This window comes from Pleurodeles waltl, chromosome 4_2 (assembly GCF_031143425.1).
Source record: "Pleurodeles waltl isolate 20211129_DDA chromosome 4_2, aPleWal1.hap1.20221129, whole genome shotgun sequence".
NCBI lineage: Eukaryota > Metazoa > Chordata > Amphibia > Caudata > Salamandridae > Pleurodeles > Pleurodeles waltl.
In genome coordinates, this window is record NC_090443.1 from 543,012,514 (window position 1) to 543,084,602 (window position 72,089).

The following is a 72,089-nucleotide window of genomic DNA, read 5'->3' on the forward strand; positions in this document are numbered from 1 at the left end:
TCTGCAGGCACGCACTATTTGTGAGTCCCCAGCAGATCTCCTTGGATGAGAAAGCCTTTGTGAAAGAAACATTTGTTGCAGATATGACATCTTTCAGGGAGGTGGATGAGTTAAAAATGCAGAAAATGCAGGACTATGTTATACTTTAAACTATGTAATGTAGGTGACAAATCCCTGGGAGACACCATCGTTAACCAGATTTCGCATGAGGAGCATGAGCAACTATCTTAGCTTTCACTTAGGTCAATACGAGACTGACACCATCCATATTTGTGCCGGTCATAAATCCTCCAAACAGATTTTGTTGAACTTTGTATTTTTTTGTAAATGTTATAAACTGTTCACTCTTTGCTTTTTGTTTCCTGTTCTTAAAACTCAAGGTTTTTATAAATGTGAACTTCCACTTCAAAATCTGCAGTGCGTCGCGGGGGTGGGGGGACTAGGCTCCTCCTCCATAGTCAAGGGGGCTTCTGTTTCCTTTTGTGTGTTTGCTTTGCGCTCATGGTGGCCGTCGGCTCGCTTATGTAAAACTGTTTTACTTTTCAGTTTATGTGGCAAGAAAAGTCCGGTTAGGAGTTTACAACGCTAATAGCTTTAACTCGAGTAAACGCGAGACCCATGGTATTGCAAATGCTTGTTTACCTTTGTTAGATCTTATTTATCGACCTAAAGTTTATATAAAAAGGTTTTTCACATCTGTAGTCATTAACGTACTCTTATGATTATTTGTCAATAATCAAATAAAGAAAGAAAAAAGACTCATAGCTTTCCTTTCACACACATTTACTCCAAAGAGTTGAATAGGTACATCTGAACCATGAGAGACATGCTGATTCCCTTAGCATGGCTTACGGTTGCATCTTTTTAGCTTCCTCATTAAAGGCCACCATGTTTCAAGGTCCAGGATAGTCAGAGAATTATCCATTCATAGGGGTTAACCTTTCATGGTGAGTCCGAGGATTCCGTCACTTAACCTGGAGATACCAACTCTTAAAAAGAAAATGAAGAATAACCTAGGGAATTGGGACGAAAATTACAACTGCTCATTTCTAACGGGACCATCGAGATCCCACCCGTAATCAGCCGCAAATCAATTACCCCCTAACTCCTAGGCTATCACTATCCAGTGCCTGTAAATCTGGAAGTTGGGGATCACTGGCCTCATTAATAAGGCACTCCTAATGTGGCCATATGGATCCTTGACTGTGCTCTACACACCTTAGCATACCTCACTGTCCTGCCTTTAACACCTCATTTCACTCTAACCAATTACTCCAGGTGGATGAAACGAGTACCACTGAGCTGAGTGAGAGGATTGTCCGCTCTTATTATACCCACTTTCATGTCTATTTATTTAATGTCTTATGTAGTGTCAACGTGCTAGCCAGGATGCAGAGCGCTATATGTTGTATACTTGTAACAGGAACACCATCATATATCCCCTTCTGTGCCGCGGACGCAACGGTTACGTCCCGCGGCACAGTGCTCCTGTGTCGAGGACGTAACCATTACGTCCTCGGCACGGAGCCCGGAGGGAGCGCTAGCGCTCCCTCCTTGGGGTTCCCCCCACCCCCCCAAGGCGGGGATGGAAGGGGAAGACCTTCCCCTTTCACCCCCCCACCCCTCTCCCCGTAATGACGTCAGTGCGCGATCGCACGCTGACCTCATTACCCCATGCCGGTCGCACTGGAAGCCATTTGCTTCCAGTGCGATTCACAGAGAAACAGGTGAGTTTCTACTCTGGCGGGTGGGGGGTTTGGGCCAAAGAGGCACCGGGGGAAAGGAAAGGCATTTCCTTTCCCCCAGTGTCTCTTTGAGCATTCCTGCTGCCCGATCGCATTGCGATCGGGCAGCAGGAATGCCCACTAGACGCCAGGGATTATTTTTTTTGTATATTTGTAAACTTTTCAATCGGGGAGCGGCCCCTTGGGGAAGGGTCTCTCCCTTTTGGGGACATCTTGTATTGTGGCCATTTCTGCCCCCCTTGGGGGCAGATCGGCCTATTATTTATAGGCCGATCTGCCCCCAAGGGGGGCAGAATCCACTAGACACCAGGGATTATTTTTTTAAAACTATTTTTAAATGCTTGTATTTAGGAGCGGCCCCTTGGACAAGTGTCGCTCCCTTTTTAGGCCGGGGCAGAATCCACTAGGCACCAGGGATTTTTTTTTAAAACTATTTTGTAAATGCTTGTATTTGGGGGCATCTTTATTGTGGCTATTTCTGCCCCCCTTGGGGGCAGATCGGCCTATTATTTTTAGGCCAATGAATCCACTAGACACCAGGGATTTTGTTTTTAAAACTATTTTGAAAATGTTTGTATTTGGGAGCGGCCCCTTGGGCAAGGGTCGCTCCCTTTTGGGGGCATGTTTATTGTGGCCATTTCTGCCCCCTTTAGGTGCAGATCGGCCTATTATTTTTAGGCTGATCTGCCCCCAAGGGGGGCAGAAGCCACTTAGACACCAGGGATAGTGTGTGTGTGTGTTAGTGGAGGAGGGGGGCAACCCCTTGGGCAGGGGTCGCCCCCCTTTGGGGACACGTGTACCAAGGCCATTTCTGCCCCCCTTGGGGACAGATCAGCCTAATATTTTAAGGCTCATCTGCCCCCATGGGGGGCAGAAACCACTAGAACGCCAGGGATTTTTTTTTTATATGTTTATTTATGTGGGGGGGGGCGTCCCCTTGGGCAAGGGGCACCCCCCACAAGGGGGGCATTAAACTGTTGGCCATTTCTGGCCCCCTTTTGGGCAAATGAGCCTATTTTTTGGGGCCCATCTGCCCCAAGGGGGGCAGAAGCCACGTAGGCACCAGGGATAGTGTGTTTGTGTGGTTTGTTTTTTGTTTGGGGTGGGCCCTTGGGGACACACTACTAAAGGTATTTTCTGCCCTCCTTGGGGCAGATAGGCCTATGTTTTAGTAGGCCCATCTGCCCCTATGGCAGAATCCACTTAGGCACCAATTTCTAAATGCTTGATGGTGGGATGTTTGTCAACTGACGAAGTATTTGCATATGTGATACTTTCTTTCCTCCTTTTTGTTCTAGTTCAAAGCTTTTGCTTTCTTTGCTGTGGCTCCTTGCGGTGTTGGCGGTGATTGACCTGCGGTTTGCATAGTTGCATGTTTTAGGTAAGTAAAAACAATTTACTCCAAAGGAGTATTGTTGCCATGCATGAATGACATGTTTGTAGGTGGTGTACTAAATGCAAGTTTGTGTGAAATTGTCCTTAGATTTGGGCACAATGATATTTGTGTTGTCTTATTTCTAATTTCTAATTTGCTTTTCTTTCTTTCTTTTTAGTGGGATATCATTGGTGATTGCTGTGTCTGTGCAGAGTAGTTGCTGGTGATTCAAGCTTTTTCAGGCAAGTGAGCAGTATCGTTTTTGAGTTTATAACTCTTACTAATAAAGCTACACTTTATTACTTATCTTACACAGTGCTGGTTGTTGGTGGTGCATTTGTCCAGTTAATTTTAGTAGGAAAGATCATGGCTAGCCGCAGGATGACCGCTCAGCAGGTGGTTGGTATGCTTTTTGAGTCATTGTCTGATCATGATTATGAGACGGACTCTGCATCTGAGGCAGAGGAGGAAGTGAGGGATTCTGGCAGTGAAGTTTCTGCCAGAGAGGAATCTTCTGATGAGGAAGCCACACTCAGTGCAGATGAAGGGCCTGTTTCAGAGGAGGACACTGATGTGCCATTAGTGCAGCAACCTGGGGCTGAAAGGTTTCCCGCAGAAGACCTGAACTCTGGGTTGCCCCAAACATGGAGCAGCCAGAGTTGCCTGCCTTTACTGGTCTCCCAGGGTGTAGAGTCAATACTGAGAACTTTTTGCCTGTCAATTTCTTTGAGGTATTTGTGGATGATGTGTTTTTGGAAGAGATTGTTAAGCAGACTAATTTGTATGCAGAGCAGTATTTGTTTATACAACGCTGCTAGACTTAGGCCGCACTCTAGAGCTGCCCAGTGGATTCTCACAAATTTGGAGGAGATGAAAAGGTTTTAAGGTTTGACTCTTTTGATGGGGTTGATAAGGAAGCCGTCACTGGCTTCTTATTGGTCTACTAGTCCCTTGAAGGCAACAGCTATATTTCCTGCAACAATGAGTCGAAATCAATATTTGCTTCTTCTTAGGATGCTGCATTTTATTGACAATGCATTAGCCTTGCCACAAGATCACCCTGATTCTGACCGTCTTTTTAAGATTAGGCCTGTCCTTGATCATTTTGTAGATCGGTTTTCAGAGGTCTATGTTCCAGGCAAAGAAATAGCTGTGGACGAGTCTTTGGTCCTCTTCAAGGGTCGTTTGGTTTTTAGGCAGTACATTCCTAGCAAGATGGCACGATGTGGAATTAAATTGTATATGCTGTCTGAAAGTAGTACAGGATATGTGTATAATTTCTGTGTCTACACTGGTAGGGATTCCAGTATTGACCCCCCTGGTTGTCCTCCCACTTTTGGAGTTACTGAGAAAATGGTGTGGGAACTTGGTAGACGACTGTTCAACAAAGGTCTCCATTTGTATGTAGATAACTTTTACACTGGAGTGCAGTTGTTCAAAGAATTGTTTAGAGCGGACACTGTTGCTTGTGGCACAATTTGTTGTAACCGGAAAGGCTATCCAAGGGAGCTTGTCTGTAAAAAACTTGAGAGGGGACAGTGCAGTGCCTTGCGGAATGATGAGCTGCTAGCTTTGAAGTTTTCAGACAGGAGGGATGTCTACAAGCTAAGTACCATCCATGATGAGAGTACTTCTCCCGGTACTGTTTGGGGCGAGGTTGCTGAAGTGCGCAAACCTGTGTGCATTTTAGATTATAATAAGGACATGGGAGGTGTAGATAGAGTTGATCAGAGGTTGGAACCTTATACTGCTATTCGTAAGTCTTACGTTTGGTATAAGAAGTTCGCAATTCACCTCTTCCACTTAGCAACTTTTAATGCTTTTATTGTGTTTAAGGATAGGTCTCCAGAGTCAAAGATGACATTTGTGAAATTTCAGGAGTCAGTGATAGAGAGTCTTATTGTGGTGGAACAGGCCAGAATTCCTAGAGAAGCAGTGGTGGAGGATGTGGCTAGATTAAAAGATCGCCACTTTGCTGAGCACATTCCTCCCACACCCAAAAAAGAATTTCCAGCTAAGAAATGTAGAGTGTGTTTTCGAAGAGGTATCCGGAGGGAGACTCGAATGTACTGCCCAGATGGTCCTTCAAAGCCTGGGCTGTATGTGGGTGGTTGTTTTAAGAATTACCACACCCAGAAGAATTACTGGGAACAACCATGAGTGTAAACTCATGTCTGTTTTGTATTTTCGTGTGTTCAGTTTCATGGTTAGCATTTCTGTCATGTACTTAGTTAGAGCTTTTGTGTTTGTAGTTTTGTAATGATTTCTAATTAGTTAGGGGTTTCTTTCTTTAAAAAAAAAAAAAAAAAAGGGATGCCATTGTGTGTGGAGTGGGGCTTGGCTGAGGGTGTACATAGTGTACATATTGACTTGCTGTTGGCTACTGCAACACACTGCCAGTCAAACACCAGTCCACACACTGCCATCAGCTGGTGTGATTGTTGTATGAGGCATGTGGGAATATGTAAGTGATGGGCCCTTGAGTGGCGCTGTCTGTTGATGTGAGTGTTGTAATGTGCTGGGCCCGTGGCTGGCGGTGTGAATGGTCTTGTGCGTGTCATGTATGAAAGGTGTGTGAATGGACTGTAAAGTGGTTGGTGCCTTGTCGCGGCTTTACAGCTCACGAGCTGAGTCATTGGTTCAGTTTTTTTCCTTTCAGTTATTAACAGTGCATTTCATTTTTGTGAAATCTCTTGTTAATAAAATTTGATCCACTGAACCATCATTCACCCTCGTGCCAAATCCAACCAGTATGTGTGGTAAAAATGACAAAACCTGCTCCGCTGTAATCAGGCGTCGCAGCACACCTGTGACAGTCTAGGTGCCTCGGGTGGGACCCCGATGATGAAGCATGCCACCAACTTGGTTGGTGGGTGAGGGGTCTTTTTCACATAACCTAAGTGCGTTTCTTTTCACAATTTTAGTGTTTGGCACACCACAGACGTATGTGGACACATCAAAATGATATATTACAAACCTACCTGTGTTTGGGGGGGAGGGGGCACCTATGTTTTTGGTCCTGGGTGCGGCCTTCATCTAGGGAAACCTACCAAACCCAGATTTTTTTTTAAACTAGACACCTCAAGGAGTCCAGGGAGGTGTGGCTTGTGTGGATCCCCCAACATTTTCTTACCCAGACTCCTCTGCAAACCTCAAAATGTGCTTAAAAAAGCATATTTTCCTGACTTTCGTTTGAACGATCACCGCTACAGCACAAAATTCTTACTCCCCAGCGTTCCCCTCAGTCTCCCAAGTAAAATGACACCTCACTTGTGTGGGTCCCTGTAGGAAGTTGGCTCTGTATGCACTATTTCAAAGTAAGGAATAGTATTCACAGAGTCCAAGGGTTCCCCTTGGAGGTAAGATAGTGGCAAAAAGAGATAATACTAATGCTCTATTTTGTGGTAGTGTGGTCGAGCAGTAGGCTTATCAAAGGAGTAGTGTTAAGCATTTGTTGTACATACACACAGGCAATAAATGAGGAACACACACTCAGAGACAATTCCAGGCCAATAGGTTTTGTTATAGAAAATATATTTTCTTAGTTTATTTTAAGAACCACAGGTTCAAATTCTACATGTAATATCTCATTTGAAAGGTATTGCAGGTAAGTACTTTAGGAACTTTGAAAAATTACAGTAGCATATATACTTTTTACATAAAACACATTTAGCTGTTTTAAAAGTGGACACAGTGCAATTTTCACAGTTCCTGGGGGAGGTAAAGTATTGTTAGGTTTTGCAGGTAAGTAAACCACCTACGGGGTTAAGATTGGGGTCCAAGGTAGCCCACCGTTGGGGTTTCAGAGCAACCCCAAAGTCACCACACCAGCAGCTCAGGTGCAGAGTTCAAAGTGGTGCCCAAAACGCATAGGCTTCAATGGAGAGAAGGGGGTGCCCCAGTTCCAGTCTGCCAGCAGGGCAGACCAGGGGGGTTTTGCAGGGCACCGGGGGGGACACAAGCTCACACAAAAAGTACACCCTCAGCGGCACTGGGGCGGCCGGGTGCAGTGTGCAAACACGCGTCGGGTTTCCAATGTAAATCAATGGGAGACCAAGGGGTCTCTTCAGCAATGCAGGCAGGCAAGGGGGGGGGGGCTCCTCGGGGTAGCCACCACCTGGGCAAGGGAGAGGGCCTCCTGGGGGTCACTCCTGCACTGAAGTTCCGATCCTTCAGGTGCTGGGGGCTGCGGGTGCAGGGTCTTTTCCAGCCGTCGGGATTTTAGAGTCAGGCAGTCGCGGTCAGGGGGAGCCTGGGGATTCCCTCTGCAGGCGTCGCTGTGGGGGCTCAGGGGGGGGCAACTTTGGTTACTCACAGTCTCGGAGTCACCGGAGGGTCCTCCCTGAGGTGTTGGTTCTCCACCAGTCGAGTCGGGGTCGCCGGGTGCAGTGTTGCAAGTCTCACGCTTCTTGCGGGGATTGCAGGAGTCTTTAAATCTGCTCCTCTGTAACAAAGTTGCAGTCTTTTTGGAGCAGGTCCGCTGTCCTCGGGAGTTTCTTGTTCCTCTTGAAGCAGGGCAGTCCTCTGAGGATTCAGAGGTCGCTGGTCCTTGAGAAAGCGTCGCTGGAGCAGGTTTCTTTAGAAGGCAGGAGACAGGCCGGTAGGACTGGGGCCAAAGCAGTTGGTGTCTTCTTTCTTCTTCTGCAGGGGTTTTCAGCTCAGCAGTCTACTTCTTCGGTAAGTTGCAGGAATCTAAATTCTTAGGTTCAGGGGAGCCCTTAAATACTAAATTTAAGGGCGTGTTTAGGTCTGGGGGGTTAGTAGCCAATGGCTACTAGCCCTGAGGGTGGGTACACCCTCTTTGTGCCTCCTCCCAAGGGGAGGGGGTCACATTCCTATCCCTATTGGGGGAATCCTCCATCTGCAAGATGGAGGATTTCGAAAAGTCAGAGTCACCTCAGCTCAGGACACCTTAGGGGCTGTCCTGACTGGCCAGTGACTCCTCCTTGTTTTTCTCATTATCTCCTCCTGGACTTGCCGCCAAAAGTGGGGGCTGTGTCCAGGAGGCGGGCATCTCCACTAGCTGGAGTGCCCTGGGGCATTGTAACACGAAGCTTGAGCCTTTGAAGCTCACTGCTAGGTGTTACAGTCCCTGCAGGGGGGAGGTGTGAAGCACCTCCACCCAGAGCAGGCTTTGTTTCTGTCCTCAGAGAGCACAAAGGCTCTCACCGCATGGGGTCAGAAACTCGTCTCTCAGCAGCAGGCTGGCACAGACCAGTCAGTCCTGCACTGAACAATTGGGTAAAATACAGGGGGTATCTCTAAGATGCCCTCTGTGTGCATTTTTTAATAAATCCAACACTGGCATCAGTGTGGGTTTATTATTCTGAGAAGTTTGATACTAAACTTCCCAGTATTCAGTGTAGCCATTATGGAGCTGTGGAGTTAATTTTTGACAGACTCCCAGCCCATATACTCTTATGGCTACCCTGCACTTACAATGTCTAAGGTTTTGCTCAGACACTGTAGGGGCATAGTGCTCATGCACATATGCCCTCACCTGTGGTATAGTGCACCCTGCCTTAGGGCTGTAAGGCCTACTAGAGGGGTGACTTCCCTATGCCACAGGCAGTGGGAGGTTGGCATGGCACCCTGAGGGGAGTGCCATGTCGACTTAGTCATTTCCTCCCCACCAGCACACACAAGCTGGCAAGCAGTGTGTCTGTGCTGAGTGAGGGGTCCCTAGGGTGGCATAAGACATGCTGCAGCCCTTAGAGACCTTCCCTGGCATCAGGGCCCTTGGTACCAGGGGTACCAGTTACAAGGGGCTTACCTAGGTGCCAGGGTTGTGCCAATTGTGGAAACAATGGTACATTTTAGGTGAAAGAACACTGGTGCTGGGGCCTGGTTAGCAGGGTCCCAGCACACTTCTCAGTCAAGTCAGCATCAGTATCAGGCAAAAAGTGGGGGGTAACTGCAACAGGGAGCCATTTCTTTACAGTCCCCAAAGCAGGGTCAGCCTAAAGATGTATAAAAGAAGAATATGTCCTTATCAACTCGCTGTGCTATCCCCTCTATCTCTACAAGTTTTGGGCCTTATTCTGTTGCAGGCACCTGGCCCACCCACACAAGTGAGGTATCATTTTTACCGGGAGACTTGGGGGAATGCTGGGTGGAAGGAAATGTGTGGCTCCTCTCAGATTCCAGAACTTTCTGTCACCGAAATGTGAGGAAAATGTGTTTTTTTTGCCAAATTATGAAAAGGTTTTCAAAGGATTCTGGGTAACAGAACCTGGTCAGAGCCCCACAAGTCACCCCATCTTGGATTCCCCTAGGTCTCTATTTTTCAAAAATGTACAGGTTTGGTAGGTTTCCCTAGGTGCCGGCTGAGGTAGAGGCCAAAATCTACAGGTAGGCACTTTGCAAAAAACACCTCTGTTTTCTGTGAAAAAATTAGATGTGTCCACGTTGTGTTTTGGGGCATTTCCTGTCTCGGGCGCTAGGCCTACCCACACAAGTGAGGTATCATTTTTATCGGGAGACTTGGGGGAACGCTGGGTGGGAGGAAATTTGTGGCTCCTCTCAGACTCCAGAACTTTCTGTCACCGAAATGTGAGGAAAATTTGATTTTTTAGCCAAATTTTGAGGTTTGCAAAGTATTCTGGGTAACAGAACCTGGTCAGAGCCCCACAAGTCACCCCATCTTGGATTCCCCTAGGTCTTTAGTTTAAAAAAATGCACAGGTTTGGTAGGTTTCCCTAGGTGCCGGCTGAGCTAGAGGCCAAAATCTACAGGTAGGCACTTTGCAAAAAACACCTCTGTTTTCCGTCAAAAAATGGGATGTGTCCACGTTGTGTTTTGGGGCATTTCCTGTCGATGGCGCTAGGCCTACCCACACAAGTGAGGTATAATTTTTATTGGGAGACTTGGAGGAACATAGAATACCAAAACAAGTGTTATTGCCCCTTGTCTTTCTCTACACTTTTTCCCTCCAAATATAAGACAGTGTGTAAAAAAGACGTCTATTTGAGAAATGCCCTGTAATTCACATGCTAGTATGGGCACTCCGGAATTCAGAGATGTGCAAATAACCACTGCTCCTCAACACCTTATCTTGTGCCCATTTTGGAAATACAAAGGTTTTCTTGATAGCTATTTTTTACTCTTTATATTTCAGCAAATGAAGTGCTGTATACCCGGTATAGAATGAAAACCCACTGCAGGGTGCAGCTCATTTATTGGCTCTGGGTACCTAGAGTTCTTGATGAACCTACAAGTCCTATATATCCCCGCAACCAGAAGAGTCCAACATACATAACGGTATATTGCTTTAAAAAATCTGACATTGCAGGAAAAAGTTACAGAGTAAAACGTTGAGGAAAATTGCAGTTTTTTTCACCTCAATTTCAATATTTTTTGTTTTCAGTTGTTATTTTCTGTAGGAAACCCTTGTAGGATCTACACAAATTACCCCTTGCTGAATTCAGAATGTTGTCTACTTTTCAGAAATGTTTTGGTTTCTGGGATCCAGCATTGGTTTCATGCCCATTTTTGTCACTGACTGGAAGGAGGCTGAAAGAACAAAAAATCGTAAAAATGGGGTATGTCCCAATAAAATGCCAAAATTGGGTTGAAAATTGGGTTTTCTGATTCAACTCTGCGTGTTCCTGAAAGCTGGGAAGCTGGTGATTGTAGCACCGTAAACCCTTTGTTGATGCCATTTTCAGGGGAAAAAACACAAGCCTTCTTCTGCAGCCCCTTTTTCCCATTTTTTTGAAAAAAACTAAATTTTCACTGTATTTTGGCTAATTTCCTGGCCTCCTTCTGGGGAACCCACAAAGTGTGGGTACCTCTAGAATCCCTAGGATGTTGGAAAAAAGGATGCAAATTTGGTGTGGGTAGCTTATGTGAACAAAAAGTTCTGAGGGTCTAAGTGCGAACTGCCCCAAATAGCCAAAAAAAGTCTCGGCACAGGAGGGGGAAAAGGCCCGCAGCGAAGGGGATATTGTGGTTGCATTCAATCACATTTGTCATTTTTACACAAGATAGTTAATGTTGGCACACAGCAGCTAATTTCCTATGATACCAAACAAGAAACATTTGAGTATTGGGCGGGTGAATTAAGAAGACAGATGAGTAAATAAGATATATATTTAATACATAAAGAGAAGTATTTGTGTGTATCAGGGCAAACGCCACTTTGAGTGCTGTATAATGCATCTTGATACAGAAAGTCAATCAAACATTGATAATGTCACATTCAGAGTAATTAATAATTTTCTTGATTTTATTGGGGGATTAAAGTTGAAGGCACGGTAGCCGTTAATGTAGAAAATACAGTGAAATCAAGGAGTAGTAACAGAAGATAGATAGATAGATAGATAGATAGATAGATAGATAGATAGATAGATAGATAGATAGATAGATACTGATGCCTGCTATTTGTTTAGTGCAATAAAAGTCGGTGAAACTTTGTAGATTTAAGTAAAATCTCAGTATGATCACTTACCACAGGACCAGGGATCCCGTTCGCTCCCATTTCGCCAGGTGGCCCCTGCGGATCGTTAAATAAATTTACATTAAACTTAAATCATTAGCGTCTACAAAGGCATGCCTACGATACAACACTTTGGGGGTCATTCTGACCCTGGCGGCCGGTGGCCGCCAGGGCCACCGACCACGGGAGCACCGCCAACAGGCTGGCGGTGCTCCAGAGGGCATTCTGACCGCGGCGGTTCAGCCGCGGTCAGAAAGGGTAAACCGGCGGTCTCCCGCCGGTTTACCACTGCCCGTTGGAATCCTCCAAGGCGGCGCAGCTTGCTGCGCCGCCGAGGGGATTCTGACACCCCCTACCGCCATCCTGTTCCTGGCGGTTCGCCCGCCAGAAACAGGATGGCGGTAGGGGGTGTCGCGGGGCCCCTGGGGGCCCCTGCAGTGCCCATGCCAATGGCATGGGCACTGCAGGGGCCCCTGTAAGAGGGGCCCGCTTGTATTTCACTGTCTGCTTAGCAGACAGTGAAATATGCGACGGGTGCAGTAGCACCCGTCGCACCTTCCTACTCCGCCGGCTCGTAATCGTGGGATTACGAGCCGGCTTCATCGTGGGAAGGACGGTTTCCCCTGGGCTGGCGGGCGGCCTTTTGGAGGCCGCCCGCCAGCCCAGGGGAAACCTCAAAATACCCACCGCGGTCTTCCGACCGCGGTACGGTATTTTGGCGGCTCCCGCCGGGCGCGCAGTGACCGCGCCCGGCGGGAGTCAAAATGACCCCCTTTATTCCCAAGTAACACACACAAAACAAATTCTTCTTCGCCTCAAAATCTTCAGCGTCTCTCCGTCGACTGTTAAGGACTACAAAATAACTAAAATCTCCACTTGCCAACTCTACATCAATATAAACCTCTTTACGCATCAAAATGCCACTTCCCGAGCGCAAAGCCAGCAATTAGGCACAGACATCTGCTTACTTACGGGAAGTCCTGGAGGTCCTAGCAGTCCCTTGGGACCCCTCGATCCTGGTATGCCCTGCAGGGGAAGGTACATCATTAGAGGTGCAGGAAGCAGGCCAAGTCTGTTTGGTCATCAAATTTGACATCAAATGGTATACATAACCATAAAATGACACCTCTCTCATCGTGGACGTCATTAAGGGGTCGCCAGGGGGTCACAGTCTTTTTCCACCCCTATCACTGCCTTTGCAACCCCTGGCCTCGGAGGTGGCAAAATGCAGGCCAAGAAAACAGGAGTAGCTCCAAAGTCCTTATTTTTTTAACGTTTTTAATGATACTAATGGTGAAAAAATATTTCATTATTCACTATTAGTGTAATATAAAATGGAGCACAATTAACTGGAACTGGACCTTTGGTGGCAACCCTGAAAAATAAAAGATTTTTTCAATGTATGTTGAATGCATGCTTGTGAGTGAGAGTGTGTTTATGTGAGACAGCGTGTGTATGTGTGAACATTGATCTCTATGTAAGCATGTGTGTGAGTGAAAGTGAGTGAGAGTTACTGAAATTGCGTGAGATTGAGGCCCATACTTAATATTCTTTTGCACAAGGAAACACTGCACCAAAGATGCTTCACTGCTTTTCGTCAAAGGGTTAGAGAAAAAATGCACTATATCTACTAAGATATGGTGTATTTTTCCTCTGTGCGCTTGTGCACTTTTGGCAGCCATGTGCCAACACACCAACCCTTGCTCCATAGTACAAGGGTGTGTGTTCTCTGATGCATAGATTCTGTACTGGAAGGGGTCACTTCCTGTACACAACCTATAATTTAAGGCTTTTTCCACTGTGTATGTGTGCTGTACAATGCAGCACATATGCAAAGTTGAAAAACAAGGAGAAATGAAAGATTTTCTCTGTGTTATGCTTGCTACAAGGAGTTGTAACTATTTTGGTGTAGAAGCATGTCTGCCAATGTGTGTAGCTAGGGATTTACATCAAACTCCATGGGTGGTTATATGGGAACATCCATACACAGTGATGATAGGGTTATGTGACATGGTGTCCTAGAAAAAATCATGGTCATATTGAGAGACCTCTTATCTCTAGGGGGGTCTTTCCCCCAGACGTTTTGCCTTTTGCCTCTCATTTTTGCTGATTATTTTTGTTGGCTTTAGGATAAGCAGAACCAGAAATAAGGTGTATGTGCTTCTCCCCTAAACATCATGACATTGGTGTATACCCAAGTGGCATTTTTCAATTTTTACTAAGTCCCTTGTAAACTGGTATACCATATAACCAGGGCCTGTACCTCAAATGCTACTAGTGGGCCTGCCGCATTGGTTGTGTCACCCACTTATGTAGCCTTTCAAACTTGTCTCATGCCTGCAATTGCAGGGCCTGTGCTTGCAGTTTACAGCCACTTTCACTTGGCATTTAAAACTACTTGCCATGCCTTAAACTCCCCTTTTGTTACATATAAGTCACCCAGAAGGTAGGCCTGAAGTAACTCTAAAGGCAGGGAGCTAGGGAAGTAAAGGTAGGGCATGTACCTTTATGCTTTACATGTCCTGGTAGTGACAAACAGCTTGTTGGAAAATGGGTTATTGGTAGGGCAGGTAGGTACCTACACCTAGCAACAAGCCACTAACCTCCACATAGGTACAGTTAGGTCTCAGTAAATTAATCCCAGCTCAACCCTTGGTAGCTTGGCAACGAGCGTCAAGGCTTAATTTAGGAGACAAAGTGTAAAGCATTCAAATATCACAAAACAGTAATTAAATAAAACACAGGAAACAGTTTAAAAATCCAAAACCAATTTATAAAAATAGTTTATATTTTTATCTTTAAAATGACACAAAAACGATTAAAATCGGTTCAGGGGAACCGGAGATATGAATTTTTAAAGAATTATTACTTTTCTAGCGCTTAGAAACAAAAAGCGCCAATCGGGTCATCTGGTTGCACCTCGACCGGGGCAAAGTCAAACTTTCAGGCCGACCGCGATGGAGCCCTGCTCGGCTAAAGGTCGCGGGAGGCCTCGGTTAAAAAGTTACCTTCTGACTTAGTCTTTATTTTGAAGTTTTTCTTCACCGGGACGAACCTGCCAGTTGAATCCGACCTCCTGGAGCCCTTGTCCGGATACGCGATGTGGGTTTCCTCGGTGGAGACTTTTACCTTCGGACTTAGTCGTTTTTTCGAGATGAAAATCCTTCGACCGGGGTAAACCTGGATCTTGATCCGACATCCATGGAGCCCTTCTCGGATACGATGGCTGGGAGGTCCCGGTCAACTTTTTACGTTCGGACTTAGTCTCTTTTTTGGATGTTTTTCTTTACCGGGACGAACCACGAAGTCAGGCCGGGTCGCGGTTGAGGCAAGCCGGCTAGAATTTCCGCGGCGGGTCGGTCCCTCTCTGGAGCTTTTTTCCAAAAATTCTCAAATCTTTTCCAAACTTCTGGGGCTTCACCCAGATGTTCTTTTAAGGTTCTTTTGGGGTCCACAGCTCACCCCACGGGTCCAGAAGTTCTGTGATGGTCCTTGGGGGGTGCGGACTTCAACTCCCAGAATGCACCTGGCGCAAACTCCTTTTTGGCCACTGGACAGTGGTCAGCTGGTCGCTTTCTTCAGGAGTTGGTGCAGGGGACTCTGGTTTAGCAATTTTTCACCTGTAGCAAACAGGGAGTCCCTCCTTGAACCAGTTGAAGCCAGGCAAAGTCCTTCTTGTGGTGAAGCCCAAGTGTGCAGCTGGTGCAGTCCTTCTGAGTGCAGGGTCCAGGTGCAGGCCAGGGGTCCAGCAGGACAGTCCTTCTTCTTCTTTAGTTCCTTTCTTGTTGAATTCTGGAGGGGATCTGAGGCGTGGGTGCAGGTCTGCCAGTTTTATCCTTGCTCCTGGGTGAAAAGCAGGGGGGCCCTGGTTCTCCAATCAGGGACAGGGTCGTCCCCCTGTGATGACCACTTCCTGGAAAGTGTGGCAAAAATCCATCCCAGAAGGCAACAGTCTCTAAAAATCCAACATGGATGAATCTGATTTTTGGAGGTTACATCTGGCTGAGCCCACCCACTGGTGTGGCTAAAAATCATAAACACACCCCTCTCCTGCCCTCTCCTAATCTAATCAAGGGGGCACCTAATTGTCTGGGGTTGCAGGATGTGGGGGTGTTGCTGGGTGCTGCAAATGTCCTTCTCTGCCTTTGAAGACCAGTTTGGCAGCCCTCCCCCTTCCTGCCTCACCATCTGCTGAGGGGAGATTCTCTCCCCCAAGCACATTCCTTTGTGTGAAGCCTGGCCACTTCACACCTCATCAAGGCAGCCTGGCAGAAGCTGCTGCAGGCTGGCCAATCAGAGCACAGCAGCAAAAACAATGCAGAGCTGAAATTGGCAACTTTTTAGGTAAAGTCTAAACTTTTTACCTGAACTAGTTATATTAAATCCAACAACTGGAAGTTGTGGGATTTATTACAACAATTAATTTGATACCAAATTCTTGGTATGTAACATTTAAGGAGACTTTAAAATTTAAAATAAAGTCTGCCCATTCTAGCCTATGAAGGCCATTTACTTCAATGAGGGAAAAACGAATTTGGCTGTTTTTACCTCACCAGGGCTTATAAATCTATTTTTATAAAGTCCCTGCTTATAGTTACATGGCACCCAGCCCTAGGGGCACATAGGGCACACCTTAGGGGTGACTTATATGTAAAAATAAGGTAGTTTAAGACTGTGGAAGTACCTTTAATTCCAAAGTCGAATTTGCATATAACTTTAATTTAAAAGCAGCCAGCAAAGCAGGCCTGCCTTTAAAATGACACTGGGCACCTCAGCAGTGCACCTAGGTGTGCACCACCTATGCTGTGGTCCCTAAACCTACATGCCCTACCATATACTAGGGACTTATAGGTAGGTTAACTTAGCCAATTATAATTAGCCTTATTTGCATATTGATTTTACACAGAGCACAGGCCCTGGGACTGGTTAGCAGTACCCAGGGCACCATCAAAGTCAGGAAAACACCAGCAAAAAGAGGAAAATGGGGGCAAAAAGTTATGGGGCCTCTGCAATCAGCCCTGTTTTCTCACACAGCTTATTCCGTTTTCACTGCTGTGAGACCCACTCCTGCCATAGGCTAGCACTCGGAATTCCTTAATATACTTTTAAGCTGTAATTTCTGATCAGAAAGGAGTAGCTTTGTTATATTTCATATTTTTGGAATAGTAATGATAAATCCTCTTTAAAAGCCAGATTTAACGGTACTATTATAGAAATGCCACTTTTAGAAAGTGGGCATTTCTCTGTACTTACTGCTCTGTTTGCCTGACAGCCTGTCTCCAATACACGTCTGGGCTGGGCTGGGTGACAACTGCATTTGTGCATTCCCTCCAGACAGCAAAAACCCAGGGCACTTAACTGCATCTGCACTCATCTGCATACTGTTGGGTTTTCCTGGGCAGGAAGGATGGGAGGGACTCACAGTTACACTTAGGTAATGAAATGACCCCACATAAAGGACTGATTACCCCCTCATAGATAGAGAGGGATCCTTGTGCACTTCAGAGAGAAGTCATGCCTCACCTCAAAGGCACTTTTGGGTATACGTACTGGGTCTCTGACCCTCTAAAATCACACACTTTTTGGACCTTCAACCAGACTTCGCTGGCTCTAAACCTGCACATTGTCAGAAGGAACTGCTGTGATGCCAGGAGGGACTGTCAGTTTACTAACTGCTCTCCTGTGTTGGCCTGCTGCTTGTTGAGCTGCAGAAGGATGGCCACTTTGTGACCTGCCTTTGCCGTGCTGGCCTGCTGCTTGCAACCTTTGTACTGTGCTGACTCTAAGGGGCATATTTATACTCTATTTGCACCGAAATTGCGTCGTTTTTTTTTACGCAATTCCGACGCAAAACTAACTCCATATTTATACTTTGGCGTTAGACGCGTCTAGCGCCAAAGTCCATGGAGTTTGCGTCATTAGCGTGGACACCTACTTTGCGTTAATGATATGCAAGGTAGGCGTTCCCGTCTAAAAAATTGACTCCGAGGCATGTGCGCCGTATTTACACTCCCGGGCAAATTTCACGCCCGGGAGTGGGCGGGTCAAAAAAAATGACGTACGCCCGCTTTTGCGCCGTTTTTTAGCGCCTGGACAAGGCAGGCGTTAAGGGACCTGTGGGCTCGGAAGGAGCCCAGAGGTGCCCTCCCATGCCCCCAGGGACACCCCCTGTCACCCTTGCCCACCCCAGGAGAACACCCAAGGCTGGAGGGACCCATCCCAGGGACATTAAGGTAAGTTCCGGTAAGTATTTTTTTAAAAATGTTTTGTGGCATAGGGGGCCTGATTTGTGCCCCCCTACATGCCACTATGCCCAATGACCATGCCCAGGGGACAGAAGTCCCCTGGGCATGGCCATTGGGCAAGGGGCCATGACTCCTGTCTTTGCTAAGACAGGAGTAATTTCTATGGGGGTTGGGAGTCGAAAAAAATGGCGCAAATCGGGTTGAGGCGAAACATTTGCCTCAGCCTGACTTGCCCCATTTTTTGGCGCCCAAGCTCCATATCCCCCTACGCCTGCGCTGCCTGGTGTACGTTGTTTTTTTCCACGCACACCAGGCAGCGCCAGCGGCTAACGCCGGCTAACGTCATTGATTAAATACGGCGCCCGCATGGCGCTTCAGAATGGCGTTAGCCGGCGCAAATTTTTTTAACGCAAAACTGCGTTAGCGCAGTTTTGCGTCAAAAAGTATAAATATGGCCCTAAGTGCTTTCCAAGGGCTTGCTGGCTAGCCCCCCTATTTCAGAACTCTCAGGGCCATCAAAGATTTCATCTGTGTACTGCTGCCGTGGGACTCTACAACCCGTGTGTCCGTCCGCTGCACTTGTGGCAATGATCAGTGCAGGTTGAAGCCTCACCCTACTGAAAGAGCACCCCATTTGTACCACTTACACTGCGTTGCCCAGGGACACGCTTCCAATGTAATCCCGAGATTGAGCAATCCATGCTGTTCCAGCCTGAATGCCTGCCTCTACATGAGACGGCCCTGGCCCCGCTGAGAACTTGGCCTTCCAGTTTGGGCTGGACTGTTTCAATGGGAAGCAGGGTCAAGACTCATTTGCACATGGCTGGGTCCAAACTGTGGTTGTGTGGTAAGCAAAAAAACTGATGGAGTAAATGCAGATCTGTGACAGGAGGTGAATGTTTGATTTATTGCGCATTCTGGCTATCATCTGTTCTTTTTGCAATTGTCACTCTGATTGGGAAGGGCATGCCCAGACGTGGGTACTGTGCTCGCTATGCCACCAGATTCAAGCTATCCTGGGTGATGAGGGGTGATACCCCAAAACTGGTCTCAGGATGCTTGTTTCTGTTCCAGGGAGGACCTGGCATGGCAGCTCAGGCTGAACTGTTCCCAAGGGGGCAGGGTCAAGTCTGATTTGCATATGACTGGGTCTAAACTGGAATGGCATGACGAGTAAAGCAATTGATGGATTAAACCTAGATCTGTGACTGCGGGTGAATGTGTGATTTGTTCCGCAGTCCATCCATCTTTTTGTTCTTTTTGCATTTGTCGCCCTAATTGGGAAAGGCATGCTCAGACGTGGGTCCTGTGCTCGCTGTGTCACCAGATTCAAGCTAGCTTGGCTGATGAGGGGTGATACCCCAAAAATAGTCCCAGGATGCCTGTTTGTGGTCCAGTGAGGACCTGGCCTGGTAGCTCAGGCTGGACTGTTCCCGTGGGGAGCAGGGTCGAGACTAATTTGCATAAGGCTGGGTCTAAACTGGAATGGAATTGCATGGCAAACAAAAATAACTGATGAATTAAACCCTCATCTGTGACATGGGGTGAGTGTTTGATTTGTTCTGCATACCGTCCATCATCTTTTCTTTTTGCATTTGTCTCCCCAAGCGGGAAGGTTATGCCAAGGCGTTGGTCCAGTGCTTGCTATGCCACCAGATGAAAGCTAGTGTCACCTATGAGGGGTGATACCCTGAAAATGGTCCCAGGATACTTGTTTCTGGTCCAGGAAGGACCTTGTCTGACAGTTCAGGCCAGACTGTTCCCATGGGGAGCAGAGTCAAGACTGATTTGCTTATGACTAGGTCCAAACTGAAATGGCATGGTGAGCAAAAAAAAAAAAATATGGATTAAACTCAGATCTGTGATTTGGGTGAATGTTTGATTTGTTCCCCATTCTGTCCACCATCTGATCTTTTTGTGATTTTTCATAAATGCTTGGGAAAATCTACCATATCAGATTTCTTTGTCAGGGTAGAAGGGTTTTCTACACCAAAGAGCTGAATCTGTTATTAGAGCTTAGTAATGGAGAATGTTTAGTGAAAAATCTAACACTGTCCACCTTGGATGATGTCATACTTGTCTCTTGCTCTAGGCAAGTCTGCAGGTTTGGGGATGACAGCACTTTTGTTTGTAGGCGACTAGGCCAATCCTACATCAAGTCCCAACTGTCTGCCCAACCCTTCTGGATCACAAGCAGTACCTCACCAAAAACCCAAACAGTGGTGATTTATGGCAGCCTTTACGCATGGACTCAAGAGTGTGACATCTCAGGGAAGTCGTGGTTAAACAGAGATTACCCTTTTCCCACACTAGCAACAACTTTCAGTCAAACACAAAAAATTAAGGAGATGCTAAAGTTTTAAATAGGTTTCATTAACGAGGCTGCAATCTACTGTAGAATGCATGGGCTGCAATGGTTAGGATAGTGAACAATGCAAGAAGCAGAATTGTAAAAATGAGAGTTGCGAATATAAAGACCACCACCATCTTACAATAACATGAAATGTGGGATATTCCTAAAACTCCAGCATGGATAACCTAATCTCTAACCTAAAGATAGCTAGGTGTGTTAAACCTAATCTGCCAGTACCATGTCCATGAGAAGAGACCCCCAACCCTTGTTACTTTGGAATAAGGTCTCTAGATCAGACTCCATGAGGACATGAAGGCTGGGTCTGCATCAAGGCGATGTGTAGCATAGATAACGTTGATGGCATCTGAAAGGAATCCCTCTGAGAACCTTGTTTGTGTGAGATGTATTTATAAAGATCTTGTAAGACCCCTGAGGCAGGTATGCTCCCAAACAATAGATAAGAAGGCATGCTTGGGGCAGCAATTATATGAACAATTCCCTCCAAAAGTACATTATGGTCCTGTCACACATAAGTCGGTTGCTTGTCTTTGACGCTGATAGTGACGCCTTCACAGAGTGGCACTGATAACGTGAAATCAAAACATCTTCCAAACTATAAAGATAGCAGCCATCATAGAAGAAATAATTAAATAAATGTGCTAAAACAGAGAAGGCTAATTGGGTTAAAAGTCATTAGGTGACGAGGGCACAGCCTGCAAGCCAGAAGGCTAAGCTAAACTCCTGATTCTCATTAAAACTAAATAGGATCTACTACAATGGCAGATTTTCTACCACTATGAGTGGGCATTGGACATGTATTCTCCAAACAAGAGGTACATTTAAAGTACCCAGCTCTCTAGTCTCATGTAGTATCCTGATGTGGTGCTTTGTGTAAGACTTTTCTGGGTAAAGTGAGGTGTGTGTGTGGAATCTGGGAGAATTTAAGTATTCAACTTAAATATTCCATAGTAGCTGTAGGTATAACTTTCATAACACCAAATAAATAAAATACTCTCTCCCCAGTGCGATTAGTCTGACATATTTACGAGACTGCTAAAATACGATATGTAACTCCACCCATATGAATCTATGCTTGTAAAACTGCAACACTGCAGAGGAAGCAAAATTAGATACTTTATCATGTCTGAAAATCACCAATAGATAGTTATTTCAAAGACTAATCACCACACAGATGCTTTCCCATGAAAATAAGAAAATACCTTCAGAACTGTCTAAAAAAAGTGACATATCTTGTTATCATACAAACCTCAAGACATCAAGTAGCAGAAGCATATCTAAAAAGGTCAGAAGAAAAATATAAGTTCTTTCCTAATTTTACTGTGTGCTGGAACTTTCCAAAGGTAAGTTATTCGTCCACTTTGACTCTAAAACCAACTCAATGCAATGCAAAAGAATAGTTCAACACTTTCTTTTGCACAAGCTATTCAAGACGCAATCCTGCAACAACATAAGACATCTCAGCTGTGTACTGCAAGACAGAATGCTCGGGTCCCATGAAGCAAATACAAGAAAGAGCCTCACAACTCATGGACGCGAAATAGATGTAGGAGAGCAAACAATTACTTGGCCTGATGCCTTCACATCACACCATGTGCGCCTCCACCAGCACATTCAACAGCACACGCTGACCTAGATTTACAGACATTTTGTTTTGTGTTTGTGTCACACAGGTGATGCAAGCCAGGGCAAAATGCTTTTTTTGTTATTTACTTTCCAGCGTTTTGAGATGGAACGTTGCCTAAAAGTAAATTAGCGTTACTTAGTACCAAGGGGCATTATATGAGTGGTACATGAGTGCTCCCATACAAATATCCATGCTTTTTGACGCAAAACCCTTTCTACTAACGTAAGTAGACGGAGGTTTGCACCAAAAAGGAATGTGCTTTAAAGCAGGTATTAAAAAGGAGAAATGTTTTTATCATTCCTAACACTTCCCACTTTACATGTGTACTGTACTGTACAGCACATGTCCAATCTGGGATGGGAAATGAGTTAAAGTTAGTCTATGCATAGTATTTTGTAGTAAAAGGGTACCCTTCGAGTACAAAACCAATGGTGAACTCCACATCCCTGCACTTAGGTGCAAATGTGTGTGCGTTGGGCTCGGCAGCCAGATTCCGGTGTTAGGGAGAGGTACTACAGTGCACGGGCACTTGCGTTGGTGCTAGGCTGCAGTCAGTGCTCCAGCACAAGGAGACAGGAGAAATGCTCCATATCTCTGCAATTATGGAGAATTTTTGCCCTCACCTTTTCACACAATGAAATACAGCAACTTTGCTTGCTTTCCTGCAATGCGTAAAAGTTTAGTAAATGTGCCTCAAATTCTGTGCTAGTACATGTCCTTAGTGCAGACAGTGCTCTCTGCAAACTGTAATGCTGGAAAAAATTTCAGAGTGAAGTAGCTGCCATCCATGTTACATTACTAAACTGAGAGTTACTTTGAAAAATCCAAGAATCACACAAAGAACAAGTGTAGCAAATGAGCCACACCTATTCGGCAAGAGCATGGTAAGGGTGAAGTATGTAGTTGGTGTTGCAAATTGGAGCACATTGTCACAAAATTATTGCTAATGCACAGTCTTGTAGCGAGCTGTCATTTACAGACAGCAAATTTTCAGTTGAATGACTTTGCACAGACATCCACTTTTACTAATAAATCTATGTAGCACCCAAACGATAATGTGTGGAAATTAAATTTTGTTGTGTGTTAGAAAAAAACGACATCCTACACCTCTCCTTTCACACCAGCAAAATTACCATATAGTTCACTTTAAAAAATCCTCACATTTTTCAGTTAGCGAAAGAAACCAAAATACCAATCTCCTTCTTAAAAGAATACACAGCAATTTGGCAGAAGACTATCCTGACATTTACCTTCTGTGTTGGAGTGCAGAGAAAATGTGACAAGATAGAAACAAAATTTGAAAGTCATCTTTAATGTGCCTTCACCTTTTGAACTCAGGCATAGTTATTTTGGGTCTGCTGCAGCACCCCCAGCACCCTTACTTTCAGCGCCTATGGGTGCAAACATCAATTAAAAACATATAACAGTAACCTGAACCATCGAACCCCACCCAATCCCTGGACATCCGTCAGTCCGAACAGTTGCAAAGTAAAGAAAAAACATAGTTAATTACACAGTTCACAGGGCCACTTCACAGAAACACCCATTATGGCCCATCCTGGCTCTGTCCCCCAACATATCCCAGGAGCTCCAGGGATTACATTCAACCACCCCATACCTTATGAAACTTTCAGGGACACCACCGGCTGGCATCTGGCAAATGTGACTTTTCTGCCACCATTTAAATATCCATGCCCTATCTCCATTCCTGTAGCGCTGGGCTCTCACTCACCCCCATTCCCTGTATTGGACTATGTGTCTCTTGGCCACAACATAGCCTGGACCACAGAATAATAGTTTGGCCTGTGGCAGATCAATATCACTAGGATTCCCAGGAGGATACATTTAGGATCCAGTGGGATCGATTCTGTAAGAACTTTACAGAGTTTCGCAATAACTGCCACCCAGTAGTCTTGGATTAATGGGCATCCCCACATGGTGTGAAAAAAGGATCTGTGTCCTGCATGACAACTCAAGCAGTGAGGGTCTGGCGCCCTCCCCATAGCTTGCAATCTCTGCCTAGCATAGTACACCCTGTGAAGGAATTTAAATTGGATCAAACATAGCCTTGATTTTATTACTACCTCCCCCGGGTGCATCAGGGCAGCCTCTGAGTCGATATCCTCTAGGTCACCTACATCTTCCACCCACTTCGTTAGCAACTTACATAGCGTGGCGCACATGTTGTTGTTGAGGGTTTTGTAGGTTAGGGAGATAGCACCCTTGTCCCGCTCCTCCAACAGCAGCCGCCCCTTCCAATGGGGCAAATTCTGGGATTCCCTCCCCGGGGAACCCCTTGGTCTGCTAGGCATGCAATATCTGAGCATGTTAAAAAAAAAAAATAGCATTTCCCAAACTTGCATTGTAGTGAGGAGAATGGCATTAGGCCCTCCATCAGATACCCCACCTTGGACAGCCCAACAAGATACCCTGCCTCAAAGCCCTCTAATAGCTGCATCTCTGGGAGTCAAGTCCACTCCGACAAGGGTGTCTCCCATTTGGGCCTACGGCACCAGCCAAGGCACTTTGGGACATTGCCCCAGGCCGCTAGGGATACCTGGATGGCTGGTAGAAGACGCTGTGCCCCTCTGCCCACGTTTAAGTAGTGCACCTGTTCAAGTCTAATGATTAAATGATCTACTGAGGCAAACAATCAGTCATTGACATTGATCAGTTGGGCTGCACAATAGTATGCTTCCAAGTCAGGTAGTGCTAACCCCCATTATATGGGTCACGTTTCAGAGTTTTCAGGGCAGTTCTAGGGTGTATCCTATCCTACAGCAGGGTTCACATATCACCCTTCAACCCAGTAAAGACGTTGGGTGGGGGTAAATCCTATAAAGTGTGTTCTGTAGAACATACAGCAGCTTTGGGAGTGAGATCATTTTAAATATGGGTGCGTGCCCATTAGCATGAGGGGCAACCCTCTCAACCTAACCATCTGTTCCTGACAGGCTCTCGCCACCCTCCCCGAATTCCGTTTGAAACAGAGGTCCCTAACCAGAGCCATGAAGATACCTAGGTATTTGAAGCCGTCATCCGCTCTGGTCAAGCAAAGGAGGAGTAAAGATGGGTCTATCTCACCCCATGGAAGGTAGTTTACTGACTTATTCCATTTAATTTGATAGCCTGAATAGCTCTCGTACTCCTCAAACAGATGGAAAGGTAAAGGGAGGGTCATGGATACCTCTATAATATAGAGAAGGAGATCGCCCGCATAGAGCAAACTTTTCTCTTCCGCTCATCCCTTCCTGTGATTTGGAAACCGAGAACTCTGGGGTGATCTTGTACTATGCTGGCCAGTGATTCTATGGTGATGGTGAACAGAAGGGGGATGGGGGTAGCCCTGCCTTATACCCCTGTCAATAGGGAAATCAGTAGACAGCTTTCCATTGACTCTTAGAGTTTCTACCAGAGCCTGATAAAGTAGTCTTACCCACTTCCGGTACTGGGGACCAAAACTAAACTTTCCCAGATTTTGTTCCAAATAAGGCCAATGCACTGCATCAAATGCCTTTTCCAAGTCAAGCACGAGGAAGATGTGTGCCTCCAGGCGGTTACTTACTTCATTAATTTAAATGAGCACTTTCACTGCTTGTTTTGTGATAAGGCCTCACGTGTTGGTAAAAGGAGGAAAGATAAATCGAGGAAAAAGGTGAGTGCATCTGAAGTATAGCTGGAGGGACTATGGGCCAGATGTAGCAACATTCAGAACTGCGACCCGCAATAATCATGAGGTGGGTCACAATTTGCGCCCCCCTTGCGAATGGCGGCCCTCACAGGGATGGTGGTCTGCTGCAGACTGTGACTGCTTTTTAATAAAGCAGGTTTTTTTTTTTTGTAATGCAGCCCGTTTTCCTTAAAGGAAAACGAGATGCCTTACAAAAACGAAAAATGAAATGTTTTCGTTTCATTTTTTCAGAGGACACTGTCTGCTCTGATTTTTTTTTTACAGTGCCATTTACAATGGGAAAGGGGTCCCATTGGGACCCCTTCCCTTTTGCGAGTGGGTTACCACCCATTTCAAAAGGGTGCAAAATTCGAATCGTTTGCGACCGCGTGCGCGGTTACAAACCAATCCTGCATTGCACTGCCACTCGCAATTAGGAAGGGAATACCCCTTCCTAATTGCGACTCGCAAAACCATTTTGCGATTCGATAACTAGGTTACCGAATCGCAAAACGAGGTTTGTGCATTGCGATGTGCTTTTTGCCCATCGCAAACGGCGAAATTTGCTGTTTGAGACGTGCAAAAAGCTTTCTACATCTGGCCCTAAGTGACTTAGGAAGATGTGAGAAAAGGAAATTAAAAGATAAAGGAAAGCCAAGGAGAGAAATGCAACAAGAATCCAAGTTATTTTTCAAATGTGTTTTGGATAAACACAGTCAACTTCAGAAAAAGCAGGAAGAACGAACACTTACCACGTACCCGAGTCCACCTGTCAGGCCCTTTTCTCCTTTGCAGCCCTGTGAAGGAAGGTGGCGAGAGTACTGAGAGAGAGTGGGATGTTGAATTATGCATGCATACCCACTCCAAAAGCCCCCTGCTTGCCTATGAAAGTGTTCCAAATTAGCTATTTATGTATTGCACATTAACTACCTCCCTCGAGCCACCATATATATTAATCTTACTGTGCGCTCTGAGATTTGATCTAATATACTGTTAGCTTTGCTATACTGTTTATCTGTAAGGAATTGCATAAAACAGTAAAAGGAAAAACAATTCAAAATCCTGGAGGAAAACACTTAGGTGGGTCAAAGCTGTACATTGAATTGAATGTCTTCATACTTCAGAAATTGCATTATTTTTCAAATAATTTCACTCAAGCAACTTTGAACAGAATTTAAATAGACACAAGAGGAATAGAGCAAGCCTTCAAATAAGAAGTAGGGCAAATTTTAATCATGTCACATAATTCAAGTAATTTTGTGAGCCCTGTGTTACGCTTCTTATGTGAAGTTGCCAAAAATTGTACTTTGCATAATTATACTCCTTTTGCTTTAATATTTTACAGTAAACATGCCATTTGCTGGAAACATTTACAGCAAATGCATGGGAACAACCTAACACACAACAGAAGCAGTTGTTGTTAATGATGCTTTTGTTAAATGTGTCCTCGAACCAAAAATTGACAAGAGAGTGCATTTTCTACTAAAATGTAGTGAAAATGACAGACTTGCATTTTGCATATTTACATGTCATTTTGCATTATTTTGCTGATATTTTGTGAAAATGCATGAAATCATATTACATGAATTTCGCACACCCATAAAAAAGCAAGCAAATGAGAGTGCCAATAAAGCCAACTAATGATAAGCAATAGGTGGACTGCAAGTTCATAATAGGTCTTTTGAAACCAGACAGCTTGCATGGTCCAGTAGGCATGACTTAAAACAGGTTAGTGACAAAGCCACCACAACAACAAATACTACAATCCAATAAAATCAAAAAGAATATACATAAATCTAAAACACTTGCTTCATAACAAACCTTAAATAGGATTTAGCTGAGCCTGTCTCCATCACAAATAAAAAACAAAATGTTCCTTTAATAGATTGTTATTTTGCCATAAAATAAGATTTTGATTGATGTTGTCTATGAGCAACAGACTCTTAGCAGATCAGCAATAGAAGACAAACATCATTTGGGAAGTGAAACACCCATGTAAAAAAAAACTTACTTAGCAAGGGGCTGCAGTAGGAAGCAATCCACCAAATGAGATAGGGTATAGTGACGTTATTTGGTTTCTAAATTACCAAAAAGCAAGCCATCTATGATGCACCATGTGAGTCACAAACTGCATGAATCACAAGTGTTCACTAGACAATAACCCACATCATCAAAACTAGCCACTTTGTTGAAATCAACAGTGATTTGTCAGAGATCAACTTGTTGAACACTCAAAAGCAGAATGGTGGCATGTGAAAATTGCACAATTTCATTGAGTTGCTAGCCTATCCTTGTTGGACCTGGCCATTTTTGCAGGGTCATCCCCATACTTATTGCCTCCTTCGGCCTAATTTTTCTGACCAGTTTTTGTTGGCTTTAGGACTATGGGCACTTTACCACTGCTAACCAGTGCTAAAGTGCATATGCCCTCTGTGAAAATTGTATTAGTGATTGTCTTTTCCATAATTGGCATATTTGATTTACTAGAAAGTCCATAGTAAAGTCCACTAGAGGTGTCCATGGGCTGTGAATCAAATGCTACTAGTGGGCCTACAGCACTGATTGAGCCACGCACATGAGAAGCCCTGTAAACATGGCTCAGACCTGCCACTGCAGTGTCTGTGTGTGCACTTTTTAAACTGCCAATTTGACCTGGTCAATGTACCCACTTGCCATGCCTAATCCTTCTCTTTTTATACATGTAAGGCACCCCTAGGTTAGGCCCTGGGTAGCCCCATGGGCAGGGTGCGGTGTATGTTAAAGGTGAGACATGTACTGATGTGTTTTACATGTCCTAACAGTGAAATACTACCAAGTTCTGTTTTCACTGTTGCAAGGCCTATCTCTCTCATAGGTTAGCATGGGGCTACCTTTAAATAACTTTTAAGTGTAGCTTCCCTTTGGGAGCCGATCGAGGGGGGGAGTTTGGTGTCTCTGAATTCACAATTTAAAAACACACCTTTTTGTAAAGTTGGTTCTTAAATTGTCTGTTTGACAATGCCACTTTGAGAAAGTGGGCATTTTCTAGCTAAAACCATTCTGTCCCTCTGCCTGCTTGTGTATTCCACGTCTGGGTCAGACTGACGGTTGGGCTGTTGTGAATTCCCTCTAGACTGTGACACAAAAGGAGCTGGGGTGTAGCCTGCATATCCTGATGGGCCATCTGGGCTAAAGTGGAGATAGGAGTGGTCACTTACACCTGAAAGGGCTCTGCCTGTCCTCACACAATGCCGTCTCCAATCCCCTGGTGTGTGTCTGCAGCCAAGCCTGGGCAAGGCAGGATCTTGTCAACAACAGAGTCTTTCCTTTGAAGTTTGCCCACCTCAAAGGCAGAAGGGGGTATAAGTAGTGGACCCAATATCCCAGACCCTGACTTGTGAGCCCCACACTCCGCATTGCCTTGATCACACCGCAGCCTTGACATCCCCAATGACAACACTCCATGTTTACACCAATGCCACTTACGGCACCGTGACCTGTGGACACCGCTCGTGAGGTACACAAAGCACCGTCCCGTCCCACACCACAGCCCGGGTCCACTGATGCCAGCACCATCAACTCCAGTGTCGTCAATAAATGCCCCTCTCTGCACCGTGACCTGTGGGTGCCGCACGGAGACCGCACTGTGCCGCACCGCCACCTTGGGCCTACTGACGACAGCGATTCAGCAATGACGACGCCACAGCCTGCACCGTGACCTGGAGACACCGCCTGTCGCACCGCCCTGCTCCACACCGCAGCCCTGGTCTCACCGAGCTGCAGCACACCGTCACCGAGCCGCTGCCTGCACCGTGACCTGTGGGCACCACACATCGCATTGTGTCACTTCGCACCACACCCCCAACGCCATCCACCCCAGTGCTCCTGACTTTGTCATCAGCCCGGAGTTCAATCTGCAACCCGTGTGACTTCAAGGGCCCGACAACCCCTGCCCGACCTTTGGAACAGACACCAGTGATGCTGTACTCTGGATCTCACCGCGAGGATCACAACGCCCTACATTTCCAAGGTACTGTTCCTGACCTGAACTGTCAGATTTGTTTTTCACGACGCCCCAGACAGAGCTATCGACTTCAAGAAACTGTATTTTTAAGTTAATTCCTGCAAAATTCATATCTTTATTATTGTATGTTGGATTCTTGTTGTTTTGGTCTTCTTTTATATAGATAAATATTGGCTATTGTTCTAAAAAATGTGTGGTGTCCTTTTGTGGTGTTTTCACTGTATTACTGTGTGTTATGTACAAATGCTTTACACATTGCTTCTGAGATAAGACTGACTACTAAGGGGTGAGCAGGGGTTATCTGAGCTGGGTATCTCCCTTATCCTGACTAGAGTGAGGGTCCCTACTTGGACAGGGTGCAAACTGACTGCCAACCAGAGACCCCATTTCTAACAATCCTCAATGTACCTGAGCTCATCCTTGAAAAGCAAAAAGCTTGCCCAAGGGTAGCAGAAGAAATGCAGTGTGAAGAATGAGAATGGCTCAGACATTGTTTCAAATAGAGAAATAAGCTACTTATCACAGGCGGTAAAATGTATGTTCGACAATAGCCAATGCTTAAGGAATTCATGTGGCAACATGCTTACACCTACGAATAACAACCATGTTCAGGTCGTTAAAGGATCAGATAACATAGGATACAGTTATGTATGAGTTCTACTAGATATACTTCAGATTATACCAAACTACACCAAAAAAGGATTGGTTTGTTTGCTGAGCCAGGATGATAATCCCTAATGATTCCTTCTGGAGGAACAAGTGGCAGAACCACTTGCCAGTTTCATTACACAATGCCACTAGATCTATGGCTCTTAGGTCCAGAAGCTTCCGGAAGTCAATCGCCTAATTAGGGGAGAGTGTACAACCAAAGTAAGTGAAAGAACGTGGTCTCATAGTGTCTCTTCAAACTGAGAATAATAACATTCTCCATCCTGCTAGATTGGTGCATTTTTTATCACTGATATTGGTCTTAATTCAGTTTCTTCTACTCTTAAATGGCATGGCCATCGAATAATCCTTGAAGCACACTGAGGGTACAAGTGTGTGGCCAACAGATGATATGTTCTATTTTCAACAGTAATTTCTGAAAATGTAAAAACAACATTGTTTGGGCTATTGCTGAGCTGATTGAGAAGGTTTCGTTCAGATAGCAAACCAGGTCATATTTTAACTTCTGCAGAACTCATTTGTATAGGGATATCACCAACAGAAGTTATAGAAAGAATATTTTGATAAAAAGGTTGTTCTAAAAATGAATACAGCTAAATGTGTAACATTATGATGAGTGGAGTGTGCTGAAGTGTGTCTGTTGTGTCAGCATATTTTGAATTCAGTGCATAGAAAAGTGAGCAATTACAGCCTTAGTTGAGTATGTTTTACTTGGATGAACATGATATGGAGTTTATCCTGTGGAGTGTAGATTTAATGGTGTGTGAATTGAGAATGTATTGTCTTTTAAATCTGTGGATTGTACACACATGGGTTTGTATTGAGTAGATTGTGAGTGCAGTAGGCTCTGAAGTTTGTAGATTTGGGTAGATAGAGTTGGTAATTGTGTGTATGACAGTGTCTACTGATTTAGGAAAGGCTAGGGATTATAAAACTGCAACAAGACAGGCATCTACATAAAAAATACATTATGGTTTAATTGAGAGAGAATTCCAAACTACCCATTCTGACCCACTTTGTGGTATCAAATTAACTATCAGAGAATGACTAAAGGTGAAGGTTATGGAAACATGATGATTTCAAAACTGGGTCATGACCAGACCATATCAAGAAAATCATGTAGCATTGGTTTGTCTCAGTACATTCTTTTAGTTGTGCATATTTTTTCTTTTGCTTTGTCACAATAGTTTGCATTTATGTTATGGTACATCAGTTACATTATATTAAGATAATAAATGTGGAATATATTAAGAGTTGTTCTAGTTCTAACACAACCCATGGGGCTGGTACGGTAGTAAAAGATCTGAGGATTATGCACCCCTACAGCCATACTGCAAAATAACGTCATAAATCTGAGAGGCAAGATCTCATCCATTACCTTAATTCCTTTGGATCCTTTCTGCCCCTGAGGTCCAGGCTCTCCTTCATAGCCCTGTGTGAAGATGTAACAACAGAGTGTTAACAACCTCCTCTTGCAGTCCCATTATAGCAGTCCTCTAAAGGGTTTCAAAGTTCAAGAACAATATTTATGCTTTAATTAGGAGTATGGCCGGTTAAGATCTAGGAAATCTAACAAAAGAAAATAAAGGGGGTGGGGAAGACTAGATCAAGTGAGATGAATATTATAGAATCAGTTTGTGTTAGAACTGTTGCATATAACAGGAATCCAATTTGATCAGGAGGGAGACACCCTCCTCCATATTTTTCTCATCTCGTTTTTGTTGGCCTTAGTATTCTGTGGACTTTACCACTGTTAACCAGTGCTGAAGTGCATGTGCTCACTCCTTAAAATATAGGCACATTGGCTTGTCCCCAACTGGCACAATTAATGTATTTATAAGTATCTAGTAAAGTGGTACTTCATGTACCCAGAACCTGTAAATTAAATGCTACTTGTGGTCCTGCAGCTCTTTTTGTGCTACCCACTTAATTAGCCTTGCAAACCTATCTAAGGCCTACCATTGCAGCCTATGTGTACAGTTTTAAAATGCCATTTTGACCCAGCAAAATCATCCTTTTGCCAGGGCTAAACCTTCCTTTTTAATCCATACAAGCCACCCTTAGGGTAGGCTCTAAACAGCCCACAGTACAGGGTGAAATGTATTTAAAAAGTAGGACATGTACTTTCAAGTTTTAAATGTCCTGATTTTGAAAACAATCTTAAATTCATTTTTCACTATTGCAAGGGCTACCTCTCCATAGGATAATGCTGGGGTTACCTTATTACCTCTAGTAAGAGTAACTTCCAAATGGGGAACAGATAAACAGTTCACGTTTAGTATCTTTGAAATTCTTATGAAAAATCCCTTTTTACATTAAAGTCAGGTTTTGAAATACTGCTTTAAAAATGCCACTTTTAGAAAGTTGGCATTTTCCTGCCTTAGTCATTTAGTGTCTGTGGCCTGTCTCTGGGTCACATGACTAGGTGTAGTTGGTTGTTGGTCTTTGTGTGTTCCTCCCAGACAGCCACACACAATAGAGAGCTTAGGTGTGCCTGGATGGGCCATCACTGACACGTGGGAGGGCAGAGCTGGGCACAGCCTCACTTATATTTGTATAGGCTGTGTCATCCCTTCACACAAAGAACTGCATGCCCCCTGTAGTTAGTCTGGAGCCAGGGCAGGGGATGCAGGAAGCCTGAGCACTTCAAAGGGAATTCTCTACAAGCTTCTCCCAGTTCAAAGAAGGCACTAGGTATAAATAATGGACCTTCTGGACCTGTGGTAGACTCTGCCAGGAAGAAAGATTGCTGTGTTGCTGGAAGAACTGCCACTCTCTTAGGCTGCTGCCCTGAAGGATTGTCTGCTGTGCCGTCCTGCTGCCCTGCCGCCTTCTTACCTGGGTGAGAAGGGCTGAACCAGCAACCTGCACCCCTCCCCACCAGAGTGACTCCAAGGGCTAGTCTCTTGTAACTAACACCTGAAATCTGCAACCGTGAGTTTTACCCTGCCAAGTGGTGCTACCCCAGCTCTGGACCCTTAGAAGTAGGTCTATCAGCCCATCTTGGATCCAGCATAACCAACCATCTCCTCTGCTGCACAGCGCAACCCCGAGCAGAACTGACGCATCACCTCTGCTGCAAGGACTCTCCCAGTGCAAGGATTTTCCATCGCCATCACAGCCGCAGCATCATCAGAACCACAGCTGCACAATGCATCCCAAAATCATGCCCTTGCACTGAAAACCCTTTGTCAATGGCATCATCAACAAGAACTCAGGACTTTGCATTGCTTGTAGATTTCACTGTGCTCTCCTTAGATGACTATGCCACGTGAGGTACAGATTTTTGCTGCAATATAACCATAACTCATGCTTCAACATAACTCGCTGTTTTATCTGATGTGCTAAAACAGATTCAAAATGAATACAGGGCTGCCCCTACCTGCGAGTTGAGGATGAAGTTAATAGGTAACTTTGCCACAGAGTCCTCAAATATTTTCAGAAATATTAAAGGGGAAGCAGCAACACTGACAATTGGCCAATGCCTCATGCAGGTGCCATTGTTACATCAGGAGCGTAAGTTGACAAAAAAACTTGCGGACACCCATACATCTATAGGTTGAGATAATTTGGGGAGCAGATCAAACAAGCCACAGTTTAAAGATAGTTCTAAGAAGGACAATACCAAACAAACATCAGAGTCTACTAAGAAACACAAAGATAAACATAGACACAATAAAGAAAAAACAAAGTCACTAGGAGATTCTCCACAACCAGAGAACTCTGAAAAACAATATAATTTTCATAACTGCAATACCTTAAAATACACTGCCATGTATCAGTATACTGATACATGCCCTCTTGTTCCTTTTATGACCCATCTGACGAATGGTCTGGGAGCACAGATAAAAAGAGTATGTGAAATCAAAAAAGGACTTACAATGCTTGTCTGACATCATCATAAATAAGGAAGAGAAACTTCCACAACAAAAGCCTCAATTTGAGAAGAAGAAGGTTGCGGGAATTTTGGCAAAATATGCTGCACATACTGAGAACCCTACTTCAGAACAGGATGTGGGCAGTGACTCTGCTAAACAGCACTGAAAGGTAAAGTGGACAGTGACTCCGCAAAACCGCACTGAGGTCACAATAGTATGCCAGAATCTTCAAGAGTTTCTGGATGCAAAAGCAACTAACGGCTACATATAAGTCGAACCCCAGATCAGCAGATTGCCACTCCTAACAGACTAAAAATAAAGTTAAATTTACAGATTGAGGGGGACATAATTCACACAATTCAAGTAATATTCTGGGAAAATTTAGCTAGTAGCTATTAAATTCTCTTGACTGAAAGGGATTGGCCACCGGAGGTTATTAGAACACTTCCGCAAGGGGAAGATGTAATGATACCATCTTTCTTGGTCCTTGTTCCTGGAGAAGTAAAACAAGCCTATGCAATACAATGGGCATTTGCACAAGCCCCTGCACGATAGCTCACCCATGTGGGCTGGGATAAGGACTCACCCTATCACATTATACCTATAAGACCCAGCCTGCAAGTGCAACCACAATACCCAATTAAACATGAAGCAAAATCTCTGTGAGATTCTCTCACAACATGAGTACCTTGGATTACTTGAACCATGTGTATCTCTCATGAATAACCCTTTGTTTCCAGAACGTAAACCGGATCACTCCTATAGACAAGTCTTATATTATAGAAACCTAAACAGTCATACAGGCATATTTGTAATTAAAAATTCACAAAGTATGGCTTCTTTGAAGAATATTGTCTGACAAAAATACAAAACAACCCTATATATTTCCAATGTTTTTTTCTGCCATAACATAGAGCCTCAAAGCAGGGATCTTACCACTTTTTCCACATTCGGCTCACAATGCTGTTTTTGTCAGCTCCCTCAAGAGTATCAGAACAGTTCAGGACTGTTTGCAGCCCATGTAAGATCAATATTACATGATACTGATTGAGAAGCATTGACAAACACACGTTTAGCCAGGTAGAACGCATTGGTTTGACTACAAATTCAATTAAAAAAAAAGCATGCTTTTCTCAGTATCCTGTTTTTAGAATACAAGTTATCAAATAAGAGAAAGAGCCGGGCACTAGCCTTCCTTGAGAAGTGTTCCCAATTACAACCACCAAACACTATTAAAAAATTACAATCCTTATTAGGATTTTTCAATTTTGGCAGGACATACATTCCAGTTTATGCACAACGCATTAAACCTTTATACAAATACATACATCCAGATTTTTCAAGTAAACATTGACACTAGAACACAAATCCTCAGATCTTTACAGACTTGCAGCACAACATTTACATACATGTACAAAGAAAACAAATTTGGTCATCTGTATGATACCGGGTGCCATAGGCTTCACCTATGTTACATTTAATGAAGGTAAGACAGTGCTAACTGCATGTAAATTACAACTGTATTCCAATACAGAAATGTGTTTTGCATCCTCTGAAAAAGTTATGACTGCAGTTCATATGGCTGCCATAAAAGGAGGACCACTGGTTCAAGGGGAATGCCTAATTGTTGTCACTCCCGTCCTAGCCTTAAAGGCTGTCACAGAGGCCAGTGTCCCGAAAGCAAAAGTCTTACATCCTAGATGGATACAATGGGCCACTTCCCTGACAGCCGCTGATGTAGACTATGGTGGTCATTGTGACATTGGCGGTAAATGCTGATTACTGCAGCGGTGACGGCCGGCAACATACCGCACGGAGGCGAACATCCGTTCGCCAAATTATAACACACCCCAATCCGACAGGACACCACCACATACACAAATCCGCCAACCCAGAGGTCAGTGCAAAAGTGGTAATACCAACTCCCATACCGTTACGCCAACAAAACTACACCCACCACATTATGACCCACGAATCACCACGGCGGACATTCAATGGCGGTAAACCATTGGCGGTACACACAAGCGCCCTCAAAATGGACACCCATATACTAAACTACATTGGCCAATACCAAATACACATACCAGACACTCATAAAAACACCACTCCCTCCCACCCACCCACAACACTATAAAACACACACCCACATTACCCACAGCCCTTTACGAATACAAATTATTGCCACCTGACTGACACCAAGACCACTGCGACAACTAGACACACACACCACATACACCCATACATCCCTCATGCACCCCACTTCACACACCCAATCACAGTACCCAACACCCACATACTTACACACACCACACAACACCCATGTCCCCACAAAGGCACCCCCGTTTCACAGATGAGGAGTTGGGGGTCATGGTAGAGGAAATAGTCAGGGTAGAGCCACAGCTGTTTGGAGCACAGGTACAGCAAATATCCATTGCCAGGAAGATGGAGCTATGGCGGAGAATCGTGGACAGGGTGAACGCTGTGGGACAGCATCCAAGAACAAGGGACAACATCAGGAAGAGGTGGAACGACCTACGGGGGAAGGTACGTTCCATGGCATCAGGGCACCAGCTCGCTATATAGAGGACTGGCGGTTGACCCCCATCTCCTCCCCCACAGCTCACAGCATGGGAGTAGCAAGTCTTGGAAATAGTGCATCCTGAAGGACTCACTGGAGTTGCTAGAGGACTGGACACTGTTGAGTCAACATTTACAACTTATCACCCCCATACTTGCATGCCATCTCACCCCCTCATTCTCACTCCCATCACTCCACTCCATCCCACACACTGCACCTACACATACGACTGACCCCAGTGCCAAGCCCTGCATGCTATACCAATGTATGGACAGCCCTGCATGGATACCACACAAAAGTATGCACAGCATGGAGAACTAACAATCCCACAACACATCACCATACACAAACATATGTGGCAGGGCAACAACAATGAGAGAGGGGAAGCTAGGGATGTACAATATGTCAGACATTACGCATAATACATCACTTACATCCCCACAGGTACCCCAGCCAATCTCAGCAGAGAGGAGGTGTCAGGACAAACCAGTTCTCCAACCAAAGATGCCCCCAGTGATGACAGTAGCTCTGGACTTCTGGACCTGGACGAACTACCTGGCTCATCAGGGACCACTGGTCAGTCGGTCACCCCAGCCGACTCACAGTCAACCACAGAGCCTTCTCCTTCAGTATCCAACACCACAGCACCCACCCAGAGTCCCCTCACCTCTGTCCCCAGGACTCGTCAATCAGCAGTGTGCCTATCTGTACATGGACAAGACAATCAGGGCCCTTTGGTCAGTGGCAGTGGGCACGCCATTCAGGGGACAGAGGCACAGGGCATCAGGGACACTGGGAGGACCGCTGCGCACCAGGGGGAGGACAGGCCCAGGGAACCGACTCTCCAGAAGGCACTCACGAAGATCCTGGGGGCCTACCAACAATCCTAGGACACGCTGGGCCAGATCCTCAACAACATGCAGGGGAACAAGTGGCTGCAGGAGGAACACCATCAGGAGATCAGGGAGGACCTGCAGGCTCTAAACACCACCATGATCTCCATAGCAGGGCTGCTGGCAGACATGGCCAACATCATGAGGGAATCCACAGCACACCAGCAGGCCCCTACCACTAGCCAGTCTATTGACCAGCACTCCACTTTCGCTGCAGCTAGTGGTCAGGAGGCCCACCACAGGACCCACAGGCCACCAGCACCCCTCCCTCTGCAGAAGATGAACCACCCCGCAAATGTTCCCTGCAACCTAGACAGAAGCCAGAGACACTTGCCAAGACCAAGGCCACCGCCATCTCCTGATTACCCCCCTTGCGTCCCACCATGTCACCTTGTCTTCTTTGAACTGCCTTTGCTGCCCTTCCTATGGCCCCTAGGACACTGGGCCTGTGCTACAAACAGACTGGAACAATACCCTGGACTTACCTCTACCATCACCCCATTCCTTTGCGCTTTTCAGTCAATTATTTGCACTACAATAAACACCCTTGCACACAACTTGAGTGGCACCATTTATGTGTTGAAAATGTGCATTTATGGGAACAGTCACATCAAGTGAAAATGATCTGAACACTGTGATAGCATACAAATAATGACCTGTAGCTGTCTGCAGTGAACACATCAGCACACTGTTGTCATATCACCAACATCTGTAAAAGGACAATCCATAGGTGACAGTAAGTTGAGATGCAAAGAAAGTGATTGTCTTCATGCTACAGCCACACAGAAAACATCAATAGTCAGAGTAATGGTCAGTTCCATTGTCTCACCTGTGTGTCATAGGAAGTATTGACGTATAACTGATGTTCTGTTGTCCTCATCCTCATCCTCATCCTCATCCTCTGCCTCCTAATCCTCACTGTCCCCAGGGTCCACTGCTGCTACAGGGGCATTTCCAGTCCCCTCCTCCTGCAGAAAAGGCACAGGTCATCTGACGGCCAGGTTGTGCAACATGCAGCATGCCACTACTATCTCGCAGACCTTCTTAGGTAAGTAGCAGAGGGATCCACCTGTCAGATGCAGGTATCTGAACCTGGCCTTCAGGAGGCCAAGGTCCTCTCGATTATTCTCCTGGTTCGCCCATGTGCATCATTATAACGATTCTCAGCCCCTGTCCTGGCATTCCTCACAAGGGTCAGGAGGCACAATAGGTTTGGGTAGCCAGAGTCACCTGCAAGAATTGATGGACAAAATGTTGCCTTACACAATGCAATGGTGATAACAGGCATTCACTGACATACAGTAGATGGGGACCCAGGCTCACCTATTAGCTACACCCTGTGCCTCTGTAGTTGGGCCATCACATTTAGGAATGCACTATTCCCCAGAACGAAAGCGTCATGCACCACCTCAGGATACTTGACAGTAATGTGAGAGAGGAACTGGTCTGCCAGGCACACCATTTACACACTGAGTGAGTGGAAACACTTCTGATTCCTGAACACCTGTTCATTCATTCTGGCGGGGGACAAACACAATATGTGTACCGTCAATTACCCCAATAATATTGGGAATATGTCCCATTGCATAGAATCCCGCTTTCACAGTGGCCAAAACTTCCACCTGGGGGAAAGAATGTAGGTGCACATGTGTTTCACCATGGCAGACAAAACCCTTGCCAGCATGATAGAGAACATTGGCTGTGGCATTCCTGCTGCCAAGCCTACTGTCACTTGGAAAGAAGCAGTTGCCAGAAAATGGAGCACTGATAGAACCTGCACAGAGGGGGGATCGCAGTGGGATGACGGATAGCTGATATCAGGTCAGGCTCCAATTGGGCACACAGCTCTGCGATTGTGACCCTGTCCAGTCCAGTCTATAGCTGAGTATAATATGCCTGTCCTCCAGTGTAGTCAAGTCCACAAGGGGTCTGTACACGGGGGTTTGTCCCCTCCTCCTATTCATTCACAGTGGTAGGTATCATTTCAAGCGGTCCTGAGAAGAGGTCAGGTATAGGCGCACAGAGAGCACCCACCTTTGATGCAAGTCTGACTATAAGGGGACGCTCCCTCTCCAGGATACCAGAGGCCACTAGCCTCGTATGTTAGGGTCCTCCCCAGGTATTCCCTTGGTAAAGGTAGGCCCTTCTTTCACCCCTTTCTAATGTGATTTCTTTATGCAGCGCCCAATAAGCATATGCAACAGGGATCCAATGCCCTGATGAATGCCCAGAGACCCTCCATAGCTCAATTTCAAGGGCAGAAACATGTCGGCTACTTCTTTTAGATAGGTGACCTTGTGAGTCATTGCTCTCACATGGGTCCCCCAGTTCTTTTTAATCACACCACACTGAACCCTTATTAAAAATTCACCCGGGTATCTGAGTAGGTGTTTTTATTTTCCTAGCATAGCTGGATCCCCTTTCCAGAAATAAGATTAATTTACGCACTCCCTCCTGTTCCTTTAACAGTGAGGTTGAGTCCGCCCAGGTGGCACTGTCCTACCTGGGTGGGGCTAGGTGGTCATATGATGAAGCATGACACTATATAGTGTGTGAGACCACCTAGTCCGTAAAGGAAATCCCCCTCGCAGACCACACACCACACCATAGCGCACCCACATTTCACCTCCAGTTGAGGTTTACGGGTGGTCCAGTGTCACAATTGGTACACTATCGACCTACCTTCGTTACAAGAACCCAGTACTCTGTTTTGTGATTTAGTAGGTATCTAAGGGACATAAGAGTGAGTAGGCTGTCACAATTTGTACAATGAAACCACCACCTCAGTGTGCATACAACATTAATGTGATGGGACAGTGGGAATGGCAATGCATGTGCAATTTGCATAAATGACGCAGTTATGGAAGATCTGTATGAAGTCCACCACCATGAGATGGTGACCTCCTGTCCTGTATTTAACAGGTGGAAGTGAGGTAACTCCACCAACGTTGGGCATCGTGGATGAAGGTGGTCTTGCACTGCCATGCAATTCATAATTTGCTAATATGGGGCTCTATGGAGTACAGTGGCCAATGGGGATCAGCGTCAGTGGTGACGGTATACACCGCCACGGACGTGTCTGCAATTTTCTGTCTATAACCTCACTTGATTCCAGACTTTCCACAGGATGACACCTACACTGCGTGTGCTGCTGTGACCTGTGTCTGGAACCTACCATGGCCCCTGTGACAAGGGAAAGGTCCCCTGCCTTCCCCCTGAGGTGCTTCTCCAATTCCGAGATATTGCCCCTGCACAGTGTTGTGCAGAATTTGTCAGGATCAAGTTGGGGCTTGGACTGTGTCCTGTGGCCATGTGGGCCTTATGTACTTTGGACTGGGCATTGGCCCTTTCTGGACAATAGTTCATGTATCATTGTTCTAAAATTGGTTCATGTGGTGGGTGTTGCCGTGCTATAACAATGTCAGTGCTGCCGACCTGTAGTCCTTGTATTATTATGCAGTGCATTGTGTGCCATTGGTTTACGTCTGCAGCTGGTTGTGTGTATGGTACGTGTGTGTGAATGGTGTGTGTTGTGCGTGTGTGTGTTACTCTCCTTTTCCTCCCTCCCTCCCTTGTGTGCTAGGCAGCTGTACTCACTGTCATCGTTTTCATCGGCGTTGGTGTTCCAGGTGGAGCATGGCGTAGAAGAGCATCGGGAAGACTTGCAGTTCCGGTTCCATGGCAGCGTTGGTCTTCTCTGTGTCTCTGTTGGTGAGTCTTTGGTCTTCTGTGATGTGTTTTTGATGGCGTTCGTACTGCCCCAGAAATCGTGGCGGTATGCTGTGTCATAATATGGTGGGCGGGACCTTGTCTTCTGCTTGGCTATTTATGGCTACCGCCGTGGTCAGTGGTGTTAACGCCCTGGCAGTTGGTGTAGTACATTGGCTGCTGTCTATGGGAGTTATCACCAACATGATCATAATTTGGCAGTAGTTACCGCCAGCCTGTTGGCGGTATTACCGCCACTTTAGCAGTCACCGCCAATGTCATAATGAGGGCATATGTCTTTGACCCTACACTACATACTAAAGAATTTCTCCATTATGAAGAAGAATACCCCAGGCCCACTAATATATTGCCTCTTGAACAGTATAAATATACTATATATACTGATGGTTCAGCTCAGCCTGCTATATGCACCAAGCACAAATAGCGGCTTGTGCAGCTGTATATGGAGTAATGAGGGTCAGAGAGTTCCAACCTCAACAAACTTTCACTCAATCCTTAGGGGCCTGCACAATACAACTGGCTGAACTAAAAGCTTCGATGTTAGCACTAGCACATAAGAATCTTGAATTTCCCACTCTTACAGTGTGTGATTCATATTACTGTATCCAGTCTTTCAATGAAAACGTGCATTATTGACACCTAAATGGATTCAGAGATTTAAAAGGGAATACCATAAAGCATGAACTGCTATGGGGAAATGTGGCAAAACTCAAAGACAATCGGCCACAGGCTCATGTAATTCATACAGTGAGTCACCAATGTGCTGGAATACACGTTGTAGGGAATTCACTGGTTGATGAAGCAGCCAAATCCACATTTAAGACCGCTACAATAGTTGAGATTGTTCGATCTCATACTTAGGTAGATAAGGAAATCATGGCTGCCGTTAATGCTTCGGACAATGGGACACCTTTACCAAAAGCATATCCAGCTAAATATTCCTATCTCTTAAGTGCCCAAAACATTCCTTTTGTTAGTATTCTCGGGGGGTGGGTGATCAAGTGATACCCAACCAGGACCACAAGTTAGAATTAATTAAATCAGCACATGAAGGTGTAGCATCGGGTCATGCTGGTGTGGGGTACACAGTCTCCCTTCACAAAAACAGTATTGGTGGCATGGTCTGTACAAGCAGACAAATCAGTATGTTCTTGATGTGATATTTGCTAACGCATTAAAAACTCTATCATTGCACACCCACTGCAGACAATTCTCAAATAAACCACTGCAATGAGTTTATCTAGACCATTGTGGCCCGCTAAATTCAGATGGTGCATTCAGATACATTCTACCTGCTCTAGATTCTTGCTTCAGATTTTGCTTGGTGGGTCCAAAACGATTGGCTTATGCTTTCACTGTTATTAAAGATTTGCAGGTCTTGATCGTAACATGTGAAGTAGCTGCATTCCATTCAGACCATGGACCTGTTTTTGCCTTAAAGGCTTAAAGGGACACCATTTGAACCCTGAGTGTAGCTGTGCATTACTTGTCTTCATATCATCCTGAGGGAAATTCCATTGTGGAGAGCAAAACATAGAGACTCAAAGCAATCCTTAAGAGTTAGAGTATTAGGTTCAGATCATAGTTGAATCCATCACCTGTAAGGAGTTCAAAAAGCATTAAATAATCTGGCTAGACAACCTTTGGGTAGCTGGACCCCACATGAAGTCCGGTTCATCACCCAGATGTGTGTCCCAGATTTTGATGGTCCTGGCGCAGTGGAGGCACATAGGCCTTTTGGCATACATTAATGTTTCGCTGTTTTATAGAAACTCCAAGACTTCCGGGATGAGTGTTCAAACATTCAATCTGCCCTGAAGGAATGAAGGAGCACCCAACACCTTGCCGGCTGGATTCCAAAGGTGGGGGATCTACTTTGAGAAAAGATTGTAGCAAAGAAAGAATTTGGCCCATAATACATGCAATGGCACCAGTCCTTGGCATACAAGGTACCAGAACTGTGATTTTGCCTCCACTTTCTGGTTGTAAAGACAAACGCTTTGTTTCCATTGATCAAGTAAAATTGTATCATATGGCTGATCCTTCACAGTAGATCACAAGGACTCTTGGGTAGTTCTCTAACACCTCTCATTACCTACAGAAAATACCTCTTAATGCACTAAACAACATTGATATTGTTTCTCCCAGGTTTGGGAGGGTGGAGAGTGAACTTTTGTTATTTTCTGTTACCGCTGCAAATACAAGAAATACATCAGCCAAAAGTCTACAGTTTTCTACTACTACTCAAAGCAACAGAGTTGTTCATGATAAACTACCTTTGGAGGTGTCTACCAGTTCTCTTTCATCTGTTGAGGCTCCTGCCTTCACACTCACTGTGTTTGGGTATTTTTGTCAACATTGATGACTCCTCATCTGATTCTTATTATGCTTCACTTCATGGTTGGTGACTTTCTTCATTCGTTGAAACACACTTATCTGATCCGTCCATGGTCCTATATATGGATTGCACTCACATTTCTTTCTCTCATCTTGTGGATTGGATTTGTGACTGTTTTCTTCTCACTTATAAATGGACATTATCTCCCAGAACTCTCTGCTGTAGAACTGGTACCTGAGGTGTTGAAGCCTCATTCGTCTTCTCACAAAATGTGAAGAGACCTTCCCTTGTGAACATTTCCGCCTTTCTTGTTCCTGATGGAATAGTTTTCAATAAGGTCTGCTAAGAAATTTTTGGTCCTACAAAGACTATATAAATTCCTTATGTTTTTAAAGTTGATATAGATGGTGTCATAACCCCACATGTAATTTCTGATAAATGGATAAATGGGACGTTACAACAGTTTCTTCAATGCTCTCTGAGCCTGAATATTATACTGTATTTCAAAGTGAAGATATATACATAAATGCAAATTATAGTGAAATGTGTTTTTATCATCACTATGCACTGCATTACATATATAGAGCTAATAATCAGTGTACAGTGTTCAATTATACACTATAGGAACATTCTCTGACTCCACCTGTGGGAAGCTCCAAAACATATTTAGATCCCGTGTCTTATTTTTACATAAATAAACTACTCCAAAAGCAAGGGAGAATATGTTGACCCACACAGAAAAACAAATATTCAAACTTGTTTTTTTCCCAACTTGCATTTAAAGGCTAAGACTATTGGAAAGAGACAATTGATTTACAATCAGTTTAGGGGACAAACAATTGGCAAGTGCAGGGTATCGAAACCTTATTTAAAGCATGTCTAATTCCACTACAAATGATCTTTCTCAATAACACATTGCAGCTCTCCGCTTGCCTAGGTCTAGCAAAAATTAAAGAAATTAATGTGCCCAGTATTCCCTCAATTTCATGTTCCAAAAAATGCCACCATTTAGTAAATTACACTTAAGAACAGCTCAATGGCATTGTACAGAATGGTACATTTAACTCTATACTTTCAGGTCCCAGCGGGTGGTTATTGTGGCCAGTGGGCATAAATGGTTGTCAGGCACGTTTTTTAAACTCCTTGCAGGGTTTTAAAGCAAGCAGACTGAATCTTCATTAAATTAAGTCTCAGCACTCAAGGGTGGTCACTGAGTATAGTGTGGGGAACTTATATCAGCAAAGGTTGCAATATTGCACTCTATCAGCAGTAAAAGAACACCACTCTCCCCTCCAGTGATATGGATTTGTAGGATCTCTTTTTAGATACTAGGTCACCACATTCTAAAAGATTCCTTTATGCCCTTTACAATGAAATTTAGAAGCTTTCACAAATGGAAGCTGCTGCTTGTTTAAGGCAAATAGATCAGGCTAATTTGGAAAAGCAATTGTCTGTTGTTGGCAACATTGTCCACTCATATGTACAGGTTAAATAATTTTGTATCTTCTGCAATTGATATCATACAAAATGACTTGTGTTTTTCACAACATGGGCAAAGTCAACTTAGATCTATTATGCAGCTGAGTTGGACATTACAAGTCTTGAAATCAAACTGAATGCCCTAGAGTATGTGAACAAATTGTTTTTGCCTCTCAATCTGACACATAAACAACAAACAATGGTAAAGAAAGGCACTACATATGCAATGCTTAACATAGAAAAATTAGAGAAGTTGCCTTTCACAGTAGCCAAAACACCATCAGCACTTATGGGTAATACACTGAGTTACCTCACTGCCACTATCAACATTTTAATTCACATCATGCTTGAAACATTTTCCAGTAGGCAGATATGAACCCCTTGGGGAGAGGTTTATTCACTGGGTGTGGGAATTACCCTTCGATTGCAGATGTGTGAGTAGGGAAAAGAGGTTTTTCTTAGTGGAAACACATGCGAACCTTCCACTTCTTGACTTGTAAACAAGTGACATTGCATGGAGTTTGTAATGCATCTATTGCCAATCTGGCATGTTACTTGAATGGAGTACCAGTTTCCTTTATTCGCCCAGTGATTCAGTTACTTTCAAATTGAAGTTATTTGATGCTGACTGATCAAGGCTGTTGTGGGATGAGAGCAGGTGTCACCTACGTGGTTTCTCAAACAGTGACCTGCTGCAACAATGTACTCTTTTCTCCTGTGTTTGGGATTGGGGTAGCTGTTTAGTGGCCTTCCATTCCTATCTTTAATGTTAATTTCGACAAAATGAACAGGACCAAAGCACTATTGTTTTAGAAAAACGTGGTGCTCATATCTGCCTGTGAAACCTTTGAACTGCAAGTTGCAAGGTTGTCCTCTGAAAATACAATTGCTGTTAAACAGCAACTTTCCTCTACATTTTGGTGAGCTTGTGAGTCACATCTTTACTGCTCGCAACACCGCAGGGGTTGTGCACTTTTTTAAAGCGGTTGGGTCCAGTTTTTGTCAGCACGTTCCATACTGTTTTTGGAGTGATACCACCTTTAATACACTCTTTGTTTTTTACAAATGTATTTGGAGGCGTACCACTTGTGTTATTTCTAATTGGTGATATTTTGGTTCTATTTGTGTTCTTCTGCATTGGCTGTTGCACCTCAAGGCCAAATGGTGGCGTTGGAACTACTCCACATCCAGCGGTGTCATGAATGCATAATACAGTACTTTGGCGTACCTTCGCTGGAGGAATCAATGAAGACTGGTCCATGTCTATTAGGCCAGTTTGTTTCTATTGTGTGCAGCCTCTGTTCCTCTGTCTTTGGTCTCCTTTAAAGTGTGCACTGGATGTCTGTATTGCAAAACAATCGGTACAATCTATGGACATGGATCTGCTGATGTTCTCGGTAAGAGGTAATTTTCAAAGTTGTCCTATGAGACTGCCATTGCTTCAGGGTGCCTTCTATGAGCTATTTTACTCTATGTATATGGTTGCTGCAGCTCCAGGATACCTTAATTCTGGCTCTTGTACTGTAGGCACTGTACAGAATGAAACTACTTCGGTGGTGGCTGAGGGTACTGACCATTTTTGTTTCTTTGACTGGCCCATCAAGGCCATTGTGGTTCTGTCGTCTCTGGATGCAGGACCCATTCAGAATGCCATGGACACTGACAATATGGATGACATCTTGGAAGCCTCCACTAACTTTTAAATTTGGCCCTTGTGTTTATGGACATTGTTTCGATTAAGTTTCCATTTTTGGTAGGCTCATTTTTAATTCAGCTTGTTTGCTTTGCCTGTTGGAGTAAACATTATATTCCTTTTATTCCTTTGATAGCCTGTTTTGTTTTAGAATCTGTCTTTTCACAGCCAAGGGGAGGGTGTAGTAAGGCTCTTTTGGACCTAAGTTGGTTCCCTATTTTAGCCTTACTTTATGATTTTAGATTGTATATGTTTTAGCTGAATTGCCTTTTAGCAGTGAAACTTTACACACTTTGCTTACCTGATATTATTCTAGGCATATATTGTACTAGTTGTTTTAGCTCGTTTTTTTCTTGACATATAATCAGTGCATTCTGTTGAAGGCTAGGAACACGGTACATGATATCATTGTGCTTTTGTTGCCTGTTCGGAGACAGCTTCTAATACTTGCACAAGTCACTGCATCAGAGCTGTGCCTCTAACACAGTGTGACTTTGATTATATAAGTGATGCACTGACCTGGATGGGGCAGAGAGGCACTCAAGCCGCAGCTGTCCTTGGACAAATTTTGTGTTCATCATGAAGCTCTGCTGGTTCTATTCTGCCAGCTTCCGAAAAGGATTGCTATTTATACTACAGGCTGACTCCTGATACTGCTCTACAGGCAAAGGCTAACCTCTTAGATTGGACAAAGGCTGACTGTACACCCACCATGCTTTCAGTATAGGAATAGGGTTATGTAGGACTATCTAGAAATCATTTACCCTGGTTGGATTGCCCATTCTCTTTACCATGTTCAAAATGCTGATTACTTTGCTTTGTTTCATATGCCTAATTATTGCAGCTCATTCTCTCTGCAAGACTACAATTGATTATACATGTATTGAAACAACGTGTTTTGTATCTCTCTTGTGTTTTTACCTGGACATGAATGAGTAATACAATGAAAGGATGAGATCTGTTTTCACGACTTCCTTGGGAGTCAGAGTGTAAAGTTTAGGTAGTCACAATCATCTTCCAACACGGTAAACTAAGGGGTGTTGGTGAGGCACTGTGAGCTAGTCAGAAAATGGCTCGACAGTCCTGATGGTGTGGATGGACTTAGTACTCACATTCTGAAGTTCGGTTACCCTAATACACTGTTCTATTATCTTAGTAGGAACTGTATAACAGCAGTATACCAGCAGTCACACTATCTTGCATATAATTTGCAGGGTGTTGGCATACAAATTATCCAAATCAGGATTTAAACTTTGGTCTTCAACTTTACTTCATCTCCCCCTTCAGTAAGGTAGAATATATTTTAAGTACAGGGTGGGTCAGGTCTAAAAGCATATTATGATATCAGATAGGAGAGATGGAAAAGCAGTTGTATGTGCATATTTGGTCAAATGACATGCATTTCTGGTATCTGATTAGGTGAAGTCAAGTGTGCACAATGGGACTATATTAGATAGACTGAATTTAATGGAATTAGTTTGAGTAAGGTGCGGTGCACATTACTTCTTTCTATTGGATTAAATAGGATGATGGTATGGAATTTAATATGTACATGCATGTTAAGGAATTCAACAGATCAGTTGGTCTGAGCACAACAGAATCGTGGTATGCATTCTATGCCAGTGTAGTGCATCATGGAGGATCAAACACTGGATTCGATTTGTAAGCAGGTGCATGTGAAGAGGGGCTATAGGGTAAATTTGGAAATCAAGAAGACTGGATGTCGTAGACTTAGTCAAATGTACGAGATGGGATTCATAAAGATTCAGGCTGTAGCAGCAGAACAGTTTAGTTAAATCTGTCTTTAATCTTTAAGAATGAAAAAGATTTAGATGGAATTGAAAGTGTGAAAGGAAAATGTGATGCGGTAGGATTAATGACTTTGTACACTAAAATTCCATTGCAAGCGGAAGAGACACCATATAGCCTTTGATCCTCAATGACTACACAGGACAGTCCCACATTCCAATCAGTGGCCCTAAACAGCCTCCTGTATGCTGCTGAAGGTGCAGAAGGAAGGGAAAGGAGAGGAAACTACAGTGATTAAACAGGACTCTTTGCATCTGGTTTTGTTATAGTCCCTGCTGCTACTTCATGGTCCCTATGACCAAATTCAGTAAGGGAAGTGCAAGAGATACCAAATGACAAGACACTGATACCAGCTTCTTACATTGGCCACTCTTCATTAGTGTCCAAAAAATAGATTTTGTTTGTTATTTTCAAGGTATCATTTGCAGAATGTGAGAGCTATTTGGTAGATAATTACAGTGAGAGTCAGTGTTTTAACTGTGTGGGAATAGGAGTGATAGTTACTTTTTATCTACAACACTGGGGGAAGGTTTATTACGGTACCCGAAAAGGTGAAAAGATAGGGTTTTTTATCTAGAAGTACCTCATCTCCTGTGTCCCCCTTAAAGCCTTTTTCACCATCATATCCCTTTGGACCCTGGAAAAAAAACAATCAAGAGTCAGTGAGAGTCAGCACCAGTAGCAGAGGTTGCAGAGAAGAGAGTCTAGAACAGAGCATGTGAGCAACTTACAAGAGACAGTACAGCACATTTCCAATTCTGCCCAACTGCCTCTGTGGTCAGGAGCAGCTCCAAACTGAAGGGAAACAATATTAGAACTGATTCACAAAGGTAAACTTACACATCTGTGTAAGTTTACTATTTTTTGGTATTCGCAAAGTTCAAGTTTAATTTTACTAATAGTAATTTAATGACTGCAGAGACTCCACAACCTTGGCGGAGAACTCTGCACATAAAAAGAAGGGAGAGGCATATATTTTTCTGTGTGGGGTCTCTGCCACAAGAGCAAAGTATCCACAGTTGTAAAATTACTAATAGTGAAATTAAACTCATATGGGCTTATTTACAAGCCTGTGCATCACAAGTGCGTCACTTTTTGAGATGCACCTCAGCGCATTCTGCAGGTCCATATCTACAAGGCCATGCAAAGCCACTTTGCATAGCTTTTCATGACTCGTAGATATGGTGTGAGGTAACACAGCACAAGTCACTGCATTGCCTTAAACTGTGTCAGGGAGGTGTTCCATGGGCCTTGCTGTGGGTTTTTCCACGCAACACCCATACGTTCGGGCGCATTCCTAGATTTAAAAGGCAAAATCTTACACCTCCCCAGGGGAGGTGCAACGAGGAGAAATATCTTTTTTCTACTAACTTTTTGCTATTTCTATGTGTGCTGTTTTTTTGCAGCACATATAGAAAGTGGAGAAAAACCTCAATGGACTCTTTTTGTGCAGTAAGGTTTCCCTTCCTGCACACAAAGAATCCTGTTTGTGAGACAGGCATCCTTGTGCCATGGTGCAAGGGTACCTGCATCAGTGCTAAGCAGCCCACTGTGCACCAGTGCAGGGTGATAGGACAGAAATGCATCCTTTCCTGTAGATACAGGGTATTTCTCCCCTTTCCCTGTGGCGCACGGCAGCGCGGCAAGTATGGGGCTTGTTATTAATCCCTATAATTTGAGATTAAAATAAAAAATGTAAGTTTACACAAACGTGTACATTTGCCTTTGAGAATCAAGCCCATCATGTCAACAATCAGGGAGTCCCACATTTCTTCTGAGAGAAATAAATGATGCCTCTGTACTGATGGAGGGCACCAGGAAACAGTTACCATACCACCAACAGCAACATCCTTGATAGAACGCAAGAGAGATTAATACCCTCTCGTAATGCCAACCTGTATATTTTTCCTCTTGTCTCAAGTTCTGGGTCAACACAGTGTGTTTTGAGCCTGATGAAAATACGCCTTTTTAGTAATTACAATATTCTAATTTCTCTCATATAAGTGACATTCTGTTGTCAATCTCCTCTCCTGTCTCATATATATAGACCAAAGAAGACAGAAGCTCCACATAAGTACAAAAAATCATAGTGGTTAACAGGTGCAATGGCAGTCATTACCAATGGTAGCCTTTTGATCTGATGACAACTATTGGAAGAGAAGATTAAATACGTGGTCTGCTCTCTACCAGACTGGACCAGTCAAGTTCAGCTCACAAATCTGATACTACAATAACTCTTTTAGTTCATCCATTCATCCACACATAATCATGCTCTAGATCTAGTCTGATAGGGTAATCTGCTACTGACTCTGTTCTCCCCTGAGTCCAAACAGCTCAAGGTTTATGAAAGGAAGACAAACCCAAATTAACCACCTTGGCAATGTATGAAACATTTGGACAGAGGGGTGAACACACTCTGGGACAAATTCCATGTTTTCTGCACAGGACATAGCCATGATTGGGTTTGGACCCTCATTGGATTAAGAATGTATCTCTCTAAAATACTCCTGTACAGTCTACATCTAACACACGTCCTCCCTATCTGAGCTTGAGGAACAAAAGAGAAAGGTACCAGTTTTAATAGGAGTCAAAAGGCATGTTCTCTGAAATGGTAATGCACTATGTCAGTAAACATTCTTGAACTGAGAGATAAGATACACCAGGACCAGAAACACAACATCAGCAAGTCCAAAGGATCACAATCAAACAGCATAAAAACACAATGACATTAGGGTCAGAACAACCTCATTCACCAACCTGAGTAGAGAAGCATACTCACTCAGAAAGGAAAATTCTAAGAAACTGGAGAATATGGAAGTGGAACATTGTGACAGGTACATATGGAAAATGGGGCAGAGTAGGAGTATTAGACAATTAGCCATTGAGACAACGGTACAAAGACAAACAGTACAATCAGAAAGGAAAGTACTGCAATGCAGTATCTCACCTCTAGCCCAATATGGAGCACATATAAAACCACATTTACGACCGTTTCAAGCTCTTTCTTACTGCCAGTATCTATGGAATGATCTATGCATTCAACTGAAACCAATGCTAACCACATGGACTGTCATTACCCCAGAAGAAACCGGTGCCACCTGAGGCCCATCTTCATCTCAGGGGCCCGATCGTACAACTACTACCACAATGCCTACTCCAGAGGACTGCATCCAATCAGTGCCATGCTCACACCCATTCTGAACACCTGTACCTCTTCTGCAACCCTTCTAGATGCTTGGAAACACGCAACTGACCTCTCATTGCTGAAGAAACCCTCTTCGGACCCTTCAATGCTCGCCAACTATCAACCAATCTCCATGCTATCATTCCTGACCAAGGTGTTTCAGAGAGCCATGGAGAATGCAAAGGCTACTGGGCCTAACTGTGGCGTCTGAGGCCTTTTACTCCTGATGTCCTAGTGCCCAAACTACTACGAATCTTGAGCAACTGGGCCAAGTCCCCCTTCTGCAATTGACTCTTAATGGTTCTGGTGGATCAGCAGTCAAAGGCTCCCAGTTGGTGGCCAGGTGCGTGTAGGAACAGGTAAGTGAACCCAGCTCATAATTAAGAAGTGCACACAGTACAAACAGTAAATCAATGTCCAGTCTGTAGCGCCCACCCCAGCCTGGTACCAACTGAATGACTAGGCCACACACAGAGCTAAAATTCACATGTCTTTATTCCTTTGCGTGTACCTGTGAACTCTAGCATTCTAAACCAAGCTTTCATTACACTCTATTCTAGTGATTATATCAGACAGGTTTGGTTCTTAATCATGCAAGATACTACATTTCTCCCTCTGTAAAATGGAAAAATATTTTTTTTTAGTAAATCATAATCATAAATATCTACATATAGAAACATGTACAGCTATATCTCTACAACTAATCTTCTTGGCGCTTCAATCAGTTGACCCGATCTGGTTATTGGAAGCTGTCAACTATCATCTTCAATGTTGGAAATTGCTAAAGATATTAAGGAATCACTGCTCACCATTAGGCTGTATTCTCAAGTTCCCATTTGACTCTTCAGGAATCAGTCAAAATTTTCCATAGTGCTGCAACACCATTAGCAGTGAGTGCCCCGTGGTCCCACAGTCCCAATTCTAGTCTTACTCGCTCGGGTGGTATGGAAACCTTCAGCAGTGCGGCGAGGGCCCTCACCATGGGTGCTCACAAGTCCAGATCCTGTTTGGCAAAGTCGGACTGCCCACAGTACACGTGGCAGCAACTGACAGGAGCAGGTTCTCTACATTCCTTTTCCAGCTATCAGTGCAGCTCCTGCTTGTGAAGATGAGGTAAGTCTTCAGGGATGTAGAGCGGCATGCGATCCTCCAGCTGGCGACTGGAGCCCAGTGAGGGTGCAATTTTTCTGGAAGCATCTTTCACAGTCCTCAGGGGTTCAGTCAGGTGCATGCCTGGGCCGGTCACAGCTGCAATCTTTCAACTGGGCGACATCCCGAACTTGCAGAAACATGACAGCCAGCATCCCCTTCTGGCCTAAAAGGTTTCAGCAATATTCTTGGCTGAAGCTCAGACTTTTCCCTATACTTGCCATCAACATGGCAGCCCTTCCTGGCATACAGGGTTGCCGAATAAAGCGGTAACAAGTACTTAAGCTCCTGGCAACATACAGTTTAATGGTGGCCCCATCTAGCATAAGGAGTCACCACAACAAGGCAGTGCGGGCCGGGCACTTCCCGCATGGCAATCAAAACATGGTTCAGGTCATGGCAGCCCTATCCTGGCATACATGGGTTCCTGGATCGCTTCTGCCCACCAGTAACAACTCGATCGGTGCACAGTCCATGCCTGACATCTCGCTCAGAGAGCCCTTTCAGTAGTGCTCCCTACTGAACTTTGCTCTCTCCAACACCCTTATCTTCCTCACAGGGCACACTGTTCTTGGCAAGCAGGCAGACACTGGTGCTTCAGGTCCTAGTGCAAGAGATCTTGGTTTTCCCCTCACCCAGTAGGGAGTCTTGCAGGTCTTTGCCTCCAGTGCTGCTCACAGGCAGACAACTTGCAGTCCTTCTCCTCTCACACAGCCAGTCTGGCTGCTTGGCAGATGACCAATTGTTGGGGTCCCAGCCTCCCCTTCTTATAGTGGTTTTCCAGACACCAAATGTGATTCAGGGTCTGAGTCTTTGAAGTTTTATGTTGTGGTCTTTCCTCTTCTGAAGTATATATTTCTCCTTTTCTTCTTTCCTCTTGAAAGGCTATCTGTCACAGAAGGCAAGACTCTGAAGCTGATTGTCCCACAACATAGTTCATGGGAGTGACTAGAGTTCACATCTGGATATCAGCCACAGTGATACATGCATCAAAAGGTTAGTCCTGGTCTCCCATTCTTACTCCTTTTGATTCTCTTATCAGTACCAACACCTTCCTGAGATGTGACCAGGCCCCTTCCTTGTGATCTATCACTGGATCAAAAAGCAACCCTTTTAAAGTGTAAAGGGAGATTCTCTTTATCCTTGTCTCCAGTGTGTGTCCCACCCAGCTCACAGGAATGTAGTAATACAAAAATATGTCTAAGGGGTTCCTCTACCCCTCCTGAAGGGAACCCAGGTTCCTCCATTTAATGTACCATTGTAGGCACACTTTCACTTAGTGTACTTGCACAGCACACATACTCTCCAGTACTGTTACCTCCATGCATTGTGGGCCGTATTTATACTCTGGTTGCGCCGAATTTGCGTCGTTTTTTTCGACGCAAATTCGACGCTAAACACACGCCAACTAACGCCATATTTATACTATGGCGTTAGACGCTTCGGGCGCCAAAGTGCCCGGAGTGTGCGTCATTTTTTAGCGTGAACCCTTTCCTTGCGTTAATGAGATGCAAGGGAGGCGTTCCCGTCTAAAAAAATGACTCCCAGGCCTTTACGTGGAATTTATACTCCCGGGCAAAAGTGACGCCCGGGAGTGGGCGTGGCCAAAAACGGCGCATTTGCGCCGCTTTTTAACGCCTGGGTCAGGGATGGCGTTAAGGGACAAGTGGGCTCAAAATGAGCCCAGAGTGCCCTCCCCTGCCCCCAGGGACCCCCCCTGCCACCCTTGCCCACCCCAGGAGGACACCCAAGGACGGAGGGACCCATCCCATGGGCATTAAGGTAAGTTCAGGTAAGTATTTTTTAATTTATTTTTTGTGGCATAGGGGGGCCTGATTTGTGCCCCCCTACATGCCACTATGCCCAATGACCATGCCCAGGGGACAGAAGTCCCCTGGGCATGGCCATTGGGCAAGGGGGCATGACTCCTATCTTTACAATGATAGGAGTCATGTTGATGGGGGATGGGCGTCGAAAAAAAATGGCGCAAGTCGGGTTAAGACGATTTTTTTGACTCAACCTGACTTGCCCCATTTTAAGACGCCCATACGCCATTTTCCCCCTACGCCGGCGCTGCCTGGTGTACGTGGTTTTTTTCCACGCACACCAGGCAGCGCCGGTCTGCTAGCGCCGGCTAACGCCATTCAATAAATACGGCGCCCGCATGGCGCTTCAGAATGGCGTTAGCCGGCGCTAATTTTTTTGACGCAAAACTGCGTTAGCGCAGTTTTGCGTCAAAAAGTATAAATATGGCCCTGTGTCACTACGGACACATAAATATTCAGCATATCCATTCAATATGTGAGTACTGTTCAGTAGTGTGGCCTTTCTGTATTGTACCAGGATGTGCTATTTGCAAACTAAACCTGCCAGCACACACACACTCACCATGTGCATGCTGCAAAACACTTCACCTTTAATTCATTGTACTTCTCAAGAGCCCACAGACACCCAGCACATGCTTCCATTGAGCACACAATTCACAGCACAACATCTCTCATAAAAGGCTGCAGATCATTCAGAACTCGGAGACCAGACTCACTTTCAACTTCCCACGCTACACTCACATTGCACCACACCTGAATGCACTCCTGTGGCTTACCATACACAAATGAGAACAATTCAAACTCCTCATCCAGACTACATTACACTGGCCAAGTATATCTCAACACTCACATCTGGACTGAAGACCAAACTCTTCCATTAGAACCCTTTACAGTGGTACACTAGGATCTCTGAAACATCAAACACCTCAGAGGCCTTAATTATAGCTGATATTATGGAATACGAAATCTAACACAAAAAGTCAATAGACTCATAATGTGCTAAGCAACACACATGCAGATACAGAACATGTTCCAGATTACTATGGAAGGGGATAGAACACAAGTAAAAACATAAAACACAAATTACTATGTGCATGTATTGGGCTGGTAGACTGTGAAAGCTAACATAAGTGGACATATGGAACACTATTACACATCTGCAGTGTTGAATAAGGGCTGAAACTGAGTGCATCTGTAGATATAAAACACCAGGAAGAATGACTGTGTATAATGGAGACGTGCTCATTTGAAACACCTGCATGCTATTGTGTAAGTTGAGGCTGGGTGTGAATGTTGACACATAGATATAAATGTGAGGATCAGCATGTCCTCGTAGTAAGAGAGAGTTAGAGATGTAACACAAGTTGTTGTTTAAGCTGCATCCATGTACCATATATGACGTACTCTGAGGCCATTATTGCTAGGACTCGGTTTTAAGATTAATTCATGGAGTGCAACTGTATGTGTGGATTATCATAGGGTGAAGGCTCTGTATTTTTTAGCAAAGGGAACACAAAGCTGGGTAGGTACTCACTACCAGTCCCGGGAGGCCAGGTAAACCCTTTTCTCCATCCATTCCTGGGTTTCCGTCTTTGCCAGCCTTTCCGGGTGGTCCTGGCGTTCCTATTGGTCCGGGATCACCCTGTAAAAGGAATGGGGCGAACAAAGCATTGTTTTAACAAGAGCACTGGCATGAAGTCTGACCTGATGATCTGGTGACTTCCAGTTTAGGCTAGAGCATGAAATAAAAGGGCATTAAAAAGAGTGAAAGAAGGGGGGAACCGGGGGTTAGAAGTACATTCTGGTGAGAGAATTAGAGTGCTGGAGGCCCACAAGACAGTTACCTGAAAATATTCTGGGAAGGTAGAAAACACAGTTTATATAGAGCGAAGAACAAGAGGTCATGCTCTTTCTCTAGCCTTGTGTCTTGGAATTCATAATTATTTGTCTTGAATACTCACGGTTGCACCCATTTTACCCTTTTGGCCATGTCTGCCGGATATCCCTTTTCTCCCCTGTAAAAGAGTACAGAGGAGGTGAGAGAGAGAGAGACACAAATGAAAGAGGAGGGGTCTGTGCCAAAGAGTGGAGAAAATAAAAGTAACCTGGATAGTGCTTAGAAAGTATATCAAAAGAATAACGCAATCAAATAACTAGAACACTAAATCAATGGCAATCAGGAGGTGCAGATATTGGAACTATGTTAATCAGAACATCATATCTTTGTTAATATGAACATCAGAACAAATATAACATTAGAATAATCACAACATCAGAAATATTGTAATCCAAGCAAAGAGAACCTCAGAACTATAGTAATCAAAACATTAAATCTATGGTAATTCAAAGAATCAGCCCCATCAGGATAACAAATTGTGCTGTTTCACAGACATTTCAGCCACTGAAAACCGCTAAAATTTCCAGTTAAAGACCTGGGTAAAAAAATATGAAAATATGTACGGCAGCACTCATTCCTCCATGTTATCCTCTAAAAACTTACCAAGTTATTTCCCCTCACCTGAAATTACAGGTCCCGTGGATATAGTAATCCAGAGGGCATAGAAATAGACACAATCCCTCTGCAAGCACACCACAAAGATTTAGGACACCATCACCTCCCTCACCCCAACATGATCTTCCTCACTCAACCCCATTTTCATGTCCAGCAACTGAATCAAGTTTAGCCTGTCACCAAGCTCACTTGGATGGACCACGCTATTGTCCACTTCATCATTGCGGGATGCCCCGCCAGTGCCCCCAAGCAGACCAGCACTTCAGACCGCAGCTGGAAGAAAGTCTCAGAGAACCAATGGTCCGAAGCCCTGCCCTCACACCGCCACCAACCTAGAACAAGCGGTCATGAACATCTCTGCCTGGATCAAAGACTGCACAAACACAGTCACCCCCAGCAAACCCACCTAGGTCCTCCAAGCAAACCAGCTGGTACACCACGGAACCAAGAACTATGAAACACACCTGCAAAAGTCTCAAAAGGAAATGGAGCACCAGCAAGGGGCCCAGCAGCCAAACAACTTTCAAACAGCCCTCAACCAATACCACCAACTCCTGAAAAAGACTAAAAGAAACACCCTGGCCAACCACATCTAAGCAAACTCCAACCACAGCAAGGAACTCTTCAACATCGTCAGAGAGTTCTCCTGCCATTTAGCCACTGAAAACAACATCACCTCCTCAAATGAATTCTGCAATGCCCTGGCATACTTCTTCCACAACAAGATCTCCACCACCTACAGGAACCTCATAACCCAACCCACCGACCTCCTCAGCCATCTCACCCCCCTAGGAATGAGGAACACAACCGCGTCTTTATCACCTGAGACCTGCTCACCACGCATAACATCTCAGCCATCATGAACTCCGCATCAGGGGTTTCTTCTCAAGGGTGAGGGAGTGTCACCCTCCTGCCCGGTGTGAGTCATAAAAGCAAAAATAAAATGGCAATGCAAATATTTTTCCTGATGCACGCATTGCAGCAGCCCGAGCCCAGAGGCATGCTGGATGTGTCCTCTGCTGCTGATTGGCAGAAAAGGACAGACGCAGGGCTGACCGGATGCTCCAAAGTGCACCGGCCAAAGTGACATGCGCACTTTGAAGCTCTCCACTCAGCTGTCTTAAGGCAGCTGGGTGGAGACCAAGAACAGGCCCCAGGGCCTGTAGAAGTGTCCAGCCAGACTGCTCCATCCAATGCAGGTGCTTCTCTCATGCTCTTTGACAGCACAAGAGGAGCATCTGGATTGGTTGGGGAAGCTCTTCCTCTATCGGACAGCAGAAGAACACCAAGAAGGACTCAGAGCCTGTGGGTAAGTGCTGTTTTGTTTTATTTTATTTCAAATGTGTAATGCATGTAAGTGTGTAATGCATGCTTGTGTAGTGGTTGTGCTTATTTTGTATTTAGTGTTAGTGTTTATCTAGGGTTTTGGACAGAGGGGGTATTTTATTTTGGGCATTTCTATCTATCAGCAGCGTTCAACGCAGTGTCTCACAACACTCTGGTCAAAAGGCTTCACGACATTGGGATCCAAGGAGGCACCCTCACATGGATTGCCTCCTTCCTCACTGAAAGAATTCAGAGAATCTACCTACCTCCCTTCACCATTTGCTGCATCCCTCAAGGTTCACCTCTCAGCTCAACCCTGTCCAACACCTACATGAATTCCTTGGCCAATGTCATCAAATCACATGGACTGAACATCATATCCTACCCCGATAATTCCCAGCTCATCCTCTTTCTGCCAGATGAGCCCTGCACTACACTGACCAACTTCCACAAGTGCATGACAAACATCATAGACTGGATGAAAGACAACTGCCTACAACTCAACATATACAAGACAGAAGTGCTGATCTTTGGGAACAACACCTCCCCATGAAACGACACCTAGTGGCCCCCTGAACTAGAATCCCCACCCACCCCGACCACCACACCTGCAACCTTGGCATCATCCTGGACAATGAGCTCACCATTAACAAAAAGATCTACTCAGTCTCATCTGCCTGCTTCCTTGCCAGTCGCATGTACCACAAGATTTTTATGTGGCTCCCCATTGAATCTAGATGTACTATCAAAAAAAGCCTCTATCACAAGCTGACTGGACTACAACAACGCACTCTATGTAGGAATCACCTCACACCTCCTCAAGAGACTGCAAAAAATAGGGCTCCCCGCCAAGGGCAGATGACAGTTCAAGATGCTGATCCACACCTCCAAAGTCCTCAACAACCAAGGACCAGGGCATATCAACCACTGAAAGAATTTTCATCTTCCCTTTAGACACCTTCACTCTGCTTCCCTCAGCCTCACTCAGACCACCTACATCCTCCACAGTAACAGTGGAGGGCGTGTCTTCTCCTACTTTGCAACGAAGTCCTGGAATGACCTCCCTCATCACCTATGAACCTCAAACTCTCTGCTAGAATTCAGAAAGGGACTTCAACTGAGCCCACTGCAACTGCACTCTGGATACCCTCAGGGGTGAGTAGCCACACTATACAAATCGAGATTGACTGAAGAAATAACGGGGATTATTTCTCATCACTCCTAATGAGACCATTTGAAGAAGCATTGGTAAAGTCAATGGCTTTTATTAGTGAACAGGTTTGGTAATCTGTGGTGATGGTCATGTTTGTGTGTTTTTCCTGTGAGTCAGCGATTGGGGAGATATGTTAGTAGCTTAATGTTGGTGATCATGAGAGATGCAGGTATTCATAGAAGAGCTCGGTGACAGCAGTAAGATTGCAGGTTATTTCAAAAGCAGGAGTTAGAGCTGTGACAGCAGGACTGAGTGACTAAAAAACTGAAGACCTGGCTCTTTCAATAGGATTCAGTTAGAGTTGCATCACCCTTCTTAGGCACCATGATACCATACCGGGTGATATGTCTCTCGTACAAATAAGAATAACATAACATCAACATATCCTAGAAAAGCCATTGAATGTGTCATCTTTCACAGGGCTCTCCCCAGTAAAGACCTTTGATACTGTTAGTGCATTTCACCTGATTTGGTTTCTTAATTTTACTTTATAAGGGGACAAATTAGAGGTTCGATGGACCTTTTGACTACGCTTAGAGTAAATCACACCACAAGTTAAGAATTCAATACAAATCATCAACAAATATCAATCGGCAATATCAATAATCTTTGGAGTCAGTAATCTCCCGAACCATGACCCATTTCGCCAAGAATAACCACACCTTTATGTAAAAGTTAGAAAGTTTATTTCCCTATATGAACAATGCGAATATCACGTAACTTAGTCTCAAAATCAAATGGTATACTTACAAAAACAACTCTGGTTGGCCAAATCTTCTAAGGAATCTCAAATTAACTAAAGCATGAATTACTACACACTCTAGAGTTACAGTACAAGTCAATACCAAGAACAACTGCTCTATCTGATTCTAAAGAGATCAGAAACCCAAAACGTGGTATAAATTCCCAAAGCAGTAACTTCGCTAATGTAAGGCTACCATTTCTTCATGTAGGGTAAGCTTCAATCCAATGACTAAAGATGCAAACAATCACCATTACATATCTCAATCCTCCACATACAGGCATCTCAATGAAATCCATCTGCATTCTGCTGAATGGACCTCCCGCTTCAATGTGGCTCAAATTGACCACAGTCTTCTTACCCACGTTCATCTGCTCACAGATGAAGCAATGATGGTAAATTGCTTTGGCAACCTGTCTAAACTTTGGATTGAACCAGAATTGCTTAAAAGTATGAATCATAGCATCCCTCACAACATGTGTTTGACCATGGTAAAACCTGGTCATTTGAGCCAACAACCTATTTGGCAACATCAACTGTCCCTCTTCTGAAATCCACAGTTCATCTTCAAGTTGAACACATTTCAATTTCACCAACTATTTTTCTCATCTTTGTCAACCTTATCCTGCAGTGCTTTCAGTTCTTCCAAGGTATCTTTAACATGCAATGCATAACTTGGGCCCATCTTGTCTTCATCAGATAACAGTTCCCATTTATCTTTGAACGATATACAGTTCAATGCGCAAAACCTTGCGACTTGCTACGCATATCAATTTGCCATTGACACAAAATCTTGTGATTACATGTGTGCACTGCATTTCACCACGGCAATATTCGCATGTATTTGAACAGCTTGTAACAACACATGAATTCTAGCACCATTGCTGACTGGTGAACCAGAACAGGTCAAGAAACCTCCCTGTGACCACAGCTGGCCAAAATCATGGCCTATTCCAAATCCATATTGGCTGTTCGTATAGATGGGAACTTTAAGCTGTGCAGAAACATGGCATGCTCTAGTAAGGGCTACCAATTCCGCCACCTGTGCAGAATATACTCCTCGAAGCCAGGACGCTTCAAGTATACCAGAAATTGTGCACATAGCAAATCCTGCTCTCAGTGTTCCCATGTTGTCTCTTAAAAAGGAACCATCAACAAAAATTATTTGGTCATTTTCCTCCAATCGGGTATCTCTAATATCAGATCTCGGCTTTGTGCACAAATCAGTTACTTCCAGACAGTCATGTTCAACTTCTTTCAGTTTGTCAATTTCAACATTCTCCTTTGGGCGTAAGGTTGCTGGGTTAAGGACTGTATACCTTTTCAGTGACACATTTGGATGATCGCCTCATAACGGGTCAGACTAGCACCTGTAAGGTATTGCGTTTTGGTTTGGGTAAGTAAAATTTCAATGGAGTGAGGGACCATGACTGTTAAAGGATGTCCCATCACAATGCTCTCACTCTGAGTGAGGCTCAGTCCAATTGCTGCTACTTAACGCAGACAGCCTAGTAATGCTGCTGTGACTGGGTCCAAAGTAGCTGAAAAATATGCTACTGGGCGGTTTACACCACCATGGACTTGAGTCAAGACAGACAAAGAACATGCATCACGCTTGTGACAAAACAACATGAATGGTTTTGTGTAGTCAGGCATTCCCAAAGCCGGGGCTTTGCATAGACTTTCTCTCAACTCAGAAAATGCTTTAATACTGGCTTGACCTAGCATTAAGGGATCAGTGACTTCTTTATGTGTCAGCTTCTGCAATGGCTTCGAAATGACTGAAAGGTTGGTAATCCACTGGCAACAGTAGTTTACCATTCCCCAAAACATCCTGAAATCTCTCTGGGTTGCTGGAGGATTCACCTGCAATATGGCTGTGCCTCTCCCTCTGGAAATTTTCCTACTTCCTTTCTCAATTAGGTGACCTAGGTATTTCACTTCTTTCTGACAGTACTGAAATTTCACTTGGGACACTTTGACCCTCATTATGACATTGGCGGTAAATGCTGTTTACCACCACGCTGACGGGCACCAACATACCACTGTAGTGACGGATATCCGTTATCCATATTATGACACATGCACACCAATCCAACATAATACTGCCACACACACAAATCTGCCAGCCCAAAGGTCAGTGCTAAAGTGACGGTACCAACACCACACCGTTACGCCAACAAAACAACACCCACCACATTATAACACACAAATCACTACGGCGGACATTAAATTGCACTTAACCATTGGCGGTACATACCGCTGAGCTCAGAATGGACACCCACAAAAAAAACAACACTACATTGGCCAATACTAAAAACACACACCTGACCTTCATACACATACCACACCCAAACACCCACACCACTATAAAACACACACCCACATTACCCACAACCCTTTGCCAACACCAAAAGAGTGCAAGAGTTAGCCACCGACATCACAGAGACAACTACACACACACCACTGACACCCATTCATCCCTCACGCACCCCACATCACACACCCCACCACATTACTCAACACACTCTCACCAACAAACAACATACAATACCCATGGCACCACAAAGGCACCCCTGTGTCACTGAGGAGGAGTTCAGGGTTATGGTGGAGGAAATTGTCAGGGTAGAGCCACAACTGTTCGGAGCACAGGTACAGCAGATTTCCATTGCCCGGAAGATGGAGCTATGGCGGAGAATCGTGGACAGGGTGAACGCCGTGGTCCAGCACTGAAGAACAAGGGACGACATCAGGAAGAGGTGGAACGACCAACGGGGAAGGCACGTTCCATAGCAACAAGGCACCAGCTCGCCATACAGAGGACTGGAGGTGGACCCCCATCTCCTCTCCCGCAGCTCACAGCATGGAGGAGCAAGTGCTGGAATTACTGCATCCAGAGGGACTCACTGGAGTAGCCGGAGACTGGACACTGGTGAGTCAATATTTACTATCTATCACCCCCCCATACCTGCATGTCATCTCACACCCTCACCCTCACTCCCATCACTCCACTCCATCCCACGTACTGCAGCTAAACCTATGACTAACCCCAATGCCAACCCCTGCATGCTATACCAATGCAAGGGCACCCCTCCCAGCCCTGCATGGACACCCATCACCAAAGCATGCACAGCATAGGGAAACTAACAATCCCACAATACATCACCATACACAAACAAAAGGTGGCAGGGCACAGCAACCATAGAGGTGAAGCCAGGGATGAACAAATGTCAGACAATGAAGCATAATACATCACTTACATCCCCACAGGTACCCCAGCCAATGTCAGTGAAGAGGAAGTGCCACGACTATCCTGTCTCCCAACAGAAGATGCCCAAAGTGATGACAGTAACTCCGGACTTCTGGATCTGGGTGACCTACCTGGCCCATCAGGGACCACTGGACAGCCTGTCACCCAAGCCCACACACAGTCCACCACAGCGCCTCCCCATCAGGATCCAACACCACAGCACCCACCCAGCGTCCCCACACCTCTGTCCCCATGACACGTCAATCAATAGTGTGACCACCTGTACAGGGACCCCAGGCCAGACCTCGCCCCCAAGACAATCAGGAACCTGGGATCAGTGGCAGTGGGCACACAGTTCAGGGGACAGAGGCACAGGCCAACAGGGACACTGGGAGGACTGCTGTGCACCAGGGGGAGGACAGGAGCAGGGAACCGACTCTCCAGGAGGCACTCTCCGAGATCCTGAGAGCTTACCAACATTCCCAGGACACGATGGGCCAGATCCTTGACAACGTGCAGGAGAACAGGTGGTTGCAGGAGGGACAGTATCAGGGGACCAGGGAGGACTTGCAGGCCATGAACACCACCCTGATCTCCATAGCAGGGGTGCTGGCAGACATGGCCAACATCATGAGGGAGGCATCAGCACACCAGCGGGCCGCTACCCTAGCCAGTCCATCGACCAGCCCTCCAATTCCGCTGCTGCTAGTGGGCAGGAGACTCCTCCACAGGCCACCAGCATCCCTACCCCTGCAGAAGGTGAACCACCCCGCAAACGTTCACTGTGACCCGGATAGAAGCCAGAGACACTTGCCAAGACCACCGCCAGGAAATGAGACTCTCCTGATTGTCCCCCTTGTGTCCCACTCTGTCACCTTGTCCACTTTGAACTGCTGTTGCTCCCCTTCCTATGGCCCCTTGGACACTGAACGTGTGCTACAAACAGACTGGAACAATACTCTGAACTTTCTTCCATCATCACCACATTCCATTGCACTTTCCCCTCAGTTTCTTCGCACTACAATAAACACCCTTGGACACATCTCAACTACTTGTATGTCATGAGTTGAAAATGTGTATTCTTGGAAACAATTACATCCATTGCAAATGTACTGTACATTTTGAGAGCATAGAAATAATGACCTCTAGCTGGCTGTAGTCAGCACATCAGTACACAGTTGTTATATCACCAACATCTGCAAAATGACAAACCATAGGTGACAGTAAGTAGAGGTAAAAGGAAGTGAATGCCTTCATGCCACAGCCACACAGAATACACCAACAGTCATAGAAAGGTAAAGCTGCACTGTCTCACCTGTGTGTCATTGGATGGTCTGTTGTCCTCATCCTCAGTCTCTTCATCCTCACTGTCAGCAGGGTCTACTGCTGCCACAGGGGCATCTCCAGTCTCCTCACCCTGCAGAAAAGGTACATGGCGTCTGAGGGCCAGGTTGTGCAACATGCAGCATGACACTACTATCTGGCAGGCTTCTTGGTGAGTAGCACAGGGATCCACCTGTCAGATGGAGGCACCTGAACCTGGCCTTCAGGAGGCCGAAGGTCCTCTTGATGATCCGTCTTGTTGGCCTATTTGCCTCATTATAACGTTCTTCAGCCCTTGTCCTGGTATTCCTCACAGGGGTCAGCAGCCACGATAGGTTTGGGTAGCCAGAGTCACCTGCAAGTATTGAAGGACAATGTTTAGCCACACACAATCCTATGGGGTTGACAACAGAGGCATACACTAACATACAGTGGGTGGGACCAAGGCTCACCTATTAGCCACACCCTGTGCCTCTGTAGTTGGCCCATCACATTTGGGTTGCTGCTATTCCTCAGAACAAAAGCATCATGCACCGACCCAGGATACTTATTTACGTGGGAGATGTACTGGTCCGCTAGGCACACCATCTGCACATTCATTGAGTAGAAACTCTTAGGATTCCTGTACCCCTCTTCATTCTTGAGAGGGGGACAAACACAATATGTGTTCCATCAAGCAGCCCAATAATATTGGGGATATGTCCCATTGCATAGAATCTGGCCTTCAAAGTGACCACATCTTTAACCTGGGGGAAAGCTATGTGGCTGCGCAAGTGTTTTACCAGGGCAGACAAAACTCTTGTCAGTGCGATAGAAAACATTGTCTGTGACATTCCTGCTGCCAAGCCCACTGCCACTTGGAAAGAACCAGTTGCCAGGAAATGGAGCACTGATAGAACTTGCAAAAGAGGGGGGATCCCAGTGGTTTGAAGGATAGCTGATATCAGGTCAGGCTCCAGCTGGGCACACAGCTCTGTGATTGTGGCCCTGTCCAGTCTATAGGTGAGTATTATGTGCCTGCTCTCCAGTGTTGCCAAGTCCACCAGAGGTCTGTACACAGGGGTATGTCTCCACCTCCTATTCACCCGCAACGGTAGGTATCTAAGGGACACAAGAGTGAGTAAGGTGTCACAAGTGGAACAACAAAACAACAGCTGCAGTCCACATGGTGCACTTATGTATTGGGACAGTGTAAATGGCGAAGTATGTTCCAATCTAATCTGTGACTCAGTAATTGTCATTAGGCCTGTTCCACCACCCCCCCTCAAATGGCGACCGCCTGTCCTGAGGGAGGGACAGGTGGAAGTGAGGTAATTCCGCCGACGTTTGGCGTTGTGGCGGAAGGCGGTCTTGCACCGCCGTGCAATTCCTTATAGGATAATATGGGGCTCTATGGAGTACAGTGGCCAATGGGAATCTACGCCAGCGGTGACGGTGTACACCGCCATGGACAGGATGCCATTTTCTATCCGATTCCTCACTTGTTTCCTGACTTTCAACAGGAGAACACCTACACTGCGTTTGCTGCTGTGACCTGTGTCTGGAACCTATCATGGCCCCTGTGACTGGGGAAAGGGTGCCAGCCTTCACTTCAGAGGAGTTGCAGTGACTGGTGGATGGGGTCCTACCCCACTACGGACACCTGTATGGGCCTCCAGACCAACAGGTGAGTACACTTTGGGCACGATGCATGTGGAAAGGATGCATGGAGATGTGTGTGCAAGCATCGTGTAAGGGGGTGGGTGGTGGCTGGAATGTCTAGTGGCGTTGTACATGTTGTGTGCTGGGCTATCTGTTTGCCAATGGCGATGGAAACGGGTATGCTGGCCCATTTGTGTGACAGGCTGGAGTGCGCCCATCAAAAGAATGGAATATGGTGTGCCATTGCGAAGGACATGCGGACCCTGGGGGTGTATGGCAGGCGGAGCACCCACTGTCGGAAACGGTGGGAGGACCTGAGATGCTGGGCACGGAAGACCGCGGAGGCCCAGCTGGAGATGGCCTCCCAATAAGGAACGGGGGCCTGTCGGTCCCTGACCTTCTGATGGCCTGCATACTGGCCGTGGCCTACCCTGAGCTGGATGGGCGCTTGAGGGAATCACAGCAGCCACAAGGGGGTAAGTACAGTGGGTATCAATACATATTTTGGCTGGTGGGATGGTATCGGGTGGTGGATGTGTGTTAGTGGGTACCACTAAGGTCGGGCCAGACATTGCAGCGTTGGTCAACTGAAGGGTAATGGGTGCATGGCAAATACAGGTAATCTAGCTTGTTAGCAGTCCATTTCAGCCAGGGCATTGTGGGTCCCAGGAGTGCTGCAGTTGGCGTTGTATGGTCCTCATCTTGCCTTAGTGACTAGCCATATCACTGGTAGTGCAATGCATTGGTCTTAAGCCTGTGTCCTGTGTGTGACGGTGATGTGCATGCCAATAGTGGTGTTGGTGCAGTCATTGACCCAGTGTATCCTTTGTCTCCCCCCCTTTCTTGTTTTGTCATCCTGTCTTGGGTGCATTAGCATCATCAGGTGGAGGAGCAGGGCACCGGAAACAGAGGGAGCTGCATCCCAGAGAACCCAGGAGGCAGAGTCCACCGACGCCGAGGGAACCAGTGGGACGAAGGGCAAGGGGAGCACCATGGCGGAGACTGGAGGAGACATCACAGACTCAGATACCTCCTCCGATGGAAACTCCCTGGTGGTGGCGGACACCTCTGTGACCACCCCAGCTGCAGGTACAGCCGCCACCCCATACCAGCACCGCCCGCCAGTAGCCCCTCAGCGAGTTGCCAATGCCCGCTCACCCAGGAGGGTGGGCATCTCCTTTGCCCCAGGCATCTCAGGCCTTGCCCCAGTGAACCCTGCTGCCCTGTGTGAGGAGGATATTGACCTCCTGAGATCCATCTCTGTAGGACAATCAACTATTGTGAATGCCATCCAGGGGCTGGTATCCCAGATGCAGCAATGCAATGCAATCCTGGAGGGCATTCATGGTGGATTGGTGGCCCAACAGAGATTGATTCCGGCTCTGCCCTCCTCTCTGATAGAAGCCATTGTCTCTGTTTCTACCGTCCCCCTCCAACTACCATTTCCCAGTTCCATTCTCATCAACCCCAACCCATCCCAGGCACACATAAAGATGAGCATGCACACAACACAACACCCAAGAGTGGCACAGGCAGACACAAGCACCACACTTCATCCCACAAGCACTCACGCAAACACCATACAGTTGCAGAGACAGCCACATCCTACTACTTCCACTGTCCCCCCACCTCCTCCTCCTCCACCTCCCTCCCAGTCACATCCACACTCACACCTGCATGCACTGCCTCAATATTCAACACCAGCATCACCACACCAAGCAGCACACACACCTCACTAGCAGACACGTCAACAACATCAATCCACTTGTCCCCTGTGTCCTTTCCCACCATGTCTGTCCCCCTCATAAAGGACACAAACGGAAGCACTCAGACACCCAACAGCCATTCACCTCACACACGCACATGCACACTGCCCATGCACCTGCACCCAAGTCCAGCAGATGTACACCTCCAACAACCATCCCCTCAATCTCTACCTCCCACCGGCCAGTGACCCTAAGAAGCCTTTCCTTGTCCAACTTGACCTCTTCCCTCCCCCTTCCACCCTCCTGCCCATAGAACAAGGGTGCCAACCAGCCAGCCCAGCACCTCAGCCAAACAGTCCACGGGGACAGTGGAGGCACCTCCTAGTCGTAGAGGCAGGACTGTGAGGGATTCCACTCCAACACCCAGAAAGGGGAAGGAGGCCACAACACCTACAGCCAGGAAGGGGAAGGAGCCCTCAACACTTAGAGCCAGGAAGGGGAAGAAGCCCACAACACCTACAGCCAGGAAGGGGAAGGAGCCCACAACACCTACAGCCAGGAAGGGGAAGGTGGTCGCACCTCCTGCCATGGAGGGGTGAAACCACCACCACCACCACCTGTGGTCACAGAGCCCTCACCACCAGCAGAGGCAGGCCAGGAGGCACCATCACCTGTTGCCACAGAGCAGCCCTAACCACCAGCTGAGGCAGTGCAGCTATCACCGCCAGCTGAGGCAGGCCAGGAAGCACCATCACCTGTTGCCACAGAGCAGCCCTCACCACCAGCTGAAGAGGTGCAGCTATCACCACCAGCAGAGGACATGTAGGCCACCCTCCAGGGACTGCTGCACAAGGGGCCCCCTCCAGAACCAGTGGGCATGTTCCCCAGCTCAGAGACTGTGAACTTGCACTCCCCAGCAAAGACAAATGGGCATGGAGCCCCCTCCAGAACCAGTGGGTAAGTTCCCGTATTCGGCTGAGGTGCCCCCCCATCCACCTGAGGTACCTGCCCACTTGCAAACTGATGCCCCTGCAGTGTTCTCTCCGGATGATGTCAGGATACAAGTTGGGCCTTGGACTGTGCCCTGTGGCCTTGTGTGCCCTTATGACTTTGGACTGGGCATTGGCCCTTTGTGAACATTTGTATATATTTGGTTTGTGTAGTGGGTTTTGCTATGCTAATACATTTTCTGTACATATGACTCTGATCTTTGTGTTATTCTACCGTGTGTCATGTGCCATTGGTTTACATCTGCAGCTGGTTGTGTATATGGTGTGTGTGTGAGTGGTGTGTGTTGTGGGTGTGTGTGTCACTCTCGTTTTCCTCCTTCCCTCCTTTTGTGCTAGGAGGCTGTACTCACCGTCATCATCTTCATCCGCGTTGGTGTTCCAGGTGGAGCGTAACATAGAAGATCATCAGGAAGACTTGCAGTCTTGGATGGTGAGTCCTTCCACTTCTGAGCTCTGTTTCCGCCAGGCTTTTCATGGCGTTGGTACCACCCCAGAAAAGGATTTGTGTGTCATTATATGGTGGGCAGTACTTTGCCTTCCGCCTAGTTGTTGACGGCTACCTCCGTGGTGAGTGTTGTTTCCACTCTGGTGGTTGGTGTGGTACATTGGATGTCTATGGGAGTTATCACTGCCATGGTCATAAGTTGGCGGTACTTACCGCCAGCCTGTTGGCAGTATTACCACCACTTTATCACTCACCACCAGGGTTGTAATGAGGGCCTTTATGTCCATTCTTCCCTGAATGATTCAGTAAAACAATAATATCATACTTGCATGCTTTTCTCTTCTTTGATTCAATCAACAAATCATCAATGTACTGTACCAATGTCGATGGGAAAGACATCTCCAGTGACTCCAGGTTCTTTTTCAAGATCTGGTTGAAAATAGAAGGGGACTATAAAAACCCTTGATGAATTCGACATCAACAGTACTCTTGATCCAAAAAATTTAAACAGAAAAGAAATTGACTATCCTCATGAAGAGGTACAGAAGAGAATGCTTGTGACAGGTCTATCACGGTGAACCATTCAGCATCGCATGGGATCTGAAACAAAATCACTGCTGGATTTGGCACTACGGGGCAACATTTAATTACAATGTTGTTTACTTTTCTCAAGTCCTAAACTATTCGAAATTTCCCACAGGGCTTTCACAGTCCCATTATTGGTGAATTACATGGACTGCTGAACACATCTTTCAAAACTCCTTGGTTTACAAATTCTGCAATTATGGGTGCAATCCCTTCAATTGTGTCCTGGCATCATGTGGTATTGAGGAATGTGGGGAAAAATCGTGTTTGGCTTGACGGGGACCTTCACTCTATCACTGTGAAAACTGGAAAGATGCTAATCAAAGGGTACTCCTCATTCACTATGGCACAGTCTGTTTCTGGGGTCAGGTCATGTTCATCATCATCAGTTGTCTGAATTTCAATCCCATCATTTGAGCAAGTAATTGAACATCTCGTTATGCACAACAAGTTCCTTCCTAGTAAGGATACTGGATTCTAGTCACAAACTACAAATTTGTGTAATCCTTTAAAGTCGCCAATTTTACCCTGAACTGGTTGTGTAATTGGGTTGGTCAAATACTGATTTGCGACTCCTATAATCTGGACTGCTTTCACTGAAAGGTGCAGGTTTGGAATTTCTGCAGTTCTTACTGTAGAGCGTGTAGCTCCTGTGTCGACTAAAAAGGAAACTTGTGACCCATTGCCTTTCCTTTCACATACAGACCTTTCTGATCTACCTCTAGTGAGGCTGGTAACACACATTCCTCTTTATCCGAACTCCCGCTCACCCAGTCATCGTTTATTCCATTCTCATTGTGTAGTGGGAATTGGTGCACTTTGTTATTATTCTGATTAAACCTTTGACCTGTGACCTGCCTGAGGAAGCATGACATGCTGCTCCTCCATTGGGGCTTGAGGTATTTGAATTTGCTGTCTAGGTACCATTTGAACTTGCGGTTGCATTTGCTGCCACTAGGGCATCTGCAAACGTGTCATTTGCATTTGTTGCATGGGCTGAAAACCTTGCATCTGATTCACATTACTTTGAAAATTTGGATTGTGACTTCTCATTCTCGGTCCTCTCATGTTTTGAAAATAATTGATATCGCTTGTTTGCTGAACAACACCTTCCTGTACTAACATCCAACACTCCCGTTTCCAATGTCAGAGCCTTCCGCAAGTGTGACATAGCAACAATCTCTTCATTCCTTGCACATAATTTTGAACCACCACAGTATTCAGATCAGGACTACGGTTCACATTTCCAATTCCACTACGACCGCTACCTCTTGCTTGATTCTGAAACACCACGTTTCCCTGTTGCTGCTGTTGCAGAAAACCTCCCTGCATTCCTGTTTGTGCCGCTTTATTCTGCATCACCATTGCCTTTTCTTGCAACTTTCTCTGTTTCAACTCAATCTCATCACTACAGTACTTTGCATACTGCACTACCCCATCAATCGTCTTTGCTTGCCAGCAAATCAAATGACTCTTAATTAGCTGGTTAATTTCGGGTCTCAATTCTTCAACAAATTATAAATTGAATCATGTCTTTCAGCTTAATTGTCTCTGTACCACTGCAATGCTTATAAGCCTGCAATAATCTCTCATAACAGGCATGTATTGATTCCTTCGATTCCTGTGCTGTCCTGTCTA

At 45.4% G+C, this 72,089-nt stretch overlaps 1 long non-coding RNA gene across 1 annotated transcript; it reads right to left on the minus strand.

Moving 5' to 3' along the window:
- Positions 1 to 11,591: 11,591 nt before the first annotated feature.
- Positions 11,592 to 31,576, minus strand: LOC138294184 (uncharacterized). The gene is made up of 4 exons (XR_011203251.1): positions 31,521 to 31,576; positions 26,223 to 26,267; positions 12,530 to 12,583; positions 11,592 to 11,614 (listed from the first exon to the last, which is right to left on the minus strand). It is a non-coding gene; the product is annotated as an uncharacterized lncRNA (long non-coding RNA).
- Between the last annotated feature and the right edge of the window lie 40,513 nt (positions 31,577 to 72,089).